The sequence below is a fragment of the Aegilops tauschii genome, chromosome 1 (genome assembly GCF_002575655.3).
Source record: "Aegilops tauschii subsp. strangulata cultivar AL8/78 chromosome 1, Aet v6.0, whole genome shotgun sequence".
Taxonomy (NCBI): Eukaryota; Viridiplantae; Streptophyta; class Magnoliopsida; order Poales; family Poaceae; genus Aegilops; species Aegilops tauschii.
This window is the reverse complement of record NC_053035.3, coordinates 447827537-447898941: the sequence shown is the minus strand read 5'-3', so window position 1 is coordinate 447898941 and position 71405 is coordinate 447827537. Positions and strand designations below refer to the sequence as shown.

The window sequence follows — 71405 nt, the reverse complement described above, 5'->3', positions numbered from 1 at the left end:
AAGACGTCCTCGCTCTTCCTACTTTTAACCCACATGGTGGGCCCATAACCGAAAGTTCCACAGGATCGAAACCTGACTCTCCTGTAGACCCTATTGCCAAAGTTATTCCTCGAGCTTGACTTCGTATGTAATTCACGGGCCACATGCCTAGTAATCTATTCTGGTATCAGTCGCAATACTTACTCTCGCCGCTCTAAACCCCTTTCTCACTTTGGTTCAGACTTCGAGCAGCTATCTATCTGCTTGGAACCTCTTATTGTACCTTCGTACCTTACTCTCGAGGTATTTTATATGTTCAACTCGAGAGATAATCTTATGCTCATTCATGGGTTAACCCCCAGATTGTTTCCCTCATAAGCATTATGTCGTAGCCGAGCTGCCCCTTACCTATTCGTAAGTACGTTGGAGTTCCCGAAGAAAAGGACGACTTCACCAAGATGACCTGAAGCAGAGAAATGAAGACGTCAATGTAAGGGATCGACCTCTTCGAGAAGAGCAACCAAGGCCGAGAAGATCCGTTAGAATTTCGTAACTAGACCTTCCCCCCTTCTCTACCTCCTAAATCTCGGGACGAGATTTCTTGTAGCGGAGGAGATTTGTGACGCCCGGATAATCAAGCTACAGTAACCTCTGCTAATGATGCCACGTCACCTCTATTACTGTTGCTAATCTCGCGTTAGTTCGAAACCGATTCGAATCCAAATTAAAAATCAGGCAAACAACAAAAGTGTTCAAACAATGAAACTAAAATGTTCGGGTCATGCCAGATAATGCATAGGTGATTATGGTGGTGAAACCAAACATTTATGAAATGCTTAACTGCACTAAAATGGTTTAAATAGTAGCAAACCTAATTATTTAAATACCTTTTGTAATTAATAAAATGTCAAACTGATTTATCTGAGGACTAGACTTTTTGTGACTATGGACTAAGTTGAAATACTAATTTAGATGATAAGTGTATATTTTACTAAAACTAAAATATTAGGAAACCAAAACTAAAACAGAAAAGGTAAAATAAATAAAAAATAAAAAGAAAAGAAAAGAAAAGAACCCCCCGGCTCCCCATGGGCCTCGGCCCATCCCACCCAACCAGCCGCCGGCCCAGCCGGCGCCCCACTCCCTTATCCCCTGGTGCCGAAACCCTAACCCCCCTAACCGCACCACTTCCCCCCACTCCCTCGTTCCCTCCTCCCCCTTCCCGATCCAATCTGGATCGGGGAAACGAACCACCTCGCCCTCCCTCTCCCTCGAGCGCGCCCTCGCCTGGATCGGGCACTGCTCGACGCTGCCCGTCGCCCGCCCCGCCGCGCCTCCGTCCTCCTCCGCGGCATCACCTCGCCGGCGCCGCCCCAACACCTCCCCTCGTCGGCGCCTCTTCCTCGCCGGACCGCCCCGTTCCCCTGCCTCTGGTTCGCCCAGCGCCGCCGGACGTCCTCCCCGACCTCCTCCCCGCGGCTCTCCATCGTGCATCGCCGCCTCCGCTCCCCGTCAACGGCCGTGAGTCGCCGTTCCGCTCCTCCTCTCCTCCTCGCGGTCGCCGCGCATCGTGCGCCCACACCCGCGCCGGCCGCACCCATCATCGCTCGTGCGCGCCCTGGCTACTCCGGCCTCGCTTCCACAAACCCACTGTTCGCCGTGCTGCCACCGCCACGCTCGACCAGCTGCTGCTGCTGCTGCGCCCCATCGGCGCTCACTCACGTGGCCCCTCGCTGCGGCTCCCACCCGGCCTGCTCGCCCGACCGCCGTGGCCACGTCCCGGGGCGCCCTGCCGCGCCACCACCTCCCCTCGCCGGCGCTCGCTGCTGCGCCTGCACCCGCAGCTCCTAGGATGCTCATGTGCGAGCACGGGCCTCACCCTTGGCCTATGCCTCTGACCACAGGCCCCCCTGGAAAAGAACGTAAAAAGAAAAGAAAAAGAAAACAATAGATAAAGATAATAAATTAATTAACTAATTAATTAACCAGATAGCTAATTAACTTAATTAGCCAGTTAACTTCTATTTTAGCCTAATGTGTGTATGCCAATAGGCCCCACTACTTAATTAGATTAATTAAAACATCAACAAAACTCTGGTGAATAGAGGTGTCACTTACAATGGGGTCCCACTGGTCCCATTGACCAGTCAAATGCTGACTGGGATTGCCCCAGTCAATGATAGGTGGGCCCCTGTTGACCCAGATGACCAGTCAACTGGTCAACATTTGACATGCTGACTCAGCCCACGACCCACTGTCAACCTCGCATACGTTATGCCGTGTACACTTTCGGTGTGCACTTAACATTTAGCTAGTTAATTTTCGAATTAATAATAACTCCAGAAATTGATTAAAACTTTGAAAATTAATATGAAATAATCCATAACTCGAATGAAAATACTTTGTACATGAAAGTTGCTCAGAACAATGGGACGAATCCGAATACGTAGCCCGTTCGTCCGCCACACATCCCTAGCATAGCGAACACGCAACTTCCCCCCTCCGGTTCATCTGTCCGAAAACGCGAAACACCGGGAATACTTTCCCGGATGTTCCCCCCTTCGCCAGTAGCACCCATTACTGCGTTAGGTCACCCCTAGCACCGCGTATTACCATGTTAAGCTTTTGTGATGCTTTGATTGCTCTATTATTTATTGTGTTCTCCCTCCATTACTTCTTTCCGGTAGACCCCGAGATTGCTGGCGACCCCCAGTTCGACTACGGTGTCGACGACCCCTACTTGCCAGAGCAACCAGGCAAGCCCCCCCCTTGATCACCAAATATCGCCTATTCCTTCTCTCTACTGCTTGCATTAGAGTAGTGTAGCATGTTACTGTTTTTGGTTAATCCTATTCTGCTGCATAGCCTGTCCTTGCTACTACTGTTATTACCTTTATCTGCAATCCTACATGCTTAGTATAGGATGCTAGTGTTTCATCAGTGGCCCTACATTCTTGTCCGTCTGCCATGCTATACTATCGGGCCGTGATCACTAGGGAGGTGACCACAGGCATATACTATGCACTTTATACATGATACATGTGGTGACTATGTACTTTATACATGATACATGATACATGTGGAGCACCCGCGAGTGATTCACGGATTGGGGGCTGAAAGGACCTTTGTCCCGACGGCCCTCTGGGTGGATCTTTGTGGCGGAGCGACAGGGCAGGTTGAGACCGCCTAGGTGAGAGGTGGGCCTGGCCCTGGTCGGTGTCCGCGGTTACATAAATTAACACGCTTAACGAGATCTTGGTATTTGATCTGACTCTAGCCATTTGGTATATACGCACTAACCAACTACGCGGGAACAGTTATGGGCACTCGACGTCGTGGTATCAGCCGAAGCCTTCGTGACGTCAGCGACTGAGCGGCGCGTGCCGGGTTGGACCGCGTAACGCAACTTCCTTTGAAAAGGAGGTTGCTAGGTCTGCTCTCTGGCCGCGTACGCAACGTGCATGTGTGCAATGGGCGATGGGCCCAGACCCCTGCGCGCATAGGATTTAGACCGGCGTGCTGACCTCTCTGTTGTGCCTAGGTGGGGCTGCGACGTGTTGTCTTCCGCGGCCGGGCATGACCTAGAAAAGTGTGTCCAGCCAAATGGGATCGAGCGTGTTGGGTTATGTGGTGCACCCCTGCAGGGAAGTTTATCTATTCGAATAGCCGTCTCCCTCGATAAAAGGATGACCCGGAGTTGTACCTTGACCTTATGACAACTAGAACAGGATACTTAATAAAACACACCCTTCCAAGTGCCAGATACAACCCGGTGATCGCTCTCTAACAGGGTGACGAGGAGGGGATCGCCGGCTAGGAATATGCTATGTGATGCTACTTGGTGAACTTACCATCTACTCTCTTCTACATGCTGCAAGATGGAGGCTGCCAGAAGCGTAGTCTTCGACAGGATTAGCTATCCCCCTCTTATTCTGGCATTCTGCAGTTCAGTCCACCGATATGGCCCTTTACACATATACCCATGCATATGTAGTGTAGCTCCTTGCTTGCGAGTACTTTGGATGAGTACTCACGGTTGCTTTTCTTCCTCTTTTCCTCCTTTCCCTTCTACCTGGTTGTCGCAACCAGATGCTGGAGCCCAGGAGCCATACGCCACCGTCAACGACGACTCCTACTACACCGGAGGTGCCTACTACTGCGTTCAGGCCGCTGACGACGACCAGGAGTAGTTTAGGAGGATCCCAGGCAGGAGGCCTGCGCCTCTTTCGATCGGTATCCCAGTTTGTGCTAGCCATCTTATGGCAACTTGTTTAACTTATGTCTGTGCTCATATATTGTTGCTTCCGCTGACTTGTCTATGATCGAGCACTTGTATTCGAGCCCTCGAGGCCCCTGGCTTGTATTATGATGCTTGTATGACTTATTTTATTTTTAGAGTTGTGTTGTGATATCTTCCCGTGAGTCCCTGATCTTGATCGTACCCGTTTCCGTGTATGATTAGTGTACGATTGAATCGTGGGCGTCACACGTGCTTATGGAAAAGAACTTGCATGACATATTTTGTCCTACCCTCCCGTGGCAGCGGGGTCCTAATGGAAACAAAGGGATATTAAGGCCTCCTTTTAATAGAGTACCAGAACAAAGCATTAGCACATAGTGAATACATGAACTCCTCAAACTATGGTCATCACCGGGAGTGGTCCCGATTATTTTCACTTCGGGGTTGCCGGATCATAACACATAGTAGGTGACTATAGACTTGCAAGATAGGATCAAGAACTCACATATATTCATGAAAACATAATAGGTTCAGATCTGAAATCATGGCACTCGGGCCCTAGTGACAAGCATTAAGCATAGAAAAGTCATAGCAACATCAATCTCAGAACATAGTGGATACTAGGGATCAAACCCTAACAAAGCTAACTCGATTACATGATAGATCTCACCATCACCGTCCAGCAAGCCTACGATGGAATTACTCACGCACGGCGGTGAGCATCATGAAATTGGTGATGGAGGATGGTTGATGATGATGATGGCGACGAATCCCCATCTCCGGAGCCCCGAACGGACTCCAGATCAGCCCTCCCGAGAGGTTTTAGGGCTTGGCGGCGGCTCCGTATCGTAAAACGCGATGAATTCTTCTCTCTGATTTTTTTCTCCCCGAAAGCAAATATATAGAGTTGGAGTTGAGGTCAGAGGAGCTCCAGGGGGCCCACGAGGTAGGGGCGCGCGCCCTAGGGGGGCAGGCGCGCCCTCCACCCCTGTGGACAAGGTGTGGGCCCCCTAGTCTTCATCTTTTGCAAGGATTTTTTATTATTTCCAAATAGACGTTCCGTAGAGTTTCAGGTCATTCCGAGAAATTTGGTTTCTGCACATAAATAACACCATGGAAAGTCTGCTGAAAAAAGCGTCAGTCCAGGTTAGTTCCATTCAAATCATGCAAGTTAGAGTCCAAAACAAGGGCAAAAGTGTTTGGAAAAGTAGATACGACGGAGACGTATCAACTCCCCCAAGCTTAAACCTTTGCTTGTCCTCAAGCAATTCAGTTGATAAACTGAAAGTGATAAAGAAAAACTTTTACAAACTCTGTTTGCTCTTGTTGTTGTAAATATGTAAAGCGAGCATTCAAGTTTTCAGCAAAGATTATGACTAACCACATTCACAATAACTCTCAGGTCTCATGTTTACTCATATCAATGGCATAATCAACTAGCGAGCGATAATAATAAATCTCGGATGACAACACTTTTTCAAAACAATCATAATATGATATAACGGGATGGTATCTCGCTAGCCCTTTCTGAGACCGCAAAACATAAATGCACAGCACCTTTAAAGATCAAGGACTGACTATACATTGTAATTCATGGTAAAAGAGATCCAATCATAGCCATACCCAATATAAATTAATAGTAATGAATGCAAATGACAGCTGCGCTCTCCAGCTAGTGCTTTTTAATAAGAGGGTGATGACTCAACATAAAAGTAAATAGATAGGCCCTTCGCAGAGGGAAGCAGGGATTTGTAGAGGTGCCAGAGCTCGGTTTGACATAGAGATAAATAATATTTTGAGCAGCATACTTTCATTGTCAACATAACAACCAAGAGATGGCGATATCTTCCATGCTACACATTATAGGCGGTTCCAAACAGAATGGTAAAGTTTTTACTCCCCCTCCACCAACAAGCATCAATCCATGACTTGCTCGAAACAACGAGTGTCTCCAACTAGCAACAGTCCCAGGGGGAGTTTTGTTTGCAATTATTTTGATTTAGTTTGCATAAAGCATGGGACTGGGCATCCCGGTGACCAGCCATTTTCTCGTGAATGAGGAGCGGAGTCCACTCCTCTTGAGGATAACCCGCCTAGCATGGAAGATACGGACAGCCCTAGTTGATACATGAGCTATTCGAGCATACAAAACAGAATGTTTATTTGAAGGTTTAGAGTTTGGCACATACAAATTTACTTGGAACGGCAGGTAGATACCGCATATAGGAAGGTATGGTGGACTCATATGGAATAACTTTGGGGTTTAAGGGATTGGATGCACAAGCAGTATTCCCGCTTAGTACAAGTGAAGGCTAGCAAAAGACTGGGAAGCGACCAACTAGAGAGCGACAACAGTCATGAACATGCATTAAAATTAATAAACATTGAGTGCAAGCATGAGTAGGACATAATCCACCATGAACATAAATATCGTGAAGGCTATGTTGATTTGTTTCAACTACATGTGTGAACATGTGCCAAGTCGAGTCACTTAAATCATTCAAAGGAGGATACCACCCCACTATACCACATCACAACCATTTTAATAGCATGTTGGCACGCAAGGTAAACCATTATAACTCATAGCTAATCAAGCATGGCACGAGCAACTATGATCTCTAATTGTCATTGCAAACATGTTTATTCATAATAAGCTGAATCAGGAACGATGAACTCATCATATTTACAAAAACAAGAGAGGTCGAGTTCATACCAGCTTTTCTCATCTCAGTCAGTCCATCATATATCGTCATAATTGCCTTTCACTTGCACGACCGAACGATGTGAATAATAATAAGAGTGCACGTGCATTGGACTCAGCTGGAATCTGCGAGCATTGAATAAACAGGAGAAGACAAGGCAATATGGGCTCTTGGTTAAATCAACAATAATGCATATAAGAGCCACTTCAACAATTTAATCATGGTCTTCTCCTACAACCCCCAAACAAAAGAAAAGAAATAAAACTATTTACACGGGAAAGCTCCCAACAAGCAAAAGAAGAACAAGAAATCTTTTTGGGTTTTCTTTTTAATTATTACTACTACAGCAAGAAAAGTAAACTAACTAAAAGTTACACTAATTTTTTTGTTTTTCTTAAAGTTTATTAAACACACAAGAAGAAAGCAGGAAAAAGAAAATAAACTAGCATGGATATTACAGTGAAAGAGTATGAGCACCGACATCTAGCAATGAGTGTGTGAACATGAATGTAATGTCGGTGAGAGATACGTACTCCCCCAAGCTTAGGCTTTTGGCCTAAGTTGGTTTATTGCCAAGGATGGCCTGGCGGATATCCATAGTTGTAGCCAGGGTCGTACTGAGCTGCGGCAGTTATTGCCTCCTGTGCTGCAGTGTGGCGGCGAGCTGCCTCCGCCCTCCTCTCGTACTCATCTGCCTCCTCTCTGGTAATAACATATCTTCCTTTTGCCTGATAATCAAAGAAGGCAGGAGCAGGGAGAGTAATACAGATAGCACGACGTTTGTTAAAGATTAAGCGATACCGGAGAGGTGATTCATTCCTCTCGATAAACTGGTGGTGGACCATAGCATTATAGTCTAAATAAGTAGGAGGCAACTCAATATCATCCTCACGAATGTCCACACCAAGAAAATCAGCTAAGCGGGTTGCATAAATTCCTCCAAAGAAATCTCCATTAAATCTATTATGATGCAACCTACGTGCAACAATGGCCCCCAAGTTAAAAGTTTTGTCTCCTAACACAGCACTCCTAAGAATACTGAGATCAGGGACACACATGTGACATGCTTCACCTTTACCATTTATGCACCTACCTATGAAAAGAGCAAAATAATGTATAGCAGGAAAATGAATGCTCCCTATGGTAGCTTGTGCTATGTCTCTAGATTCCCCCACAGTTATGCTAGCAAGAAAATTTCTAAATTCAGATTTGCGAGGTTCACTAGCACTACCCCATTGTGGAAGTTTGCAAAGCAGCGGTAAAATCCTCTAAGTCCATAGTATAAGATTTTTCATAGAGATCAAATAGGACAGTTGGAGAATTACGTGAAGATGAAAATTCAAACCTCCTCACAAATGTACTAGTGAGATAGTGGTAGTGGCGGCATTTGTCTACCTCAAAGCTCACAAGATCAACGTTACGCAAGTATGTGTTAAATTCTTCTTTGATTCCCGCTCAATCCATAAAATTTTCTGAGGGCCATTCACAAGGCCGCACTAGAGCGTCCCTTGGTGGCTCCTCGTCAGCATCACGCATTGCAAGCCTGGGTCCTTGCTTCCTTGAAGAACCACCTTGGAACATTTTCCTAAGCATATTTCTTCCTCTGAAAAATTTCTGAAATTTTTAGTAACTTCAAATAAAAGTGAACCAAACTCCACAAAATTGATAGCAACTACTCCTACAAGTGCCTAGAGCCTATATCAAGCATTAGAACTACTTGGAACCATATAAATTTGACATGCAAGCTCAAGAACATGGTCACCTAAGCAGCACAAATTTGCAATGAATAAAGCACTAGAACAAAAACTAATTGGACCAATGGAGGAGTCACATACCAAGGAACAACCCCCCCAAGCAGTTTTGTGAGAGGTGCTTTGAGCAAGGAGATCGAAAATCGCAGCAAAATGAGCTAGAACTTGTGCTTGAGCTGGATATTGGTGTTTGTGGGAGGAAGAAGGAGTGTGTGGGTGCAGGAATAAGTGGAGGGGGGCCACCGTGGGCCCACGAGGCAGGGGGCGCCCTGGGGGGTAGGGCGCGCCCTCCACCCTCGTGGCCAGGTGCTTGCCCCTCCTGCTGTGTCCTCAGTGCCAGATATTCTCAAATATTCCAGAAAAAATCATATTCCATTTTCAGGGCATTTGGAGAACTTTTATTTTCGGGGTATTTTTATATTGTACGGATAAATCAGAAAACAGACAGGGAAATACTATTTTTACTTTATTTCAATTAAATAACAGAAAGTAGAGAGAGGGTACAGAAGGTTGTGCCTTCTAGTTTCATCCATCTCATGCTCATCAAAAGGAATCCACTAACAAGGTTGATCAGGTCTTGTTAACAAACTCATTCCGACTAACATGGAACCGGAGAAATTTCGAATAACACTATTTACCTCAACGGGGATATGCACATCCCCAATAATAAGAATATCATATTTCTTCTTGACAGTAGGAAGAGGAAATTCAAAACCTCCAAAAATAATCGATGGAATTTTTCCAATAGAATTTATAACTTGAGGTTGTTTCCTCGGAAAGTGTACCGTATGCTCATTACCATTAACATGAAAAGTGACATTGCCTTTGTTGCCATCAATAACAGCCCCCGCAGTATTTAAAAAGGGTCTTCCAAGAATAATAGACATACTATCGTCCTCAGGAATATCAAGAATAACAAAGTCCGTTAAAATAGTAACGTTTGCAACCACAACAGGCACATCCTCACAAATACCGACAGGTATAGTAGTTGATTTATCAGCCATTTGCAAAGATATTTCAGTTGGTGTCAACTTATTCAAATCAAGTCTACGATATAAAGAAAGAGGCATAACACTAACACCGGCTCTAAGATCACATAAAGCAGTTTTAACATAATTTCTTTTAATGGAGCATGGTATAGTGGGTACTCCTGGATCTCCTAGTTTCTTAGGTATTCCACCCTTAAAAGTATAATTAGCAAGCATGGTGGAAAGCTCAGCTTCCGTATCTTTCTCTTATTTGTAACAATATCTTTCATATACTTAGCATAAGGATTCATTTTGAGCATATCAGTTAATCGCATACGCAAAAAGATAGGTCTAATCATTTCAGCAAAGCGCTCAAAATCCTCATCATCCTTTTTCTTGGATGGTTTGGGAGGAAAAGGCATAGGTTTCTAAACCCATGGTTCCCTTTCTTTACCATGTTTCCTAGAAACGAAATCTCTCTTATCATAATGTTGATTCTTTGATTGTGGGTTATCAGGATCAACAGCAGGTTCAATTTCTACGTCATTATCGTTACTAGGTTGAGCATCATCATGAACATCATCAGTAACATTTTCACTAGGTTCATGTTCATTACCAGATTGTGTTTCAGCATCAGAGATAGATATATCATTTGGATTCTCAGGTGGTTCAGCAATAGGTTCACTAGAAGCGTGCAAAGTCCTATCATTTTTCTTTTTCTTCTTTTTAGAAGAACTAGGTGTATCAATATTATTTCTCTGAGAATCTTGTTCAATTCTCTTAGGGTGGCCTTCTGGATACAAAGGTTCCTGAGTCATTCTACCAGTTCTAGTAGCCACTCTAACAACATAATCATTCTTCTTACTATTCATTTCATTTAGCAAATCATTTTGAGCCTTAAGTACTTGTTCTACTTGAGTGGTAATCATAGAAGCATGTTTACTAATGAGTTTAAGTTCACCTTTAACTCTAGACATGTAATCACCCAAGTGTTCTATCATATAAGCATTTTGTTTTAATGTATCCAGGCATTGGCTAGCAATTTTAGTAGGAGGGATTTCAGCTTTATCATATCTATAGAGAGAATTTACCTTTACTACCTGTGTCGGGTTATCAAGACCATGAGTTTCTTCAATAGGTAATGGATTAAGATCATATGTTTCTTCAACAGGCGGTAAATTAAGACTGTGTATTTCTTCAATAGGAGGTAAATTCTTAACATCTTCAGCTTTAATACCTTTTTCTTTCATAGATTTCTTTGCCTCTTGCATATCTTCAGGACTGAGAAATAGAACACCTCTCTTCTTTGGAGTTGGTTTAGGAATAGGCTCAGGAATTGGCTCAGGAGCTGGCTCAGGAAGTGTCCAATTATTTTCATTTGTCAACATATTATTCAATAGAATTTCAGCTTCATCCGGTGTTCTTTCCCTGAAAACAGAACCAGCACAACTATCCAGGTAATCTCTGGAAGCATCGGTTAGTCCATTATAAAAGATATCAAGTATTTCATTTTTCTTAAGAGGATGATCAGGCAAAGCATTAAGTAACTTGAGAAGCCTCCCCCAAGCTTGTGGGAGACTCTCTTCTTCAATTTGCACAAAGTTGTATATTTCCCTCAAAGCAGCTTATTTCTTATGAGCAGGGAAATATTTAGCGGAGAAGTAATAAATCATATCCTGGGGACTACGCACACAACCAGGATCAAGAGAATTAAACCATATCTTAGCATCACCCTTTAATGAGAACGGAAATATTTTAAGGATATAAAGGTAGCGAGATTTCTCATCATTAGTGAACAGGGTGGCTATATCATTTAATTTAGTAAGATGTGCCACAACAGTTTCAGATTCATGGCCATGAAAAGGATCAGATTCAACCAAAGTAATTATATCAGGACCAACAGAGAATTCATAATCCTTATCGGTAACACAGATAGGTGAAGTAGCAAAAGCAGGGTCAGGTTTCATTCTAGCATTAAGAGATTGCTGATTCCATTTAGCTAATAACCTCTTGAGCTCATATCTATCTTTGCAGGCTAAAATAGCTAAAGAAGCTTCTTTATCAAAAACATAACCCTCAGGAATAACAGGCAAGTCTTCATCATCACTTTCATCAATATAATCAGTTTCAATAATTTATTTCTCTCTAGGCCTAGCAATTTGTTCATCAAGAAATTCACTAAGTGGCACAGTAGTATCAAGCATAGAAGTAGTTTCCTCATAAGTATCATGCATAGCAGAAGTGGCATCATCAATAACATGCGACATATTAGAACGAATAGCAGAAGCAGGTTTAGGTGTCGCAAGCTTACTCAAAACAGAAGGTGAATCAAGTGTATAGCTAGATGGCAGTTCCTTACCTCCCCTCGTAGTTGAGGGATAAATTGTTGTCTTAGCGTCTTTCAAGTTCTTCATAGTGACCAGCAGATATAAATCCCAAGTGACTCAAAGAATAGAGCTATGCTCCCCGGCAACGGCGCCAGAAAATAGTCTTGATAACCCACAAGTATAGGGGATCACAACAGTTTTCGAGGGTAGAGTATTCAACCCAAATTTATTGATTCGACACAAGGGGAGCCAAAGAATATTCTCAAGTATTAGCAGTTGAGTTGTCAATTCAACCACACCTGGATAACTTAGTATCTGCAGCAAAGTATTTAGTAGCAAAGTAGTATGATAGTAGTGGTAACGGTAGCAAAAGTAATATGTTCGGGTTTTGTAGTGATTGTAACAGTAGCAACGGAAAAGTAAATAAGCGAAGAACAATATGTGAAAAGCTCGTAGGCATTGGATCGGTGATGGAGAATTATGCCGGATGCGGTTCATCATGTAACAATCATAACATAGGGTGACACAGAACTAGCTCCAATTCATCAATGTAATGTAGGCATGTATTCTGAATATAGTCATACGCGCTTATGGAAAAGAACTTGCATGACATCTTTTGTCCTACCCTCCCGTGGCAGCGGGGTCCTAATGGAAACTAAGGGATATTAAGGCCTCCTTTTAATAGAGTACCGGAACAAAGCATTAGCACATAGTGAATACATGAACTCCTCAAACTATGGTCATCACCGGGAGTGGTTCCGATTATTGTCACTTCGAGGTTGCCGGATCATAACACATAGTAGGTGACTATAGACTTGCAAGATAGGATCAAGAACTCACATATATTCATGAAAACATAATAGGTTCAGATCTGAAATCATGGCACTCGGGCCCTAGTGACAAGCATTAGGCATAGCAAAGTCATAGCAACATCAATCTCAGAACATAGTGGATACTAGGGATCAAACCCTAACAAAACTAACTCGATTACATGATAGGTCTCATCCAACCCATCACCGTCCAGCAAGCCTACGATGGAATTACTCACGCACGGCGGTGAGCATCATGAAATTGGTGATGGAGGATGGTTGATGATGACGATGGCGACGAATCCCCCTCTCCGGAGCCCCGAACGGACTCCAGATCAGCCCTCCCGAGAGGTTTTAGGGCTTGGCGGCAGCTCCGTATCGTAAAACGCGATGAATTCTTCTCTCTAATTTTTTTCTCCCCGAAAGCAAATATATAGAGTTGGAGTTGAGGTCGGAGGAGCTCCAGGGGGCCCATGAGGTAGGGGCGCGCCCTCCACCCTCGTGGACAGGGTGTGGGCCCCCTGGTCTTCATCTTTTGCAATGATTTTTTATTATTTCCAAATAGACGTTCCGTGGAGTTTCAGGTCATTCCGAGAACTTTTGTTTCTGCACATAAATGACACCATGGAAAGTCTACTGAAAACAGCGTCAGTCCGGGTTAGTTCCATTCAAATCATGCAAGTTAGAGTCCAAAACAAGGGCAAAAGTGTTTGGAAAAGTAGATACGACGGAGACGTATCAGGGCACCCTAGGGACACAACAATTGATCATTTGATCTTTTAGCCGTGTGCGGTGCCCCCCTCCACCATAGTCCACCTCGATAATACTGTAGCGGTGCTTAGGCGAAGCCCTGCGTCGGTAGAACATCATCATCGTCACCACGCCGTCATGCTGACGAAACTCTCCCTCAACACTCGGCTGGATCGGAGTTCGAGGGACGTCATCGGGCTGAACGTGTGCTGAACTCGGAGGTGCCGTACGTTCGGTACTTGATCGGTCGGATCGTGAAGACGTACGACTACATCAACCGCGTTGTGCTAACGCTTCCGCTTTCGGTCTACGAGGGTACGTGGACAACACTCTCCCCTCTCGTTGCTATGCATCACCATGATCTTGCGTGTGCGTAGGAAAATTTTGAAATTACTACGTTCCCCAACAGTGGCATCCGAGCCTGGTTTTATGCGTAGATGTCATATGCACGAGTAGAACACAAGTGAGTTGTGGGTGATATAAGTCATACTGCTTACCAGCATGTCATACTTTGGTTCGGCGGTATTGTTGGATGAAGCGGCCCGGACCGACATTACGCGTACGCTTACGCGAGACTGGTTCTACCGACGTGCTTTGCACACAGGTGGCTGGCGGGTGTCAGTTTCTCCAACTTTAGTTGAACCGAGTGTGGCTACGCCCGGTCCTTGCGAAGGTTAAAACAACACCAACTTGACAAACTATCGTTGTGGTTTTGATGCGTAGGTAAGAACGGTTCTTGCTAAGCCCAGTAGCAGCCACGTAAACCTTGCAACAACAAAGTAGAGAACGTCTAACTTGTTTTTGCAGGGCATGTTGTGATGTGATATGGTCAAGACATGATGCTAAATTTTATTGTATGAGATGATCATGTTTTGTAACCGAGTTATCGGCAACTGGCAGGAGCCATATGGTTATCGCTTTATTGTATGCAATGCAATCGCCCTGTAATGCTTTACTTTATCACTAAGCGTTAGCGATAGTCGTAGAAGCATAAGATTGGTGAGACGACAACGATGCTACGATGGAGATCAAGGTGTCGCGCCGGTGACGATGGTGATCATGACGGTGCTTCAGAGATGGAGATCACAAGCACAAGATGATGATGGCCATATCATATCACTTATATTGATTGCATGTGATGTTTATCTTTTATGCATCTTATCTTGCTTTGATTGACGGTAGCATTATAAGATGATCTCTCACTAAATTTCAAGATAAAAGTGTTCTCCCTAAGTATGCACCGTTGCCAAAGTTCGTCGTGCCCAGACACCACGTGATGATCGGGCGTGATAAGCTCTACGTCCATCTACAACGAGTGCAAGCCAGTTTTGCACACGCAGAATACTCAGGTTAAACTTGACGAGCCTAGCGCATATGCAGATATGGCCTCGGAACACTGAGACCGAAAGGTCGAGCGTGAATCATATAGTAGATATGATCAACATAGTGATGTTCACCATTGAAAGCTACTCCATTTCACGTGATGATCGGTTATGGTTTAGTTGATTTGGATCACGTGATCACTTAGAGGATTAGAGCGATGTCTATCTAAGTGGGAGTTCTTAAGTAATATGATTAATTGAACTTAAATTTATCATGAACTTAGTACCTGATAGTATCTTGCTTGTCTATGTTGATTGTAGATAGATGGCCCGTGCTGTTGTTCCGTTGAATTTTAATGCGTTCCTTGAGAAAGCAAAGTTGAAAGATGATGGTAGCAATTACACGGACTGGGTCCGTAACTTGAGGATTATCCTCATTGCTGCACAGAAGAGTTACGTCCTGGAAGCACCGCTAGGTGTACCACCTGCGCTAGCAACTGCAGACATTGTGAATGCCTGGCAGTCACGTGTTGATGACTACTCGATAGTGCAGTGTGCCATGCTTTACGGCTTAGAACCGGGACTTCAACGATGTTTTGAATGTAATATTCAAAAGAATGCCCGGATTGAGAGATATGAAGTCTCCAATAAGTTCTACAGCTGCAAGATGGAGGAGAATAGTTCTGTCAGTGAGCATATACTCAAGATGTCTGGGTACTGCAATCACTTGATTCAACTGGGAGTTAATCTTCCGGATGATAGCGTCATTGACAGAATTCTTCAATCACTGCCACCAAGCTACAAGAGCTTCGTGATGAACTATAACATGCAAGGGATGGATAAGACGATTCCCGAGCTCTTCGCAATGCTAAAGGCTGCGGAGGTAGAAATCAAGAAGGAGCATCAAGTGTTGATAGTCAATAAGACCACCAGTTTCAAGAAAAAGGGCAAAGGGAAGAAGAAGGGGAACTTCTAGAAGAACAGCAAGCAAGTTGCTGCTCAAGGGAAGAAACCCAAGTCTGGACCTAAGCCTAAGACTGAGTGCTTCTACTGCAAGCAGACTGGTCACTGGAAGCGGAACTGCCCCAAGTATTTGGCGGATAAGAAGGATGGCAAGGTGAACAAAGGTATATGTGATATACATGTTATTGATGTGTACCTTACTAGAGCTCGCAGTAGCACCTGGGTATTTGATACTGGTTCTGTTGCTAATATTTGCAACTCGAAACAGGGACTACGGATTAAGTGAACACAGGCCAAGGACGAGGTGACAATGCGCGTGGGAAGCGGTTCCAAAGTCGATGTGATCGCCGTCGGCACGCTACCTCTATATCTACCTTCGGGATTAGTATTAGACCTAAATAATTGTTATTTGGTGCCAGCATTGAGCATGAACATTATATCTGGATCTTGTTTGATGCGAGACGGTTATTCATTTAAATCAGAGAATAATGGTTGTTCTATTTATGAGTAATATCTTTTATGGTCATGCACCCTAGAAGAGTGGTCTATTTTTGATGAATCTTGATAGTAGTGATACACATATTCATAATGTTGAAGCCAAAAGATGCAGAGTTGATAATGATAGTGCAACTTATTTGTGGCACTGCCGTTTAGGTCATATCGGTGTAAAGCGCATGAAGAAACTCCATACTGATGGACTTTTGGAACCACTTGATTATGAATCACTTGGTACTTGCGAACCGTGCCTCATGGGCAAGATGACTAAAACGCCGTTCTCTGGAACTATGGAGCAAGCAACAGATTTGTTGGAAATCATACATACAGATGTATGTGGTCCGATGAATGTTGAGGCTCGCGGCAGGTATCGTTATTTTCTCACCTTCACAGATGATTTAAGCAGATATGGGTATATCTACTTAATGAAACATAAGTCTGAAACATTTGAAAAGTTCAAAGAATTTCAGAGTGAAGTTGAAAATCATCGTAACAAGAAAATAAAGTTTCTACGATCTGATCGTGGAGGAGAATATTTGAGTTACGAGTTTGGACTGCATTTGAAACAATGCGGAATAGTTTCGCAACTCATGCCACTCGGAACACCACAGCGTAATGGTGTGTCCGAACGTCGTAATCGTACTTTACTAGATATGGTGCGATCTATGATGTCTCTTACTGATTTACCGCTATCGTTTTGGGGTTATGCTTTAGAGACGGCTGCATTCACGTTAAATAGGGCACCATCGAAATCCGTTGAGACGACGCCTTATGAACTGTGGTTTGGCAAGAAACCAAAGTTGTCGTTTCTTAAAGTTTGGGGCTGCGATGCTTATGTGAAAAAGCTTCAACCTGATAAGCTCGAACCCAAATCGGAGAAATGTGTCTTCATAGAAGACCCAAAGGAGACTGTTGGGTACACCTTCTATCACAGATCCGAAGGCAAGACATTCGTTGCTAAGAATGGATCCTTTCTAGAGAAGGAGTTTCTCTCGAAAGAAGTGAGTGGGAGGAAAGTAGAACTTGATGAGGTAACTGTACCTGCTCCCTTATTAGAAAGTAGTTCATCACAGAAACCGGTTCCTGTGACGCCTACACCAATTAGTGAGGAAGTTAATGATGATGATCATGGAACTTCAAATCAAGTTGTTACTGAACCTCGTAGGTCAACCAGAGTAAGATCCGCACCAGAGTGCTACGGTAATCCTGTTCTGGAGGTTATGTTACTAGACCATAACGAACCTACGAACTATGAAGAAGCAATGGTGAGCCCAGATCCCGCAAAATGGCTTGAGGCCATGAAATCTGAGATGGGATCCATGTATGAGAACAAAGTGTGGACTTTGGTTGACTTGCCCGATGATCGGCAAGCCATTGAGAATAAATGGATCTTCAAGAAGAAGACTGACGCTGACGGTAATGTTACTGTCTATAAAGCTCGACTTGTTGCAAAAGTTTTTCGACAAGTTCAAGGGATTGACTACGATGAGACTTTCTCACCCGTAGCAATGCTTAAGTCTGTCCGAATCATGTTAGCAATTGCCGCATTTTATGATTATGAAATTTGGCAAATGGATGTCAAAACTACATTCCTGAATGGATTTCTGGAAGAAGAGTTGTATATGATGCAACCAGAAGGTTTTTTCGATCCAAAGGGAGCTAACAAAGTGTGCAAGCTCCAGCGATCCATTTATGGACTGGTGCAAGCCTCTCGGAGTTGGAATAAACGCTTTGATAATGTGATCAAAGCATTTGGTTTTGTACAGACTTTTGGAGAAGCCTGTATTTACAAGAAAGTGAGTGGGAGCTCTGTAGCATTTCTGATATTATATGTGGATGACATATTGTTGATTGGAAATGATATAGAATTTCTGGATAGCATAAAAGGATACTTGAATAAGAGTTTTTCAATGAAAGACCTCGGTGAAGCTGCTTATATATTGGGCATCAAGATCTATAGAGATAGATCAAGACGCTTAATTGGACTTTCACAAAGCACATACCTTGACAAAGTTTTGAAGAAGTTCAAAATGGATCAAGCAAAGAAAGGGTTCTTGCCTGTGTTACAAGGTGTGAAGTTGAGTAAGACTCAATGCCCGACCACTGTAGAAGATAGAGAGAAAATGAAAGATGTTCCCTATGCTTCAGCCATAGGCTCTATTATGTATGCAATGCTGTGTACCAGACCTGATGTGTGCCTTGCTATAAGTCTAGCAGGGAGGTACCAAAGTAATCCAGGAGTGGATCACTGGACAGCGGTCAAGAACATCCTGAAATACCTGAAAAGGACTAAGGATATGTTTCTCGTTTATGGAGGTGACAAAGAGCTAGTCGTAAATGGTTACGTCGATGCAAGCTTTGACACTGATCCGAACGATTCTAAATCGCAAACCGGATACGTGTTTACATTGAACGATGGAGCTGTCAGTTGGTGCAGTTCTAAACAAAGCGTCGTGGCGGGATCTACGTGTGAAGCAGAGTACATAGCTGCTTCGGAACCAGCAAATCAAGGAGTCTGGATGAAGGAGTTCATATCCGATCTAGGTGTCATACCTAGTGCATCGGGTCCAATGAAAATCTTTTGTGACAATACCGGTGCAATTGCCTTGGCGAACGAATCCAGATTTCACAAGAGAACCAAGCACATCAAGAGACGCTTCAATTCTATCCGGGATTTAGTCCAGGTGGGAGACATAGAAATTTGCAAGACACATACGGATCTGAATGTTGCAGACCCGTTGACTAAGCCTCTTCCACGAGCAAAACATGATCAGCACCAAGGCTCCATGGGTGTTAGAATCATTACTGTGTAATCTAGATTATTGACTCTAGTGCAAGTGGGAGACTGAAGGAAATATGCCCTAGAGGCAATAATAAAGTTATTATTTATTTCCTTATATCATGATAAATGTTTATTATTCATGCTAGAATTGTATTAACCGGAAACATAATACTAGTGTGAATACATAGACAAACATAGTGTCACTAGTATGCCTCTACTTGACTAGCTTCTTGATCAAAGATGGTTATGTTTCCAAGCCATTGACATGAGTTGTCATTTGATTAACGGGATCACATCATTAGGAGAATGATGTGATTGACATGACCCATTCCGTTAGCTTAGCACTCGATCGTTTAGTATGTTGCTATTGCTTTCTTCATGACTTATACATGTTCCTATGACTATGAGATTATGCAACTCCCGTTTACCGGAGGAACACTTTGTGTGCTACCAAACGTCACAACGTAACTGGGTGATTATAAAGGTGCTCTACAGGTGTCTCTGAAGGTACTTGTTGGGTTGGCGTATTTCGAGATTAGGATTTGTCACTCCGATTGTCGGAGAGGTATCTCTAGGCCCACTCGGTAAAGCACATCACTTAAGCCTTGCAAGCATTGCAACTAATGAGTTAGTTGCGGGATGATGTATTACGGAACGAGTAAAGAGACTTGCCGGTAACGAGATTGAACTAGGTATTGAGATACCGACGATCGAATCTCGGGCAAGCAACATACCGATGACAAAGGGAACAACGTATGTTGTTATGCGGTCTGACCGATAAAGATCTTCGTAGAATATGTGGGAGCCAATATGAGCATCCAGGTTCCGCTATTGGTTATTGACCGGAGACATGTCTCGGTCATGTCTGCATAGTTCTCGAACCCGTAGGGTCCGCACGCTTAAAGTTTCGATGACAGTTATATTATGAGTTTATGAGTTTTGATGTACCGAAGGTTGTTCGGAGTCCCGGATGTGATCACGGACATAACGAGGAGTCTCGAAATGGTCGAGACATGAAGAATGATATATTGGATGACTATATTCGGACACCGGAATGGTTTCGGGGGTTATCGGATATATACCGGAGTACCGGGGGGTTACCGGAACCCCCCCGGAGGCTATTGGGCCTCATGGGCCCAATTGGTGGAAGAGGAGAGGCAGCCAAGGGGCAGCCGCGCGCCCCTCCCCCCCAAGTCCGAATTGGACAAGGAAGGGGGGCGGCGCCCCCCCTTTCCTTCCCCCCTCTCTCCTTCCCTCTCCTCTCCTAGTCCAACAAGGAAAAGGGAGGGAGTCCTACTCCCGGTGGGAGTAGGACTCCACCTGGCGCGCCCCCTCCTGGCCGGCCGCACCTCCCCCTTGCTCCTTTATATACGGGGGCAGGGGGCACCCTAGGGACACAACAATTGATCGTTTGATCTTTTAGCCGTGTGCGATGCCCCCCCTCCACCATAGTCCACCTCGATAACACTGTAGCGGTGCTTAGGCGAAGCCCTGCGTCGGTAGAACATCATCATCACCACGCCGTCGTGCTGACGAAACTCTCCCTAAACACTCGGCTGGATCAGAGTTCGAGGGACATCATCGGGCTGAACGTGTGCTGAACTCGGAGGTGCCGTACGTTCGGTACTTGATCGGTCGGATCGTGAAGACGTACGACTACATCAACCGCGTTGTGCTAACACTTCCGCTTTCGGTCTACGAGGGTACGTGGACAACACTCTCCCCTCTCGTTGCTATGCATCACCATGATCTTGCGTGTGCGTAGGAAAATTTTGAAATTACTACGTTTCCCAACATTACTCCCTTGCCAGTTGCGCCGTGCGAGGTTGTATTTGGTTAGCACAACCCCCCTACGAAGTTACCACATGAAGATTTTGACCTTTAGTGGAATCTTTGACTTCCATAGTTTCTTATTATTATTCACCGGTACCTCAGAATGCGTGAGTGCATGGTACATGGAGTCTACTGTGAAAGACCCCGATGTAGTAAGGTTCCAGCGAAACACATCTCGGCCTTGTGTGAGGTTAATCTAATCCAGCTTGGACAATAGATTATGCCATGACGTAAGGCGAGGCCCAATCAAATCCCGCCTGAACGAAATATTCGGCGGGGATGAACTGAGCACCTGCGCAATAGTATTATTCTTCTCGCGAGCAATGATGTACAAGGCTGGATATTGTTCTCGAAGACTGGCATTGCCTAGCCAGATGTCTTCCCAGAAACGAATCTCTGACCCGTCCTTTATCGCGAAACACCCAAAGCGAAAAAGATGTTTCTTTGCCGCCATTAGGCTAGCCCAAAAGTGAGAGTCTCCAGGTTTCCAATATGCCTGAGACACCACCTTTTGGCCTAAATACTTGTTGCGTAGCATGGTTTGCCAAACACCATCCTCAGTAAGTAGTTTGAACAACCATTTACTAAGTAGGGACTCATTCTTGACCTGTAGGTCATGAATTCCAAGGCCACCTTGGTCTTTTGGTCTACAAACCACACTCCATTTGGCCAGTCTGTATTTTTTGTTTTCCCCGTCTCCTTGCCAAAAGAATCTGGATCTAAAATAGTCCAATCTTTGCAAGACCCCTTTTGGTAGTTGAAAGAAAGAAAGCATATAGAGAACCATATTTGTGAGGACAGAGTTAATCAAAACCAACTGTCCCCCAACTGAGAGCATCTTTCCTTTCCAACTGCTCAACCGTTTCTCTAGACGCTCCTCTACATGCTTCCACTCCGCAATAGTGAGACGTCGATAGTGAATCGGTATTCCCAAATACCTCATCGGGAATTGGCCATGCGTGCAACCAAACAGGTTAGCATAATCGCCCGCCGACTCAATGGCTGCTCCAAAGCAGAACAATTCGCGTTTATGGAAGTTAATTTTAAGACCCGACATTTGCTCAAACGCTGAAAGCAATAGTTTCATGTTTCGAGCCTTGTCCGGGTCATGTTCCATAAAAAGAATTGTACAGGAGGAGAAGAGTACAAGATGGTTAAGAGAGTTGTACCTCTGAATCTTATTGCAAGAATCCAAGAAGCCATGAATAAGATTCCTTCATATCAAACATTGGATCAGTACCCTGCATGGCATGATCTGCTACCAAAAATCCAAGGAGAAGCCTGATTATGGTGCCACTTGCTTTGGGCTCCTTAATGTGTATTTTGTTCTTGAGATGGAGACTTGCCAAGTATTAACCCGTACCACTAGCATAGTAGACAAAATGACGTCCAGATGATTGGAGCTTTTTTGAACAGCGGAAATTTGAGGAGAATGCTTCCCTCATCGATCTTGTGTGCTTTGCTCCACCCTTGTCAGTACTCAGTTGCTAACTTGCTATGCAAACTGTGCTCCATTTAGGACTTCTCCAGTTAGAAAATAAAATAGCTTTTCAAGTGCCATAGGCATGGAAAAGGGCTTATCATATGTCATAGGATGTCACTGTTGCTTGCTGCTAGCACTAGCACAAAATAAGGGCCCATTTGGAACACAAGAATTTCATAAAATTCTAACCAGTCAAATTCCGCCAGAAAGTATAGCGTTTCAAACAGGCTAAACAAATCTGAACCTTGCTTGGTCTATCTGTCTGTGGGCCATTTCCTACACACTTCAGTAGAGAACTACAGATCTGCACGGAGGAAGAACTTTGCAGCGGCCAGTAGAATTCTCATGGGTAAAGAAAGCCTTTACCGAATTTTGGAACCATTTGCAGTTCTGCAGTCAAATTCATGGGACCATCTACTCATACTATCATTTGTCAATGGAACACAGAACTAGATAGTACTCCCTCCGTCCGGGTTTATTAGGACTCTCAATTTCACAAGCATGTCCCTTTTTATAAGGCCTCGCTTTGGAAAGGTGCATGCATGCAACCATTTCATTGGTTGCATTGAAAGCCATTGTTGTTGGTACCACGCCTGGAAAATTAATACACTTCATGCGTGCTTTTTTATTGGCTGCATACATGTGAGAGAATTCATTGGGAATGAAATGAAAGAATTAATGTAAGCAAATTACTATGTGTCTTGGTCTAAAAGAAGTTGTTTTTAGGCCTAATAAACCCGGACGGAGGGAGTAGTTTACTTTTTTTTAGAAAAGGAGGATGACCCCCGGCCTCTGCATCTGGTCGATGCATACGCCCACTTTATTAATTATTCTCACAAGACCTTACAAAATAATACAACAGTAAGACTAAAGCCGCCGTCTAAGCAACTCTATCTAGTTGATGAAGGGGCGCAGATAGCCTGGGCCTAATACCAAACAGACATAGCAGCCAAACCTAACATCTAAGACCTGAGGTCCCATCCAGGACGCCTGCCGGGCATGGGTCTCACCGGTCCGGCGTGCACCCAGAGGCCGCCGCCGCCAACTGCCACCGCTCCATCTTCAGAACTGTACTGATGCATCAACCTTGCTCGGTCTAGCTATCGTCGACGCCACCACGGCGCCCAACGGCACCTCCTCCCTGCGCGCAAACAGCTGAGCACGTCGCGATCGCCACTGATACACCTCAGCACCATGCTGCCAAGTACCACCAGCCGACACAGCTTGAAGTCTTTGGAAGATCTGTCGTGCATAGCACCTGCCGACCAGGCATGACAAAGCGTAGCACCTGTTGGTCAGGCATGACTTGGCATCTCCATCGAAGCTCCGTGCAAGATGAAGCCGCTCCACCTCCAGCCTCTCTGAACGGGATGGGAGCACCCCAGAAAGACACGGCGAAGAGTTGGGCACCACAATCACCACGAGAGCCGGACCAGCCGACCGCCATGGCGAAGCGACACCACTAAAGAGAGAACCGCCGCCATCAGGAACGCCAAGAACGCGCTGCAGCTGTCCCACCTCCCCGCGGACCCAAAGTGGTGCCTTCAAGAAGGTGACAGAGCCGGGCACCGCCGCCGCCCAACCAAAGTTGTGGGTTTTCACCCGGGTGCAGGGGGAGGACGAGGGGGAGGGAGCTGGATCTCGAAGCCGCCTTCAAGAAGGAAACATCGCCTGGAGCGCCGCCGGCGTCGTGGCCGCCGCAGCCGGCCAAGAAATTACTCCGATCCAGATCTCCCAACCCCACATCCGCGCAGTCCGCCACCGGATCCGGCCGGACTGACGAGGAGGAAGCAGCAGCACGGGGGCGCCGTCTTCAGATCTGGCGAAGGAAAGTAGCAGGGGATCCCTCCACGCGGCGCCCACATCCACCGCCAACTCGCCGCCCGCGCGGCCGAGTAGACGCGGCCCTCAACTCCGGCGAGCGCCGCCCGCCGCCAGGACGACGCCGCCCTCACCAGCAGAGGCCGCCGCCTCAAACCCTAGGCCCGAGCCCGAGCGGCGTCGCGGCCGAGGGCCTCGCCGCCACCCTCATCGGCGGCCGCGCGAGGGACCCGGCGCCCGTCTCCGACGGCGGCGAGGATAGGAATCGAGAAGGGGAGGAATCAAGAAGGAGAGGAGACGGACGGGGAGGTTAGTCGCCCCCGAGTCGCCCTCGAGAGGGCGACGCGAGGGACCGGGGAACGGGAAACATCAATCAACTCCGAGTAGTTTACTTTATCTTGGCAGCCCGCCCAGATTTTCTGTGTCATTGCCCTGAGTCCCACCGCGCCGCCGCGCGCCATCCTATCGACCCAAAGGCAAGAATCCACCAGCAAACCCATTAACTGGTGTCAGCAACAAAATTTAACAGAAAGACATCTTCATAAAAAACAGAGCTACCAACACTTAAATGCCCAGCAGACAACACAGCAAATGCCTTCAAAAGCTGGCACCACAGACGATCCGGCCACCGGCTCTCCTCCCCGATTGGTTTTCCAGCGGGTGGTGCGGGGGCTGTTTGATCACACCATTTCATCCCCTGGATTTTCTAAATCCAGGCCCCTCCACGCCACCTAACTGTCTCTTGCCTGGACTAGACATGCAGCACAGCAGCAGTGCTAATATTTCTACCAGTGCCCACATGCCCCCCCCCCCCCCCCCCCCCCCTCTCTCATCCCCAAACAACCGTTGCATCTTGCACAACTGTTTCTTGATGGGTTTCTTCCTCTGATACATCATTCCCTTGGGTGATCTTGGAAAGAAAAGAAGCCCTTTTTTTCAGGCTTTCCCTCTCCAGTGTGGTGCGAACCACTTTCCGGCGTATAGCTTAGCTTTGCTTGTGTGCTGTTCTTGAGTGGAATAAAGCTAGAGCGTGCATTCTTGTGGCTTGGGATCGGTAGGATTCTTCTTCCTTCTTCCACAGCCATGTGCTGCATGCAGCTTTGAGCTTTGGTAATTGCTTCTAGGCTCTAGCCACCCCCAGTCCCAGCTTTAGCCATCAAGATCCAAGAAAGATCCAGGACCAAAAAGTCTTGAGCTGCATTGTAGTGAGGGATTGTCCCCTAGCTTGGCTCGCTCTTTATTAATTCCTCATATTATCTGTCCTTACTCTGGCACCAGATCAAAGATCAAGAACACAACTCCCTGTTTCCCGAGGAGAAAGGGAATCAGGGACAGGAGGCTCAAGCAGCAGCAGATTCTCCTCTAAGGTACTAGTAGTAAATTATGCTGGATTGGTGATCTTTCTTGTGTTCTTTTTGTCCATGTGGTAACTTCCATGCCAACATATTCTTCTATCTTGTTCTGAAGAAGCTATTTGGGAGAAGCTCCTATATTAATTGGGTCTATAGATGCAACAATCATAAGGTATTGGAGAAATTATCTACTTAATGTTATTTAGCTGGGTAGATTCCCTTTGAACTACACATATTGATGTCTTCCTGCCTGCATAGGGCCAATCATTGCAAAGGTGTTCGGAATATATTCCCTCTGCTCTTGTCATTCTTTGCTTGTAATGAGTTCTTTCATATTCCTTCACAAAGATAGTGCTGATACTCTGGTTCCTTTCCCAGTTCTTCTCTCAGTATGAAGCAGATGAAGCTTCTCTGAGGAAGGAAGGAAGGAAGGAAGGAGGAAGAAGAAGCTCTTGATTTCTTTGCATGGAGAAGGAGGCCATGGGGGGGCATGTAAATATGATGCTGCCACTGGAGAACCTGAGCTCGGACCTCCCCAACGGTGGAGTCGTACTTGGCCATGACAAGGAGATCTCAACTCTGCATGGTTGAGACCACCACCCTCCTGTTTATTCAGTTCATTCATGTGATGATTCACCGGCTAAATAATTCTTTCGGCTCGGTGGTGTTTCAGAAGAGATTTCCGCTCTGAGATCGAGGCAGAGGCATCTCAACCGGAGAAGACGTGAGGCGCTGGACAAGCTCATAGACCTCAAAGGTACCGCCTTTGATCCTAGAACTAGATAGCAGTTGGTGTTCTCCCCAGCATAGATTTAGAGTTGGTATTCCTTGAGACTCTAAGAAGCCGAATTTCGATAAAATTCAGGAAGCATCAGGGTGTTCTGCCGAGTCCGGCCGTCGATCTCAACCAGCAACATCAAGATCAAATCACCAGTTACTGTCGAACAAGAGAACATCGTAGTTCGGGCAGTGGGGATCAAGAAAGATTTCAGTGTTGATCGGGTGTTTGACCAGGAGTCAACGCAAGGTAGCTTCTTGATCTTGCTTCACTACCTTTTCACCGCGTATCTATCTTTTTCAAGTGTAAGTGTGTAACTAGTCAGCCGGATCGTGTTGATGATGCAGATGATGTGTTCCATGACGTGAAGCCGATCCTCCGATCTGCACTTGACGGGCACAACGTCTGCATCCTTGCTTTTGGCCAAACTGGGACCGGAAAGACCTATACAATGGTCAGTTGGTGCTTGAGCTGCATTGAATTCAAGGCAATGTCTGTAATTCCATCTCACCTGTCCTTGGAAACTGCAAACTGCTTGCAGGAAGGAACTAGCGATAACCTCGGCGTCGTGCCTCGAGCGATTCAGGAGCTGTTTTCTCATGCTGCTCAAGATACTTCATCCACATATTCTTTCTCCATAAGCATGCTTGAGGTCTACATGGGAAGTCTCAGGGACTTGTTGGCACCAAGGCAGCAGCCTCTCTTCAGGTCCACAGAAGGCAATACAACTTGGTAATTAAAGACCCATCAATGCACCTGTAAATTACTACTCTCTCTGTAACTTAATATAAGACGTTTTTTGACACTCCTAGTATATTCTGCCTTCAATTCTCAAAGTGAAGCAAATGCGCCTTTTTTTTTAGTAACCTCAGCATTCTAGCAACCACAAGTGGCTCCGTGCAAGTCGAGGGGCTTACCGATGTCGCAGTACCGGACCTCAAGAAAGCCAACCAGTGGTACTGCAGAGGGCGGCGATCCCGGTCGACATCCTGGACAAATGTCAACAATGTTTCGAGCCGATCACACTGGTGGGTTGGTCTACACAGAGTTTCAGCTTGCGCAGTATGTAGTAGTAACTTGAGCAGTACCCAATTTTATCTTGTCTTAGCTCTGTCTGTGTGTAGCTTGACAAGAATCACCATAAGGAGATGTGGAGGTGTGAGTGAGCAAGTCAGCAAGCTGTGGCTCGTGGATCTTGGTGGTAGCGAGCGGTTGCTCAAGACTGGTGCATCTGGGTTGACAATGGATGAGGGCAAGGCTATAAACCTGTCTCTGTCGGCTCTTGGAGATGTCATCGCTGCACTAAGGAGAAAGAGAAGCCATGTTCCATACAGGTAAACTGACTAGTTTTTTTCTTTTTTCTTTTTTCTCTTTAATACAAAAAATATGGGTAAACGGACTAGCAGTTCCTTCATATCTTGACAGGTTATATAATTTTGATGCTTCAAGTTACCTCAGCAGTACTTAGGCCTTACCTTGTTTTTTGTCAAATTCTGCAGAAATAGCAAGCTTACCCAGATTCTCAGTGACTCTCTCGGTACGGAAAAAACCGACTTCAGATCAATTTGAAGCATCAAATGTGGAAACCTATATACATACATATATGCTTATGTTGATCTGCTAAAAACAGGCGATGGTTCAAAAGTCGTGATGGTGGTGCACATCAGCCCTTCCAAGGACGACGTGGGCGAGACGATTTGTTCGCTGGGCTTTGCGAAGAGAGCCATGCTGACAGAATCCGGCAGGGAGCTTTCAGAGGTAAGAAGAAGACTAAGAGGGTGAATGAAGAACCAAAGGCCCCACTATTGACGTAGAGTACATGTAGTAAAGGCGTTCCTTGTGTTGATGTAGGACCTGAAAATGTTAAAGCGGAAGCGGCTCGCGGAGCTTGACAAGGAGATGCGCGACGCCGAGCGGGAGCTCCGGGTTCTGAATGAACAAATAAGGAGTGCCGAGACGTCGGCGGAGGAGAGGAAGAAGCTCCCTCCCTCCGTCTGTCAGCCTCTCGGCGACGAGAAGGGGTCGCCCAGAAGCATTCTGGTGGCAGCGGACAGCCCTCTGCAGGCAACCGGGAGGGCCAAGAGCAGGATGGTCCATCATGGATCAGTCCCTCACTTCATGTCCGCAACGGTGTGCAGCCGCCAAAGACACGGCGCGGCAGCCCATTCCGTCGGTAAACCGAGGCTGACAAGATCAGTGAACGCGTGCTCATCTAAGCCCGGTGGGAGCCAGTCGTTCAGCCACTCCGCGTCCAAGGCTAGGTCGTCAGCGGCATTCTCATCCGGCGAGCCTAGGCTGAAATACTTGTCTGTCAAATCTGATCAGATCAACGTAAGCAGCAACAGCATCGATTCGACGGCGGCGTCGGCGCCTCGGCCAAGGGAGGGTTTTGTTTCCAGGCCGGTGCAGCTGAGAGCTCCCCTGCATCAGCACAGGAGAAGGATGTCATGCTTAACCTGATTGAGCTCACAGAAATACTGCTGCATACAGATTGCATACCACTGATTTTGACTTGTTGTTTGGTGCTCAAATGTTTACAGCTGTTTGATAGTTTGGTTGTGTTAACTTGTGTGTAGCTACTGGAGGGCCCTTCCTTTGCTCTTTTTGGTTTCAAACGGAAGGGGCACAAGGATGTGAGTGTGAGGGGTATGGTAAATGGAGTTGTAATTGTAATTGGATTTGACTAATGCTTTTGATTGATCTGTTGAATTGTAAGTTGAAAAAAAAGGAGTACAGCATCACTTAATATACTGTTCTGATTCAGGCTATGAAAACAGATATGATTGTTTCAGGTTTGTTGCATAGATTATCCTAGGGTCAAATTCTATAAAAAAACAAAAAATATATATTCTAGGGTCACATTCTCTAAATAACAAAAGATTATCCTAGGATCATATTCTCTAAAAAGATGACATGACTTGAAAGTTATCTTGAAATTTAGCTGCACCTCAGTTTACCGGACCGCATAAGTGTTGGATGTCACTACTCTTTCACTGAGTCTGCATACCTTAGTTGCTAATTGAGGTGTAGTTAAGTTTCAACTTCGAAGAGAAGTAGTGCATTGCAGGTTAAGCATATGACATGAGTAAAAGCTTGGTGAAGCAACCTATTTGCTTCCAACACAAGGCAAGTATATGGAACTGGGTGTAGTACTGCAGCATCTCAGATGTATTATACTCCCTCCGTTCCTAAATATAAGTCTCTCTAGAGATTTCAAAAGAGACTACATACGAAGCAAAATGAGTGGATCTACACTCTAAAATATGTCTATATACATCCGTATGTAGTCCCTATTTGAATCTCTAAAAAGATTTATATTTAGGAATGAAGGAAGTATATAGTCTTGTCATAAGAGTGCAGTCTAGTTGACCAGGCCTCTGGTCCGTTTAAAAAAAAAACCTACACCTACACAAACTTACAAAAGTTTTACGTAATCCTTTTCTCCTGTTAAAACACTTAAAATATCTACGTACGTCTACAATCGCTAGTTTCAAAATACTTGAAGTTCTAGGTTTGTCCTAAGTCAAACTTACTCAAGTTTGACCAAGTTTATAGAAAAAATTAGTAAATCCACAACACCGAATATATATAGTATGAAAATATATTTTATGACAAATCTAACCAAACTAATATGACATTGTAGGTGTTGATATATTTTTCTATAGACTTAGTCAAACTTAAAGAAGTTTGACTTACGAAAAATCTACTAGTAGAACTTAAGTATTTTGGAATGTAGGGAGCATGTATGTTCTTTAATCGGTTTTCTTCTATTAAATGTGAGGTCTTCATTGGTACACACATTTGGTAAACATCCACTCTACAACTTTACTTTTGGGACGGAGGAAGTACCAAATTACTAAGCTCCATCAGAACGTTTTAAATTTACAAGTTCTCATTGAACATTTCATGGTGAATTTACAACAGCGTGAATGCTTGGTGTCCAAAATCGTCAGAGTTTGGGATGGTACAACAAAACTAGCTTACACAGCTATACAATCGAATTCACTCAAACACGAGAATTCCAAAGTCGTCTGGGCACATTGTTTTCAGAATCACTATCTGAATCGCTACTGTCAGACGATGAAGATGGTCGATCTTGAGCATTTAATATGTAACAAGCAACCTGGTACATGAAAGAGTGAAATCAGTCCAACAAATGCACAATGGAATATCAAGTGTAAGTGCAGTGCAAAAGTTACAAAAATAACAATGACTCATGGACTACACCCAAAAGGCTGATCAATCGAGAAATGGATATATTGTGATTAAAAAACAGAATTACTGCATGCAAAACCCCATCATACAAAGTATTGACCATAAGATAGAGGCACTTACTGCATAAGGTAGCAGGGGCATTAGTTTTATTTCATCTTTTCCTTTCTTAGGACAATGGTGAGGCGCAGCACACGTCAAGTTGCTCAGCCAGAGAACTGAACGGCATTGCCTGCATATTGCTCTATTTGATGCGGCACTCCAGCTTATGTGCTCTGTATTAATGGTAATTCAGACATGTTTAGAGGGGAACATTGTAAGCTGCCGAGTGTAATTTACATTGAGAATACTAGCATACGGGAGCACTACCTGCATGCTTTTTGTGGAAAACCTCTTTCCAGTTCAAATTGGGATCATCAAATACTGGATCCACATTATTCTGCGCAAGAATACCATGACTGTTCTGTACACCACTGGATACAAGTGTGCTGCTGGAGCGCAAATGGGACGTGCTAAAGAAAAGGGAGTAGTTCATTCTCCACAGCTTGTTGTCGTTTGCAGATGAATTCCAAGACCTTCTAGGGAATATGCAAGTGTCAACAAAAGGAACTGGCATACGTTTGGAAATAGTACATGGGTATGAGAGAAGAAGAAAAATACCAGCAAACAAGACCAGCAGCCACCAAAGAACGCGTGTCCAGAAAACTAAAGATATGAACAAGTACATCATTTGGTATGTCTGGGGTGGCTGTCAAAGAGGTTCAAGATAAATGTCACGATGACTAGTGTATTAATATATATTTATAAGCTCACCCCATAAATATTGATAGGAAGCTGCAACTTAAAGTGTATACTGTTATACTGAGACATGTAAAACTAGGGAGGGCATAAAGTGTTTCCTATATACCTAAGAGAGTCATCCACACTAACTTATTTATCTCAACATGCAAGCATAACACCTCACCATACAATTATGAATGGGATAAGGCCCACCTCAACATGCAATCATGAATAGGAAAAGACCCACCGCACCATTCAACCATGCACGGAAAATGTTTTCCATTTAATTATTCTACTTATATTCAGTAAGTATCATTACAACTATACATGATCAAATATAATAATTCATGTGTATTTTTTATTTTGGTTCTCATGTTATTAACCCAAATTCTCATCAACCAATTCCCACAGCAACGCATTTATTTAAGCTGGACTTTATCATCCTAGCAGAACATTCAAACATAATAGTCGAGTCGCTTCATAGAACCTAGAATAATAAATGCCCACATTTTATAATGAATGCTGAAAAGGCACAGTAGTTCCCCACACTTATCTAATGTGTGTAACTAAGACTTGAGTTTGCTAAGCAGGAAGACATCAACGCATTTGCACACCAGAGAATACCAGGCTCTTGTTGGACTTTAGCCCGCCTCTTATGTAAAATAACAGAACACTTGAACTCTGAAACAGCTTGTGACTTCTTTTGCTTTGGCAGGGAAGTTTCTACCGCTAGGAGAAGACCATTGGCTGCCGCTAATGCATATTCTGTCTGCACACTATGGGAAAGAAACAATGGATTACTACAGACTATCATGTGGAAATACCATGCAAGCTTTAAGTTAAGTCAAAAACTAAACACGTATTTCAAAAAAAGAATAAAGTTCAATGGGAGACTTCCCACTTGATTCCATGCATATTTTGACGACACAGATGACTGATCTTTATGATACATGAAAAAAATATCTGCAAGTATATAACAAGCCAAGCAGAAACCACTTGATATGATCACAAGCATGACACAGTGAACCTGTTGAAGGATAATACAAGGCAATGGACTCTCAGAGTGACAAGATTATCAACTTAACATGCTTTAAACTATAATGATACCCAAAGAGCTCTGCCACAGAATTGGTGGAACAAGACAGATTAGCTCTAGGAGGGAGTGTGGGGTCGGATTAATTGTGCAAAAGCATGCCACGGTCGTTTTTGAACCATTTTTATGGCATCCTGTTATTAAGCCTCCTTCGGCCCTTCTCATGATCGAGGTGTGTTTTGGTTTTTCAGCCTGTACAAATTGATTCTACGGAAATTGTGCATGTCAATAACATATCAACCTAACTACCTAAGTGCATATCTCCTTGGGCAAACTTTGCGCAGAATCAATATTCAATTTTGCACCAGACAAATTTAAAAGCCAATGGCATGTCATCTAAAATAACAGACCATCAAGTACCAACGCGACCTTTGTTTTTCATATGATTGTGGATTCATCAGTTACCAAAGCTGCATAAGTATTCGAATGTTGACACTGGCACATAATTACTTAAAATTCCAAGAATCGACAGAATATAAAGCAGATATGGATAACTCCTGCCAAGATGATGCCGGAGCGATTCAACGAAATCTAGGCACATAAATACTTCTGGAGCTGGAGGCCAACATAATAACAGTACGAATTAAGCAATTTAGCACGCAATGTCCATCAGGGTACATTCAAGGGGGCAATCCGAATTTCAGCACGCAGCAATCCGTCGCGAATCGCACCGGCGGGCGGGCCCACGAGGCGAGGGCACGGGGAATTCGACGAGACCGCGCGCATCTGGGGGGCGCGGGGGGGGGGGGGGGGGGGGGGGGCTTACTCGGGGAGGAGGCGGAACGCGACGAGCACGTCGGCGGCGGCGAGGGCCTGGGCGGCCTTGGGGAGGCCCGCGTAGCCGTGGCGCAGGAGCTCGGCCAGCTCGCGGCACGCCGTCGGGTAGTCCCACGGCCGCGACAGCGCGGCCGCTATCCCCATCTCCGCGTACCTCTTCACCACCCCCGTGTCCTGCGGCCGCGGGGCCCGCCGCCGCACCGGCATCGCTGGGCGCGTGGAAGCCCCACGTCGCCGTCGCCTCGTCGTCCCGGCCGCCACGCCACGCCAACCGCCGTTCACGGCCTCGCGGAGCCGGCCTCCACCGCTCCACCAATCTCTGCCTGTTTTTGGGTGTCGCGTAGGAAAGCTTTGCTCGGCCGGTGGTGGATCGTGCGGAAGAACGCGTGTGGGGGCCCACGTGATTGATGGGCTGTCACGGCTGCTCGGCCCATTGACAGCCAGAGCTTGCTCTCTGCTAAAAAATCTGTGGAGCTCACTCTTTTTTTCTTTCTGGCAAACTTTTCTTTTTGGTAAACCGTGGAGCTCACGCGAGAAACAACAACTGGATGGACCGAGTAAAACTTTTTTTTTTCGAGGATACGCCAAAGGCGTACCTTAGCTTTATAGAAGAGAGAAAATATGTATAAGAGATTACAATAGCGCTGGTTAAGAGTCACAATCCGACCCTAACCAAGCCTCCACTCCACTCCTCACGCTACCCTACTACTCAGATACATGTTGTCCTCCAAACGCTCCTGCCGTAGCCCAAGTCCTCAAGTCGTCGAAGATCATGTCCACCGTATCCCACTCGTTCTTGATCTGGCCCGAGTAAAACTTCTCTTCTCATTTTGTTGGTACAATGCCATAGCCGAGCACAATTGCCAAATGAGTCGCATGTCAACATTATGCCACAAATAAAGCAAAGCAAAAAAACACGATGATCAATGTAAAGCATGCAAATTTTTTTTATTGTGGGGTAAAGCAAGCAAAAAGTTGCATGGCTTCTGACTCCCATGTCACTTGAGCATATATACACACTGAGATCACCTGCAATTTGATGCGGTGTGTAGTTTTCAAACTCATTGAAGTGGCCGTGAACTCTGCATAAATATTTCAAACCGTTTTTGTCTGTTCCACGTATATAGGGTACATGCTAATTCACAACGAAGCATGGCACAACACCTCTCTTCGCCGCCTTTTTGGTTTGAGATGGTTCCCTAACATCATACATTAGCTAATCTGATTGCCAACGTCAAATGTTGGAGGCACATGACCATTGTTGATCATACCCATCATGAAATTATCCTAAATATGCATCATAATGAGCCATCGTATCATAAATATTGATCCTAAATATGCGTAGGGGGTAAAAAATTACCTCAGTCTAGGGAGCATTTTCTCGAACTATTGGCGTTCATAGCTCCGGGTATCGCGTCCGGAGGAGCTACGTCAAAAAACAGTGACGACGCAAATGGGAATGACTATAATAGAAGCAGGCAGTGAAGAACAGGGCTGGGGGTGGGAATCAAGTGCGGGTTGGGGAGGAAGAGAGGAGAGGTGGGGCTTTGGGGTGAGGATCGGCTATCTGGACCGGCCTGATGGACAGTCTGGATAACTCCATTCCTTCCTCACAAATGGACTTAGTTCCGGGGAGTTCAGGCAATCCTTGGGGGAGAAATGGCTACGCCAAGGAGATGCCATAAACTGCCTATGCACCTAAAGGATACACGTAACCATTATTTAAATCAGCATTATGTTCAATCAAGTAATTCGTATAAATAATAATACCAAGCACAACATCATGTAAAAATTCAAGCACAAATGTGCATGCCACATATGGCTAATTTAGCAATGATTTTCTACCTTTTCTGCCTGAGCAAACATAATTGCTAGTGACAAATTACAAATGCCATCATTAACATGTATTAGTAATCGAGAATGTGCCACAACTGGTAACATTCTTTTCAAGGAGCACGAGCCAAATCTCGCGCTATCTTACAAGCTTCTGATGTGCTAGTGGCACTCATGTCACACTGCAAGAGCACTGCAATAAGGGAGATAGCAGCCACGGACTCGACCGTGTAAATCGCGTTGCTTGCAGCAGTATGAATGTACGATCGATGGCAGCTGGTTCCTCCTACGCACCGTGGCTACATCAAAATTCATTCTCATCTCATTTCTCCATGGATCTACCTGCCAAAAATGAGCCCTTAATCATATCGAGTCCAGCTTGTTCTGCTTGAGGAACTCGAGGTCCTTGAGCTGCCGCTGCGCCACCTCCTTGGGCACCACCTTGGCGCCGGGGCCCCTCCTCTCGCCGGAGGCCACCTGCTTGGCCACGGTGGACACCATCCTCTCCACCGCCGGCCTCCCCACCGACGGGAACACCGCGTTCAGCATCGTGCACAGCAGCCTCTCGTCCTCCGGCTCCACCATGTCCTGCCCGAAGCAGCACACGTAGATGGCCTCCAGCGCCTTCTCCGCCCGCGCCTCCATCGGTATCACCGGCGCCTGGCTCTTCGACTTGGCCCGTTTCTGCACACGTACATACATCGCGGTTCATGCCGTCCGCTCAGTGGTCAGGGGCCAATTGGCACTGGAACTGCAAAGAGTTGATGTGGTGAGGTGAATGGTTGAGTGGTTTACCTCCCTTGCAATCTTCATCATGTCCAGGAAGGTCTCCTCCTCGTACTCGATGTCGTTGGACATGCGGAGCCGGGCCACGCCTTCCAGGATCTCCTCCGTTTTCAGCAGCCCGGCGCCAATGGCGGCCAGCCAGCAGCAGAGCAGCACGTAGAAGGGGTCTCCCACCTGCGCACGCACGCACGCGGCAAATCAATGCTTCACCGCCACGGTTTGGAAAGGAGCCGGGCATGTAGGAAGAGGAAGACGCACCTTGCCGCGGCGGTCGTTGAAGTCGTAGAAGGCCTGGGAGTCCATGACGGTGCACTTCTTGCTGACGCGGCGGCGGAACTCGGCGAAGTCGACGGTGTCGCCGCCGACGCCGCCGTCGTCGCTCAGGATGCGCGCCACGAGGCCCACCACGGGGAGGGCCCCGACGATGCGCCCCAGGATGGCCGCCGGCGAGTTCGGGTCCGGCTCCATGTACGCCACCACCGCCCCATGGCGCCGGCGCCGGCAGTGCTGCTGGGCGGGGGGGCGGCAGGCCCGGCGGTGGCGCGGGAGGAAGGGGGAGGCGAGCGAGAGCTTGTGGGCGACGGGCAGCACTGCTGTCCCCATGCCCGACGATGGGGTTTTTCTTGGACGCCCTGCGTGTGGTGGGAGTGGCGCGCGCCTTATCTGCCCATGGTGCGTGGACTCGACTCTTCTTCGCTGGGATTTACGTTCGCACGCGATCTGTAGCAGTCTTGGACGTGTAGAGCTTTTTACCCCCAAACCAGTAGTTTTGGGATCAAACCTTTCACACACAGATTTCTGAATCTTAACTCTGATCTGAACATCAGTTTCAGGTTCTGCAAAACTTTCAAACTTCACCCACAAACTTTTTTTTTGAAAAAAATCGTAAGATATTACTACGAAATAAGGAAACTTGTACTCAAGAAATATAAGAGCTCTCAGCGTTTAGATTACTACTTTAATGATCTAAACGATTTTATATTTCTTTATGGAGGGAATACAAACTAAATCCAAACGCCTTGTCCTTCGGGTTTTTTCCTCCTCACACCATTCTCAATTGGTTTTCTATACATTTTTCGGTAATCTCAAACGGTGTTGAACAAAAAAAAGCAATGTACACATAGCAAATGTTTCTGGTTGTTTGCCCGGGAGCGAGCCAGGCGCCTCCGAGACCAAAAATGGCCCAGTTAAAGTATTTTTCTTTTATTTCAAATTGCCACGGTTAATGAAAAATGCCACAAAAATTGCCACCTTCCTAGTCACCATCCAAAACCTTTATGTAACACAAAACAAAAAGTGGCAGTACAAATAATAAAAATAACATGTAATAAACAAAAAAATGCCATCTTTTAATATAAAATGCCATCTCTTAATAATAAAAAATGCCATTTCGTAAAATAAAAATGTATTTTCCTAAATGATAAATGCCATCTCTTAATAAAAAAGTGCCATCTCTTAATAAAAAATGACATCTCATAATTTTAAAAGTGAAAATCTTAGCTTCAGCCGACGGATTGTACACGGGCGTCCGCCGCCTCATCCGTGTGACGCATGTCATGTGGGGCTCACCTAGCATCATCTCTTATTACGGTCTTGCAACTGAGCCCTTGTTGCAGTTTTCCCACCGCAACAACTCGTATGTTGCAGGATCTGGATCTGGATCCCTCGAGCGCAGTTGCCTCCCATGTTCCTCCCAAGCTCCCGTTCTTTCTTTCATTTGTGCAACATCATCTATGTTGCAAAAAAGTGAAGACGAAAAAAAACTACAACATAATCTCTATTGAATGTTTTTGCAACATAAGCTCTGTTGCAAAGAGGTTTCCGCAACACCGACTTTGTTGCAATAATGAGGACGGAGCTAGGCTGTTGGTTGGACCAGATCTAACGGCCACGGAGGCGGTTGATCTTTTCAAATTATCCGCCAGCGGGTGCGTAGCATTACCCTTTAAAAAATGCCATCTCTTAATATAAAAATGCCATCAAGGTTAAACAGTCATGTTCTTTTTTTTAGAAAAATGCCATCGTTGCCTAGTAACATATTTCGCAAAAAATGTTAAAACTCCCATGGAAGTTCTCTAGAAAAATTGTTAAAACAAAAAGTGGCAGTACAAATAATAAAAATGACATGTATTAATAAACAAAAAATGTCATCTTTTAATATAAAATGCCATCTCTTAATAATAAAAAAAACCATCTCATAAAATAAAAATGTTATTTCCTAAATAATAAAATGCCATCTCTTAATAAAAAATGCCATCTCTTAATATAAAAATGCCATCAAGATTAAACAATCATGTTCATTTTTTTCTAGAAAAATGCCATCGTGGTTAAACAGGCCATGTTGCCCAGTAACATATTTCACAAAAATTGTTTAAACTCCCATGGAAGTTCTCTAGAAAAATGGCACAAAGGAGGGCCTGGAATTTGAACCCAGGTCCACCATGTGCAAGCTCGCGCTGCTAGCCAATAAGGTGCGTGCGGGTGGTTTGAAAAAGTTAAGCGTTCACTGGGTTTTATCATACAACAAACTAGTTCAAAATCTGACAGGGCAACGACCCTGCTTTGAGATCCGTGCGTGCAGATCAGAGTAGGATATTTTTTTTGGGGGGGGGGGGGGGGGGGGGTCGCCCGCATCAACCTCCTGGCTGACGGCCGCCAGTTAACATTTCCCAAAAACAACATCCATTAATGTATGAAAACGTATCATCTGGCGTTGCAGGGAAGAATTACATTAATTATGAAGAGTCCCTTTTTTATTAGACAATAGTATGCATAGTGTGGTTAAATACCTCAAGCAAGGTTCGCCTTAATTTAAGTAAAGTATGTGGGCTCCTTCTAAAAATCTTTCGTTCCCTTTTGATCATATTCATGTTTTGCCACATGATCCTACCGGCCGATGTCGATATGAGACGAGCCATAGGAAGATTAAAAGCACTAGCGGCGTCTCTATTGAGCCACTCGTAATTGGTACTGAATCACTAAAGTATGTTTACTCATGTTGCAACACACGGACAATTAACTAGTGCATGATTAAATTGAAGACAATCTTCTCACCAATTATTTTTCGGAGGAAGCTCAAGAATGGGGCCACCTATGCTAAGTTGTCTGGTTCTTCTTATATTTCAGCTCACCCCAGACGTTGGATTGGCATCATCTTCCTCCTCCCAGGATTAGCAAAACCATAGAAAAAAACGGCAGATCTTGGTTGCGGTTGCTGTTTAACAACATCAATCAAGGCACATAAGACGTGAAAAAACCCACTAGCATTGTTATCCAAAGTATTTCAGCCCCACTACCATGATGACACTGCTACGAAAAACGTGATCAATAGCGGTCGTCCCTTAAGAAGTGAGGCACACCACCGGACTGAGTCTCAAACGTGGTTGGGTGAGCTCAGGACGTGTTCTCTAACCAACTGGTCACTACTTGACTCTCATGACATTGATAGCACACCAAACCTTATACGCTAGGCATGGCTACAATCCCAAGCCAATATCGAGATCCCTCCCATCGCCGACCACCCCCTCCTTCGGCGCCCTCCTTGCTCGCCGCTGTCCTCAGAGCTTAATGCGGTGGCGCCCTCCCTCGCCCAATGGTGGTGCTAGGATCCAACGCTGCGCGAGCTCGACGGCTCCATGGTGGGGGCTATGCTCTCTGGTGCCGGTGGTGGTTGTGGGGGCCGACATGTGGAATACTGAAAGGATAGAGATGTTCATAGAGGGGAAGGTGAATGAATATAATTACAAAAAAATATTATTTACTTACCAATTTTAAGCAATGTTGCGAAATGTGAAAGTAAGACTAACAAAAGGTGATTCTAGTGCTAGCATTATACTCAACAAACAACTAGGAGGACAAGCAACCACAATATGATTGACGTAGCCTATAACACTTCGTCTCCGCCATTGTAAGATGTTCTATTTTTTCTTTTATGAATCTGATGTATATAAACATGTTTTAGTGTGTTCGTTCACTCATGTCGGTCCGTATGTAATCCACATTGAAATATCTTAAACATCTTGTATTTATGAACGGTGGGAGTATACATTTTTTGTATATACATGAATTTTTTTATAGACGTTGAACATTTTGCAAATACACAATGAGCAATTTTTCAAATACATGTTTGAGCATTTGTTCAATACATCTTAAACATTTTCCGAACACATGTTCGAACTTTCACAAACATTCTTTTACACTGTATTAACAAAATTCCATAAGCATATTTTGAAATGCGTTAACATTTTTTGAATGGTGTAAAAACTTTTTTATTTAAATTATGAAGCCATTCTTTCGCATTGCATAAACATTTTTCAAATATGTCATGATTTTTTTTGAAATGCATGAATATTTTGTTAAAAGCCACAAACAGTTTTTTTTTGAATGGTGTGAAATATTTTGGAATATTACGCAAACAATGGTTTTACATTTGTATTAACATGTTTTTTCAAATGTCACAAACATATTTTTAAAATGCGAGAACATTCTTTAAAGTCACAATTTATTTTCAATGATATCTTTAAAGTTGCATGAATACTTGTTTTCACTGCAAAAAAATATTTTTAAACGAGCGATGCACATATTTTAAAATTTAAGTAATTCTTTCCATTTCAGAAATATAAATAAAAGTAACAAAAAAGTTTAGGAAGTGCTCCTCCCACGCTGGACTGCGCCATTTACGAAGCGCCAGAGGCGAGAGCTTTCTACGTCTCTCCTGAGAGCTCCGGGAGCTTCCTACATCTCTCTCGAGGGCTTAGGGAGCTTCAGGGATGACTTTTTGTGGTCTGGGAGTGCACGAAGTAGTGCGTTCAGCTGCCGCCACATGTCGCGTGGTAGATGCTTTCTCTGAATTTTATTTTCTATTTTTCGTATGCATTTTTGGGTTTTTGATTTTTTTTTCCAGATTTCTCGGCTTTTCAGTTTTGCCTAGTTTTTACTAGGTTTTGGAGGGTTTTTTTTAACACACTCATGCTTCTTAAAAAAAAGTGCTTCCACGAGAAGCACATATTTGCTTCTGACAAAAATATGTGATTTCACAAGAAGCACATATTTGCTTCCGCGAGCTATGCTTCTTGGGAAAAAAGTCTATGCTTCCACGAGAAGCAATTGGAAGCACAGATTCGGAAGCAAATATGTGCTTTCGCGAGAATCATTAATTTTTAAGGGTATCCCTTAGCTACTGATTTCAGAGAGGTCCTTTGTAATGACTCCGTGCGTAAAACAATGTCTTCTGTTAGGGGCGATGCAATTGGGGCATGCTCATTTACATTTGTAGTTTGACTAAGGAAAAACGTAAAATGCATAGAATCGACACTATAGCGAGTCGGTACTGCATCACCCTTTATTTGCTCGGTTTTTATTTTGAACATTTTTAAAAATATTAATATATACGCTGATTTTTTTTCAAATATGCACTACATTTTTGTTTTGTACGTTGAACGATTTTGAATACACATTGACCATTTGTGTAACATGCGCTGAGCTAATTTCAAGTACACGTTGAACATTTGTAGTATTCGCTTAAAAATTTCTTAATATATGACGAACATTTTTATAATGCACCATGAACTTTTTTTGTAATACACCGTTAACTTTTTCTTGATATACAATGAACACTTTTGTAATACACAGTGAAATTTTGTGTAACACCCAAAAGGGAAAAAAGCGAAATAAATAAATAGAAACATAAAAAAATTAGGAAAAAGAAAATAAAAGAAACGAAACAGAAAAAGAGAAGAAGCAGCTTCAGTTAAGATGTCCGGTGGGCCGGCCCAAACTGGGGCGTCGGGAAGTCAGCGAAGTCGCATCTATATGACGCTGGCGGGCGTCATATAGGGATTGGCCGTCTCTCCCTGCGGTGCGTGCGAGAAAAAGCGCCCCTTCGTCTCTCCCGAATCGACAGAAACTGTGGTTCTGCCCACTCGTCTCCATGCGCTACTGCCTCCCCTCCATGGCGATTAGTTCTTAGTCTCCCAATTTCCCATCTCTGTTGATACATCTAGGCATCCACTGCCGCCGCTCGGCCCGCCGCACCGTCTACCAACCGCTGCCACCCGCCTGCCCGCTGTGCCGGCTGCTCGCTGCCGCATCCAATCCAATCTGGACGCCACCGCTGGTGCCTGCTGCCTGCTGCCACCCCATCTCTTCTCGCGCTGCTTGCTGCTGCCCCTGCTCTTCTCGACCGATACAACCGAAGGAGGAGGCGCCGAAGGAGCAAGCAAGGTAGATTTTCGTTGCCATGTTAATTTGATTCAGATTGCCAATTTCGATTGCCATGTACAGTGTCAGTTAAAGAAACTAGATTCAGATGTTAAATCAGTCAGGCGGTCACAGTATTGGGCAACCAGCCATGTACTGGTTCGGAGAAGAAGTAACAATGATTTTCGAATTTCCGTTTCAGGTAACAGTGATGCAACCCTTTTCCGAAAGAAAGAGAGGCGAAGAAAGTGTGAATAAGATATATGTAAGACGCATATTTTGTTTCAGTTTATGTTGTGAGTCAGCTCTTCTTTTCATGCATTTTGTGTAATCTCTGCCCAAGGTAGGAGATGAACTCACGCACAGGAGGTAGAAGAGACACTCACGAATTTGGCACCACGCACACTTGTGCCTTTTCTGTATTTCTTCTCACACTGAATGAACTGGATTACACGGGATTAAATAGAGCAGCCAACACACACACTAGCTAGCATGCAAACGCACCGGTCAAGCCACTAATCTCTCCACTAACGGCTTGACCCACTAATCTCTCCACTAACTGCTCACACGTACAGACTTTGAGTCACTCCCAAGTTTTTGCAGATGGATAAGCCCTTACTTGGTGCATGCCGCAACTGCCTGCGCCCGCTTCTTTCTCCATCTCTGGTCTGCTACACAACTCGGCCGGCCGGACCCCTCACAGACTGACACATGCAGCTAACTAATCACAACCCATTTAGCTTTGCATTGTGCACGTGAACACAACTCTACGTGCACACACTGCCGCAGCTTCAACTACATGGATGAACTGGAAATAAACATGACGCACACACACCTAAACAACAATGGTTAACACCAACATTTTGTTCTTTTAGTTTGAAATTGCCCCCCTCTTGGTTGCTTGTTAGTGCTCCGCCACTGCCTCCAAGTGTAACAAGCAAAGCAATATCACCTGGACGAACTCCTGAAAAGATCTTCAATCAACTCTCACAAAAACCTATATCATCTATCTCTCACCTAGAATCAAATTATAGAACTAGAGAGATTGAGCACAAAGTAGAAATTCAAGAGGGAAGGAGCTTGGTCTTCAAACAACAACAACGACAAAACCTTTAGTCCAAACGGGTTGGGGTAGGCTAGAGGTGAAACCCATAAGATCTCGCGACCAACTCGTGGTTCTAACACATGGATAGCAAGCTTCCATGCACCCCTGTCCATGGCTAGTTCTTTGGTGATACACCACTCCTTCAGATCTCTCTTCAAACTCTCTGAAAAATCAGCTTCAAAACGTCCATGAAGTGCTCACCCACTCGGGGTGTGGGGGGTCTATATATAAGAAAAATAGAAATGTGGCCTTTGTACATGAAAGAGCATCTAGCCCAGAAATACCGAACATTTTTCTCGGTAGTACAGATCAACCGACGAAAACGAACTTTCCCGAAGTGCCTCGCATTCGGAGATACCTGACTGTCCAGTAAGCCTCTTAAAAGTCCAAATACACAGAGATAGCTGAAACAAAAAGCTTGGAGGTGGGCACAAAGTAACATTCAGTCAGGATGGTCTATGACTGAAGCACATCCAAGGATATGTTCACATGAGCCTCATGCCAAAAATGCTGATTCTGCTGGTCCAAATAACTATTTTAAAGATTTTTTTTCTCTGGTCTATCAAAAGAAGCTTCAGTTATACATCTTGAAAAGATGAGTTGATTATGACGATGACTTCATCTGAGTTGCTTACGTTGCTTAAAACAAGCTATCAGTGTCATACTGAGAACCGTATAAATGCACTCTTGGTGACATCTGGCATGGACTGAACAAGATTAAAGTGCCTTACAAGTTACATTACCACCAGTCAAAACAAAAATAGCTCAGAAATAGAGGTAGTAGTACCAGCAGAAAGAACCACTTGATGAAGGAGTTTGCAGGTCCGGTCCAGATGCGAAGCCACACAGTAGACCATGACACAACATTCTGAAGCGTGACGCACCTTCTTAACTGATCATCTTGATTAATCTCTTCATTTTGAAGCGTGACACACCTTCTTAATGGATCATCTTGATTAATCTCTTCATTCTGAAGCGTGACACACCTTGACGTAGCATCTTGGTCAATCTCTTCATTCTGAACCGTGACACACCTTGACATAGCATCTTGATCAATCTCTTCGATTATTCAATCCATATAGGAACAAAAAACATTTTCTCCAATTTGTTGACTACTCCTGGCTAGATCTCCATACTCTTTCTTGAACTGCCCGAACACAGTAAATAAAAACGATAGCAAAGCTCAAACAACGGAGCAGCAAGAGATTACTGAATGAACTAAAGTAAATAATTGGTCAAGAATTTGCATGATGAAATAAATAAATACAATAGTAGTAGTACTCAGAGGGTGAAATAAAGTAATCAGCACCAGCAGTCCTGCCAGAGAACTTACGTGTTCTTCAAAATGGTGACAACCTGTTGAGACTCCTGTAGAACGTGTAAATGAGTAAGTGGGACGAATGTGAAGTTTCCCCACTGCATTTTTGATAAGGCTAATGACCTTAGGTACAAAGTCTTGTTCTTTTTTAAACCCAACTAATTTGAAAAATCCGGTAGCTAGGCCATAAATGTGAACATCCAGTTTAGTGAGGGTGGAGAGGTGTTGGATGCCAAAATCAGAAGCACCATTCACGCACTTGATGTCATGCGCACGGAAATTAAGCTCCAAGTGCTCTAGCTTCGAACTCCAATGCAGTTCCACAAAGAAAGACATCCAAGCTGAAATATTTCAAACTTCTGAACCCACGGATGTTGATCCTTCCATTTCTGCCGTAATAAGTTTTGAGCTAAAGGAAAAACAGAGCGGGCATAGCTCCAAGGATCTCAACATCTTCTGGTCCCATACGGTACAAGGATATGTCTAACGCCCTAAGATTCACAAGGGAGATCATCCAATTCGGAACCTTGTCGATGTGGTAATTAGTGATGGAGATCTCCCGGAGTACAGAAGGAGTAGCAGGGCACCATGATTCCAGGGACAGTAGGCCCAGAGTTCCATATTCACACATATAATCGACACGTAGATGATGAAGATTGTATGAAGATATTAAAGTCCTTACAAATCTTTCAACATCATCAGATCCATCAGCATGACAAAAATGAGGTGGATACAACATAATTACATTCAATGTCCTTAGATTGGTTAACTGATCGAGCTCTTGCAGATACATCTTTATTTGCGATGGGAAGACAAGAACACTCTCTAGGTCTTCCAAGCTCTGCAACTGTCCAATCACTCCATCAGATAAATCAGTGCAACTTTCCAATGGCTCGGACAACCTGATGTAGTTAACATATAGACGGGTCAATCGTTGAAGCCGTGTAATAGTTGACGGTAGTCGTCCTACATTTTTGGCACCTCTGATGTCCAGTGTTTCTAAATACTGCAGATCTCCAATTTTACTTGGAAGCTCTGTTATTTTATCTGATCCAAGACACAAGTACTTGAGAAGAAGTAACTTTCCAATATTTGTCAGATGGCTGTTTTCTAAATCCCGACATTCTCCCAGGTCCAACACACGAAGAGCTGGAAAAGACAACAAAGAATTTTGTCCGAAATTCCCAAATATAGCAATTGATCGAACATGAGAGAGATCCCCTGACACAGCAGCCATTTCATTGTAGCGGCTCATGACAGAGAGCCTGCGAATCTTGTGTTTCTTCCTATGCTCGACATCACCATATGTTGTCATGAAATTCTCTTAATTGGCCTTGCATTTAATGAAATCCAGGATAATGTCATGAACTTTGCATGTCTCCACCTGGCCATACTCTACATCATGTGCTTGAATCAAGCTTCTGTTGATGAAACCATAAAAATAACTCTCCCCTACTTCGTATGCACTCCGATGTGGTTCTTCATGGATGAATCCTTCCGAGATCCATTTATGTATCAGTTTTCTCTTCTTGATGATATGATCTTCTGGGAATGCACTGAAGTACAACAAACAAGTTCTCATAGGGTGAGGAAAATCAAAATAACTCAGAGATAATATCTTTGTCATAGCTTCAGCATGAGATTCCTTTGCAAGTGAAGAACCAATAGCAGCCAGCGCCCTGTTCCATTCTTCTTCGGCTGTTTGATCTGCCAGCAAACTAGACATGGTAATAATAGCCAGTGGTAGGCCCTCACATTTTTTGCAATATCCCTTCAGACACATTTTCCAGATGCGGGGGGAATAAATCCCCAGAACCGAATGCTCTTTGCAGAAACAACCTTCTGGAGTCAGCAGGACTGAGGGGTTTCATTTTGTAAACATAACCGGTTCCAGTACAACAATATGATGCAACTGTACTATTACGTGTTGTAGTGATAATTCCGCTCCCATGATCATTATTCAGTAAGGCATCCCTTATGGTTTCCCATGCTTCAGTGCTCCAGATATCGTCGATCACGATAAGGTACCTGCCACATGATTTTTAACAAACTTATATGCATTTAAGAGGGAAGCCATATAAGATTTGCTTACGCATGCAGTGACATTTGCTAGGTTAGCCATCACTAAAATCTTATAGAAGATGACAACATGAATGATAGCCATCCCTCCCATGGTTTGGCCATTTAACTAGTTGCCACATTGTCATTAGTTTACTAGTCACTCAACTCGATTACTTACTAAATCATGTCATTAGTTAGCTGAATCAGATATAGTGCTTGCTAGGCAAATCATGTGCTTCAAGCCCAAAATCAGACAGCTTAGGCTCCATGTCCTCTGTCAGCAAGATGTTGGTAAGCTGTAAAAATGAATTCAGCACACAAAAGATAAGATGGCTTAGCAAATTTTGCGTGCGCATGCTAATGTCGAGGGATCGAAAATATAAGGATATTGTCACCATAATGTCTCTATGTACAATGCATCCATCGGAGTGTGTGTGAAGAAACCTCAGGACATATGCACAGTCCCTGAGGATCTTCACCCTTGTTGGCCATGAGAGCACAGAGTCACTTCCTGCCAATCAATAGCATGCAAAACTTACAGTAATTCAACCTTGTAGCTCGCGAGCTTGAATTAACATGATGGATGGATCGTTCTTACTGAGTAGATCGATTTTCGGCGGCTTCGCTCAAGGCCGACGATTGGGCGCGTGTGGTGGCAGTTCGAGGAGTGGCGACATCTTCTGGTGGATTGTTGTGTGTGCTCTGGTCTGAAAGTTTGTGCTTGGAAGGAGTGGCAACATCTTCAGGTGGAAGGAGTGGCAGTTCAAGGACATCTTCAGCAGTGGTCTGAATTGATTCAGGTGATTCCTGAATTGCTGCATTTTCAACTGCACTAAACAACTGCATTTTCAACTGCTGAATTAGACTGAATGTTCCTCCTGTATAATGTCACAACTAAACATCTGCACTTCTAGAATTAGTGTGCACTTATAGAACTAGTCTGCACTTATAAAATGGCACAATAGTGTACAGGAGTAATCTGTCATGTGACAGTAGTCATGATTAATCATCTTGAGCTTTTTCCATTTAATTTTTGAATCGCAGCATCATTTAAATTTGTTTTTAAACTTGTTTCATGCATCCATGGCCGCACCATAGCAACGAGTACTGCTTGTTGAGATACTACTGCTCCTGTCAATAGCATACTGAATACTCCTGTCAATAAACTGAATGGCACAGTACTGTACAGGAGTATTTAGACAGTTCAGTGTTGACGTATAAACTGAATGTTTAGACAGAGTTCTTATTCATGTGCTCCTGTCAATAGAATCAAAACTGATTTATTACCTTTCCAAGTTTGTTTCTGAACAGTAGTGACCTGGAGTAGTGTAGTGGTCCTGTAGTGACCAAATTTTCAAATACTCTCTCTAAATTGGTGAAAATACCCCTTATACTTCATGCTCAAGTTGTTTTTTTGCAGAAAATGCTGCCATACTCAAGTTTTTTTGCTGAAAATACTCCATGTTCAAGTTGAATGCATCCAAAATTTTTGTGTTGTCAGTGAGGGACTGAAGAAAATGTGTTCTCAAATTTATTTACTGTAGATCCAGTAGAACAAATTGTGTTGGCAAATTTCAAATTGTGTCTCAGACAATGGCCTGGAGTACTCATCATGGAGTAGTTCTGGTAGATTTCTTGGACTTAAGATTTCAAGATCATGGAGTAGTTCTGGCATGGAGTAGTTATGGCAGATTGATGTATTAATATAGGACATGGAGCACTCTGTTTAGAACATGGAGCAAATTCAGTAGACATTTTTAACTGAATGCATCTTTAACTGAATTTGCTAAGTTAAGTGTCATACACAGGAATTCTGCACGCCATCCAAACTGATTTACTAAATATTGGATGTTCAGCACTGTAAGTCAATTTTCTTCCTTTGATAAACTTTACTCCATTCTTTGTATCTAATCTATCCACGCTATGGCTGCATATTTATTTACTGTACCAAACATGTCCACTGCATATCTGTTTTTGCTATGCCAATCATTTCAGTAAATTAGAATATACAGTAGTATTTCTTGCAAATTGTTTTGTGACTATTCTTGAGATGGTCTTTCTTACTTTAGCTGATCCATCCCATGTGATATGCTAGATTTTAGCATCTGTATTGATGAACCTTTGATGAAACTAAAGAAAAACTGGAAGTGTCCTTGATAGCATGAAATGGACCTCTTAACTAAATAGAAGCGATTTCTTGTCATCCACAGTCCTTTTATTTGTTCCATGCTGATAGCTTTGCTGATTTTACATTAATAAGAAAACCATATTGATTTTAAATTTTACATGCAGCTCCTGAGGTGAATAATGTATTGAAAGAGATGTCATCATCAGAGGATGAGCAAGTTGAACACGGCACTGTAGAACATGAATTGTTTTCCATGCCATCTGATGCCATGGAGCATGTAACAAAATTGTTTTCCATGCCATCTGATGCCATGGAGCATGGAACAAATAGCAGCAGCAGCACATAGCAGCAGATCAATCTACAGGCAACTGTACCTTCTTCAGAGTGCAAATAGCAGCAGCAGCAACACGGCGCAGTCACTTGGACCAGCAGCAGCAGCAACACGGCATGTTCACTTGGATCAGCAGCAGCAACACAGGTAGAGGAGCAGCAGCATCAACACGGGCAGAGGAGCAGCAGCAGCACGGGCTAGCTCCACCGGCGGCAGGGGAGAAGCAGAGGAGAAACAGAGCAGCAGCAGGCACGTGGGCAGAGGAGAAGGAGCAGCACGGCAGCCGGTGGGAGCTCGACGAGGACTTGCGGGAGATAGAGGAGGACGCGCGCAAGCTCTTGTCCACCGGATTGTGGAGGCCGGTTCCGGCGATGCCCGTAGGAGATCACGGCGGGAGGGGTCGCGGCGGCACACGGGAGGCAGCTCAAGGTGGACTCGCGGCAGCTAGAGGAGGACTCGCGGTAGCTCGAGGAAGATGAGAGGGAGCTCCTGCTCTGCCGGATCGTGGTGGGAAATTCCGGCGACGTCCGCAGGTAATCCGGCGAGAGGGGATCGCTGCGGCACAGGTTCGGGCGGCGGTGGCGGAGCAGGTACTTGGCGACGGCGGCGGCGGCGAAGGTACGTGGTGACGGAGGCGGAGCACTTCCTGATGGGCGCCAAATCACGCAGCTTGGCGGCGCCGGCCCCTAGCGACGCACGGGCGACGACGGAGGAAGAAGACGGGGGTGGAGGGACTTGTTTGCGACGGTTTGGAAACTACGAGGTTTTTTTTTGCAAAATCATCAATGAACTACGGGCACGACATGTTTTTCGGGACGGAGGGAGTAGTTGCCATAGTTTTCCTTTTATTTGTTCATAAATAGTTTGGATTGCTTACCTGTTGTCATATTTTCCTTTATAAAGGGAATTTATTGAAATCGAGAAGATACATGTACACATTGAAGATTCACAAATCAAATTAATTGAAACAAGGAGAAAGAAAAGGACAAACATGACACTGAAAAGTCACGCCGAAGGAGATGACAATATGAAACAGCCAGCAACAAGCAACAACACCAATCATCACCTTGGCAGCAAATAAAACTACAGGAGAGATTCTCCAACAGCAAGACGCACCCGCGTCGTCATTGACATATTAAAATCACTGAGCAAGTTCGAGCAAACTGAAAGCAATACCTTAAGAAAGGATCAACGTGTAAACATCATCATTGCCAGGTACAACCAACTAAAGTCAAGGATAAGTATCTTCACCCTAGAGCTCGAGGCTGGGTACTCAAAGCACCACAAAATGACCATCGCCATGTGTTTCTGCCTTACATGCCTACTTCAAACCCATGTTATACGCATATGGAGATAATTGCTCACGCGGCTGGTCCTGACATGGACATTACCAGGCGATCAATAACACTTAAACGATTGTAAACAAGAGCATCAATCTGGCAAGAGAGGAAGGTAACCGGCGTCGTCAAAATCCCATATAAGGGACGCCTTCAGCTGTGCACAACATCATCCTTCCTAGCGAAGTACATCAAATCGGCAGCGACTAGGGTTTGCCCATGCCGTCGCCTGGGAGCAAGTTGATCCCATTTCTCCGGTTCCGTCCAACCAAACGTTCTTTGTAAAGACGTGGTTAGTTAGATCTCGCAATTCGTCAGATCTTTCCGTTAGTCAACGATAGCAACGTAGTAATATACAAGTGGAACGATATGCAACAAATCAAAATCTTGACGCGCTTAGAGAGAACTTAAACAATAGTAGCTTACCGTTACATGTGGTCTGATCAAGCAAGTGTCTGTTTTCTTTAGAGTGCATAGCTAAACTAATCAATCAATCAGTGCAATCCTATGGGTTTATTGACTTGGAAATTGCTAGCTGATGGTGAACCATCAACCAATAGCCAACTCCCTTGTACTCCCTCCGTCCGAAAATACTTGTCATCAAAATGGATAAAAAGATATGTATCTCAAACTAAAATACGTCTAGATACATCCCTTTTTATTCATTTTGATGACAGGTATTTCCGGACAGAGGGAGTATGTCAGGGATATATACCCCGCGGTGTAACCCATCGGATGTATGACCCGACTGGAGCTTGGCGACTCACTGCCGACCCGCCTGGACCTGGCAACCCGCCTGAACATTGTAACTCACTGGTGACCCGGCGGGTGGGTCAGACGGACGACAAGGCCCAACGCCCAGTAGGCCGGTTCATGTGATGGTGGGCCGGCTTAAGAGGAAAGGCGTGAGGAATATTTCCCTTACAAGGAATCAAGGCCCGGACTTGTATCCGGCTTGTAATAGAAAATAGACTAGTCCTAATCCTACTAGGACTCCATATGTAAACCCGTCCCTTCAACTTATATAAGGAGGGGCACGGCACCCTAAGAGGGACGGGCTGAATAATCTTGAAGGCTAGACACAACTAGAGGAGAGCCGGTTTATGCGGCGACTCCCTCATGAGCATAATGAGACCTAGCCACAAACAACATGTAGGGTTATTACCGGATGATGTTTCCCGGGGCCCGTAGCTGTCTAAATCCTTGTCTTGTGTGTTCGCCCGCCTCGCGTCTCGAGATTCCGATCAACCCCTCTCAAGCTACCACATAGATGTGTTGGCCTCACGACTAAGTCCTCACACTAGGACATCTGCCGTGACAAATCCACGACAGTTGGCGCCCATCGTGGGGCCTGCGCACGGTGGTGTTGAGTTCTTGAAGGGATTTCTCTCAGGGATCTAGAAGCTCGCGATTGACCGGGAGAAGAAGAACTAACATTGGAAAGAGTACATCAAAGTTGGTCTACCAAAAAGGTAGTACTATGACCTGGTCAAGTCCGGCGACGTGCGCAGTATCAGGTGATATCCATCCAAGTTTGTTTTATTAGAGCATCTCCACTAGCCCCCCAGGAAGGCCCCTAAGAGCACTTTTTCGTCGTCGGCGGCCGAAAAATACCCACTCGCGCCCCCACGACCTCAATTATCACCGGATTTGGGCAAAAGTGTGGCCGGCGCTCCCACCCCAAACCCATGATCCTGGGGGGGGGGGGGGCAGCCGGGGGAGGAGAGAGACTGCTTTGCATCCCATTGGGCCTGCCGTCAGCCTCCCACTCCCTATCTCCCCACTTTTCGTCCGGGGTCCACCCACGTGCTTCTCTCTTCTCTTCTCCTTCTCTCCACCCAGGGACGGAGCAGGGCGGGCAGCGGGGCGCGAGGTGCGGGGTGCAGGCCAGGGGCGCGGGGCCATGGCGGATGGTGCGGGTGGCGCGTCGCTGAAGAAGCGCTGTCCGTCTAGCGCGATGCCGAAGTGCGCAGAGCACCGCGAAGCCGGCTCCACCCAGGGACGGAGCAGGGCGGGCAGCGGGGAGCGAGGTGCGGGGTGCAGGCCAGGGGCGCGGGGCCACGGCGGACGGTGCGGGTGGTGCGTCCTGGCCGGCTTCGCAGTGCTCTGCGCACTTCGGCATCGCGCTGGACGGACAATGCTTCGTCCTGGACGGACAACCCTTCTTCAGCGACGCGCTCGCGCACTTTGGCATCGCGCCTTTGCAGCTTGTGCCCAACGGGTGGCGCGTCCTGCCCGGCTTCGCGGTGCTTTGCCACTTCCGCGACGAGCAGGCTTCCGCACGCTGCTGATGTCCGAGCTGCAGGGGCGGCGCTCACCTGCGAGCAGGGGGCGCGGCGGGATGAGCTGCAGGGGCGCGCGGGCGCGGCGAGCAGGCCGGTGGGGTCGACGCAGCTGAAGCAGAGGACCGCGGCGGGCGACATGGCAACGACCGCGGCGCCGGCGTGGTTGTGGCGGTGCGGTGGAGTGAGGGAGATGAGGTGGCGCACGGGGGAAGAAGAGACAGAAGTGCTGGGGTGGGGGGGCTGGAAGAATCTTGGTCCCCAATGTAAAAATTTCGCCGAGGCCTCCCCAGGAGGCCGAAAAAATGACTCCTGGGGGCACAACGGCGGGAGATGCTCTTAGCACATATTGTTTTTGTCAAAAAACAGTTTATCTTTGCCTTGGTTTGCAATATTGTTTATGCAGGACAATTGTTCATTGCAAGAGCGATGGTCGTGTCACGGATGTATATCTCGCGCCACAATTATCATGCTCGACGAATATATGTGCAAACCGCCGTTTTTACGGCCCAATTTACATCAACATGACGTGGTTGACTCGCCCGTCCGCGCTGGCTTACAACGCCCCGGCCGGCTCATCCATCTGCTCGTGCGGCCGACTCGGCTGTGATTGATTTCAGCTTCACCGTGGTGATCATCAATTCCACGGTAGATAATTACTGGCCTGGCATATCAGGTGAAATCCATCCAGTATATTTTTATATTACATATTGCTTTCTTTGAAAGAGCAATTACTCTGTCTTGTGAGGTTTTTTGGTGCAGGACCAATTGTCTACTGCAAAAGTGACCGTCGTATCACGGAGGTTCATTGAATAACTCATACCGAAAGTATGCAATGAGTGTTGCGAAGATTGTCAATTCTCTTCAAACCTCCGGTTGACATAAATTTCAGCGTTCCGCTGTTCAACTATATGCCGGTTTATATCACGACCAAGTATGAAGAATCTCAAGCCAATTCCTCGAGTCGTCTTGAGACTCGGGGGCTACAATGACATGACTCTGCAGAATTGGCCGGTTTCAATGAATTCAAGAACCTCGGGTCATTGGAGGGAAAGATAACCCGGTTCCGGAGACTGCTACCATATTGATGAAAATTTTCCGGCTTTAAATGAAGGATTCCGGTTTAAAATTCGGTCCAAGGGAAATCTGTTTCTCACAAAGCTTTGAAGCTCTCAATATCCGGTTTAAAATTCCGGTTCAAAAAGAATCCATCTCTCGCAAGTCTGAGTTCTCAGAAAAATTAAGGGTTGCCAAAGAGAACTTGCTGCCATGATGCGCGGTTCAAACATGGGTATCCTGCCTTATGGGCTTATCTTATTATGGTCACTTGGGGGCTTCCTGCTCACTGAGTATAGCTATGACTACCCTCTTGATCCGGCTTGTACGCCTTGATTACAAAATACTTGGGGGCTTCCTGCTCACTGAGCATAGCTATGACTACCCTATTGGTCTGGCTTGTACGCCTGGAATGAAATATTACTTGGGGGCTCTTTGTTAATGAACAAGAGCTTTGTTGACCCTTGTAATAGGCTTGGACGTCAGGTGTATTCACCAAAAAATCTGGGTTATCCTGCCTTTTTTAAGTCTGCCACTCCGCCCAGGTAATCCTGGAATGACTCACCGTACTCTTGACAGTCAATCTTATACAGACCCTGAACTTGTCAAAGTTAAAACGACAATTGGTCATGTGAGGCCCGGCTTACAAGGTTGAATGAAGGTTTAACTCAGTGGCTGTGCGGCCCTTGAAAAGCACTTGACTTGAAGGCCTGGCAGCCTATAAAAGCCTTGTTTTGTTTTTTGATTTATATTTGATTTGAACATTTTTTGAGGTTCGTCTCTTGTGACATGTTAATACATGGTTGAAAATCGATGAGGGCTATGTTGCCTTATGGTTCATATATGAATCTATCCGGAGTTTATTAACCCGGCCTGACTTTGGACGTTAAAGTCGCCAGTGTGTGATGATTATGCACTTGGAGTTCTGCATTCTAGGTTTTGGGATGTTACCCTTTGCCGCGTCTGGCAATGTAAGCTGGCAGTATGAATAAATTGAATAGAGCACTGTGCTCTAAATCTTTGGGCTGTTACCCTTACTGTATATGGCGCTGTAAGCTGGCAGTATGAACTGATCTCACAGGCCATGTAGCCTTGATTATATGACTCATCATTAAGCATCTTTGGGTTTGATAACCCGCCCTGATAGCAGACGTTAAGTCGCCAGGATATTTTGCCTTGAGCAATCAAAATGATGATATTTCATGACTCCGGGTTGATACTGGCCCCGGATTATAATTATCAAGGCATCACCATGGTATTAATCTTCAGGTATGTCTTTCAATAATGGTATGAATATTTTGGATTTTGATAAACCGCACTGGCTTTGGATGTTAAAATCGCCAGTTTATTTTGGATTGCGCCATTGGAATCATGCGCTTATGAATCTTTGGATTATTATTCTCACTGGATATGGCGATGTAAGCCAGCAGTATAAATCAATCCTACAGGTGTATATTTTTTGGTTATATGTATATGCGAGGTTTGATAACCCGCCCTGGCTTTTGACTTTAAGTCACCAGTATGTTTAGGCTTGAATGGCCTTAATGCTAGTCTTTTCTATACTTGCATAAGACTATATTATGTTTGGGCTTGTTACCCGCCCTAGCTTTTGACGTTAAGTCGCCCGGGCATATGTTATTTAAACTTTGTGTAGGACATGCAGAGTTTTACACATAAAAATACTACTACTGCTCATATGAATCATTGCGTTTAAGCCCATCATCTGGCCATCTGAAAATATTGCCGGGTTATTCTGCTCTGGGTTATATTGCTACATATTGAGTTTATTGAGGCTGCAAGACGCCAAAGTGATCTTTTCAAAAACTGGGCATGACTATGAGCCACCATGGATGGGTTATCACTTATTGATTTTCACAAAGGCTATAAGCCGTCGGGTTACAAAAATCCCGGATTACAATGGATGCGTATTAAGTCTCCATCGGCCAAGAGCCGCCGGGTATTTAAACACCGGATTATATTATTCAAATCTTGAATAGCCAACATGGCTGGATTTTTATTATGGTTATCAATAAGCAATATTATGATTGAGGTTTTTAAAGTCGCATCAACGCAATGGCTATTATTTATTTATCAATGGATATGATTTATTCTACAATGGAAGGAATAGTCCCGAGTCGATGCAGGCTTACGACCCGGGACTTGGGGGCTACATTATTCAAATCATGATTATATCAAATATGGAAGTCCCATGTCGCTGCAAGCATGCACCATGACACTTGGGGGCTAATGCAAAGTCATTTTTTGCTCACCTTATTGAAGACCCGACTCATCACATCGTAATGAGCCGGCCCTTGGGGCTACTAATTGCTCCTGTCAAAAATTCAAAGTACACAAGCTTTAATCCATTATATTGAAGGGTCCATTGCTCAGTTGGCAGAGCACAAGGCTCTTAACCTTGTGGTCGTGGGTTCAAGCCCTACGATGAAGGCTACATCATATGATGTTATTTTCAATGAAGTATATATAAAGTCCCAGCTCAGTATTGTCTCGCTGAGCTGGCCCTTGGGGGCTACATGTTGCTGTTCAAGTCTACATAACCATATCTACAAAGCCTCTGCTGATTATTGCATAATGACCCGACCCTTGGGGGCTACACTGGTTGAAGTTTTATGAGCATAAGGCAATTACAAGTCCTAGGTTGCTGCAAGCATGACAACCCGACACTTGGGGGCTACATATGTGGAAATTCAGTTTTGACTAGTGATTGAGATGAACAACCTGGATTTCTTCAAGATTGCAACATTTATATTGAAGCAAGTCTTAAGCTGTTATTATGCTCCCTTCTTAAGACTTGGGGGCTACAAGTGATATGCATATAATGGAGGAACGCTTTCAAGCTTGATGTTAGCAACAATTATGATCCGGTGACATCAATATTGACAAACCGACGATTTTGGAAATCATAACTCGGCAAGTTCTACATTTTCAAGCCGGCTAAATATCAGTTGAATATTTCAAGACCAATATTTTTGTCAAGTCAGAAGCATTGAAGGCCGACTCAAACGAATTATTCTTCACAATATTTTTCTGTGAGAAGACAATGTAAGCAAATTGATTATGAGGCTGGCCTATTGACCCGGACTCTCCAGAAGAAGAAAATGACAAGGACTTAAGGATGATCAGGTGCCGGTTCAAAAAAACATTTAACCCAGAGCACAACCTGTCAAATTTGTTCTTGTGTTTATTTTGTAGCATAAGCTTACCATGGATGAATCCAAGCTAAACTGGGGGCTAATGTCGAGGATATACCCCGCGGTGTAACCCGCCGGATGTATGACCCGGCTGGAGCTTGGCGACTCACTGACGACCCGCCTGAACATTGCAACTCACTGGTGACCCGGTGGGTGGGTCAGACGGACGACAAGGCCGAAGGCCCAGTAGGCCGGTTCATGTGATGGTGGGCCGGCTTAAGAGGAAAGGCGTGAGGAATATTTCCCTTACAAGGAATCAAGACCCGGACTTGTATCCGGCTTGTAATAGAAGATAGACTAGTCCTAATCCTACTAGGACTCCATATGTAAACCCGCCCCTCCAACTTATATAAGGAGGGGCAGGGCACCCCAAGAGGGACGGGCCGAATAATCTTGAAGGCTAGACACAACTAGAGGAGAGCCGGTTTATGCGGCGACTCCCTCATGAGAATAATGAGACCTAGCCAGAAACAACATGTAGGGTTCTTACCAGATGATGTTTCCCGGGGCCCAAAGCTGTCTAAATCATTGTCTTGTGTGTTCGCCCGCCTCACGTCTCTTGATTCCGATCAACCCCTCTCAAGCTACCACATAGATGCGTTGGCCTCACGACTAAGTCCTCACACTAGGACATCTGCCGTGACAAATCCACGACAGAGTATATATTGGGGAATTGTACATGTTGAGAAACTTCTTGTGCCCGGCCGGGTCGTTTTCAGCGACCAAACGCAGATTGGTCCCATCTCAAAATTGGGATAAAAGCGCTCATGAGGATACAAAACAAAGAACAAATGAAACCACCTCCAGGCTGACAGCTTATCCTTCACTGTGCATATCAGGTACCTTCTGAAGTACTGAGTATAGCTGCATCTCTACTGTGCATATCCTCAAATCCTTCTTTTATCTTTTCGGGAAAAGGGGAATCTGTATCACTCACGATAGCTGTTACATTGTTCATACACGTACTTGAATGAAATCCGTCCGTGTTTGCATAAATTTCATCTGATTAGTTCGGATGGTAGTTGAAATGTATGCGGGCAGCGTTGGATGGCGGCCTCCCACATCCGTGTCCGTGAACTGGTCTCCCTCTGTCCGCGGACAGATGCGGGAGTAAATTTGCGGGTTGCCGTTGGAGATGCCCTTACAACCTTCTTCGTATGCGCGTCCAGCCACACAACTGTCTGGGGCATGATAGATCTACCAGAGACAAACACCAACTGAATCCCATGAGATCCGTCGAATTCACACCTCCACACATCCTCTCACGACACTAGACGGGTTTATGTCCTCTGCAGTGATGTTATTACTGTATGGGAACTGTAGCAAGCAAAAGTTTTTGTTGCAATTTCTAACCGATTCTCTATCCAGCGTTAGAGGGCCATAAATTTTATTTTCCTCCTCAAACCGGCACCTAACCGAACCCCTATCGCCTTAGTGGAGAAAAATGTATCCTCCTCAGCCACCCGACTCCTAAATACACTCAGCCGCCCACGCGCGGAGTAAAAATTTTGTCCTCTCCCCCGCTCACGTTGTCCCCACCTTGCGTCGCGTCGTCGTCGTCGGTGGTTCCATTGATTGCCCAACGCCTATGCTAACACCCACTGCCTTCGACGACTGTTACTGTAGCTGAAATCGAGTTCCATCACTACCACCGCCACATAGATCCCATCTCTGGAAGGACGAACCGGATCTTCTTCCTCCGAGCCTCTTTGTCAACTATCGGCCATCTCAAAGCACAACCGACCACTAGCAGCTGCTCAACATCGTCAGCCGTTACTGTCGTGGGACTTAAGCTCCACGCCGCCGCCACATCGATCCTGTCCCAGAAGGACGAAGTAGATCTTCTTTCTCTGAGCCTCTCTGTCCACTGTCAACCATCTCAAAGCCCCACCGACCACTAGCAGCTGCTCAACATTGCTGACCATCCGTGACACCCCTGCCGTCCTTCAAGTGTTCAATGATCTTGTTTTTCCTTTTTGCTTTTTTCATCTTGTTTTTTCTTTTGTCAGTTGAATTGAACCGGTTTTTCTACTCAAGGTGAAGAGGTTGATAGAGATGATCTTCGAAGACTCTTCATCGGAGGAGGAGGAAGACGACGACGACTTTGAAATGTCCATTGGCATGATCTTCAATGAAGATTTTTGGCGGCCGAGGAGAGGATCACAATTCGGTCGCATCCACATCAACTGAGATAGAGCTAAGGGCCATGCCTAGATTATGAGAGATTATTTCAACACAAATCGAACCTATCTGGAGAAGTATTTTCACCGACAATTTCAAATGCACACAAGTCTCTTTCTCATCATTGCAAAATCTGTGAAGCATGATGATTGGTTCAAACTCAGGAGGAGTGCATCCGAAGAGATAAGTGCGAGCCCTTTGATGGAGTGTATCGTGATTGTTTGGCTGCTCATCTATGGGTGTTCAGGTGACGCCATTGATGACTATGCTCGCGTTGGAGAAGATACAATCTTGAAGGTTGTTCGAAGGTACACATAAGTCGTGATTGAGATTTTTGGGCCGAATTACTTGAGGGCACCCACCGATGAAGACCGCGAGGGGCTGTTGTATTTTAGTGAAGAACGAGGATGTCCTGGGTTGCTTGTATCAATTGACTGCATGCACTGGATATGAAAGAATTATCCTACGGTATAAAAAGGTTAGTACAAAGGCTACTACAAAGATTCAACAACCATTCTTTCATGTTCACCACACATCGCACAACGATCAAGTTGGCCTAAGTGCAGGGCCATCTCCAAGAATTTGGGGCCCTAGTGCAAAATGCAAAAAGACCCTAAGTTTTTAAAATTTCATATAACTAAAGAACCAATAACCGGATCGTATAACTAATGAACTATTTGAATTCGAGGGTGGCAGGGTACAGGGGTATAGTGCTCCCTACTCTAGTGCTTGACTAATGCCGACGGCGGTTAATTGTATAGTGCATTATTTAGGGGTTGGACTTGTCAAACGTGGTCAGCAGATCAGACATCATGTGACGGATCGAGTTTCGACTGTCAATTTCTATAGAATACATAAAATATATTTTTACGATACAAGCATTCTCACGAACACCTTGCAAACAAACTCCATTCCATGGAATAAACTCATAATATACACCCCATTGCAAGTCAGCATAAATCACAAACACAACAATTGCATTATTATAGAAAGAGAACATCAGAAAAAATAACATCACACAACAAGGGATGGGACGGAGAACTGTCGATAGCAAGGAGGTTACTTGGCTAGGGGAACGGGAAGTCGGCGACGTAGCTACCAATCCATGGGATTCCCGGGATGGGAATTTGGGAAAAGCTGGGTTGGAGCGGAGCAGACCGAGGCGCGGGATGGAAGGGGAGGCTGGTGCAGAGAAGATGGGAGTGGGTGGGATGGGGTGCGTGTTAGGGAACATAGCATGCAATTTCAAAAAATTTCCTACGATCATGCAAGATCTATCTAGAAGATGCATAGCAACGAGAGGGGGAGGGTGTGTCCACGTACCCTCGTAGACCGAAAGCGGAACCGTTAGTTTAACACGGTTGATGTAGTCGAACGTCTTCGCGATCCAACTTATCAAGTACCGAACGTACGGCACCTCCGAGTTCAGCACACGTTCAGCTCTATGACGTCCCTGAAACTCTTGATCCAGCAGAGGGTCGAGGGAGTGTTTCGTCAACACGACGGCGTGGTGACGGTGATGGTGATGTGATCCGCGTAGGGCTTCGCCTCAGCACTACGACGCTATGACCAGAGGAGTAAACTGTGGAGGGGGGCACCGCACACGGCTAAGAGAACAATTGATGTGCTATCGGGTGCCCCCTTGCCCTCATATATAAAGGAGGAGGGGAGGAGGCTACCGGCCTAGGGGCGCGCCATGGTGGGGGGAAACCCACTAGGACTCCTAGTCCTAGTAGGTTTCCCCCTTCCTTCCTATGGAGGGGGAAAGAGGGAAGGGAGAGGGAAGAGGAGAAGGAAAGGGGGGCGCGCCCCCTCCCCTAGTCCAATTCGGACTCCCTATGGGAGGGGGCGCGGCCACCCCTTGTGGGCTGCCTCCCCTCTCCCCTATGGCCCATGTAGGCCCATTACTTTCCCTGGGGGGTGATACATCTCCAACGTATCTATAATTTTTTATTGTTCCATGCTGTTATGTTATCAATCTTGGATGTTTTATAATCATTTTATAGTCATTTTATATCATTTTTTGGTACTAACCTATTGACATAGTGCCAAGTGCCAGTTGCTGTTTTCTGCATGTTTTTTACATCACAGGAAATCAATATCAGACGGAGTCCAAATGGAATGAAACTTCATGGAGACTTTTTTTGGACCAGAAGACACCTAATGGGCCAAGGCTGCGCCTGGGGGGGGGGGTGCTCCGAGGAGAGCACAACCCACCAGGGCGCGCCTGGAGGCCCAGGCGCGCCCTGGTGGGTTGTGCCCATCTCGGGTGCCCCCGGACCACCTCTTTGCTCTATAAATACCCCAATATTCCCAAAACCCTAGGGGAGTCGAAGAAAATCAATTCCAGTCGTCACAGAGTTCAGAACCACCAGATCCAATCTAGACACCATCACGGATGGGGTTCACCACCTCCATTGGTGCCTCTCCGATGATGTGTGAGTAGTTCTTTGTAAACCTTCGGGTCCATAGTTAGTAGCTAGATGGCTTCCTCTCTCTCGCTGAATTCTCAATACAATGGTCTCTTGGAGATCCATATGATGTAACTCTTTTTGCGGTGTGTTTGTTGGGATCCGATGAATTTTGAGTTTATCATCAGTTATATCTTTTTATATCCATGAAAGTATTTGAGTTTGTTTGATCTCTTTTATGCATGATCTCTTATAGCCTCGTATTTCTTCTCCGATATTTGGGTTTTGTTTGGCCAACTTGATCTATTTATCTTGCAATGGGAAGAGGTGCTTTGTAGTGGGTTCGATCTTACGGTGCTTTATCCCAGTGACAGATGGGGAACCGACACGTATGTATCATTGCTACTAAGGATAAAACGATGGGGTCTATCTCTACATAGATAGATCTTGTCTACATCATGTCATCGTTCTTATTGCATTACTCTGTTTCTCCATGAACTTAATACACTAGATGCATGCTGGATAGCGGTCGATGTGTGGAGTAATAGTAGTAAATGCAGGCAGGAGTCGGTCTACTAATCTTGGACGTGATGCCTATATAATGGTCATTGCCTGGATATCGTCATGATTATTTGAAGTTCTATCAATTGCCCAACAGTAATTTTTTTACCCGCCGTTTGCTATTTTTCTCGAGAGAAGCCACTAGTGAAACCTACGGCCCCCGGGTCTCTTTCTCATATATTTGCCTTTGCGATCTAGTTTTCCTTTGCATTTATTTTCAGATCTATTAAACCAAAAATACAAAAATACCTTGCTGCATTTTATTCTTATTTATTTTATTTGGCATTCTATCTATCAATCTACTACAATTTCCTCACGTCCGTTTGCCATCTCTGGCGTCGTTACTCGAAAGGGATTGACAACCCCTTTAACACGTCGGGTTGTGAGTAGTTGTTATTTGTGTGCAGGTGTTGTTTACGTCGTGTTGTTTGGTTCTCCTACTGGTTCGATAACCTTGGTTTCTTCATTGAGGGAAATACCTACCGTCGCTGTGCTGCATCATCCCTTCCTCTTTGGGGAAATACCGACGATGTCAGTTTCTGGCGCCGTTGCCGGGAAGGATCTTCAACATATACCAGGTTCCTAATCACATATCTCATCTCCTCGCAATTACATTATTTGCCATTTGCCTCTCTTTTTCCTCTCCCCCACTTCACAAAAATTTACCGTTTTATTCGCCCTCTTTTTCGTTCGCCTTTTTCTCGTCAGATCTCTTGTTTGCTATCTCTACTTGTGTTACCATGTGCTTTCTATTTGCTTGCATCTTTGCTTGCTAATAATCTATTAATATGGATCCTCACCCACTTGCTAATCTTTCTAAGAGACCCAATTATCATGAGCCACTTGCTAGTGATTTGAGTGCACTAGATTATCTCTATGAAGTTTTGCTTGAGGTTCGTGAATCTGAAAATTGTGATGAGGAAATTTGTAAAGTGATTCATGATAGATCCTTGAATGAAAAGCATGATTGCAATGATTTTACTATAAATTCTATTAATGTGAATTATGCTAATAATGTGCAAAACCCCAAGCTTGGGGATGCTAGTTTTGCTATATCCACTACTTATTATAATGATCATGATTGGAGTGATTCTTCTTATGACCTTGAAAATTTATTTAAGCCTCATGATGAATATGTTATTTGCAATAATATTGAAAGTGGGTTTGGAAGAGAGTCAACTTTAGGTAAATAATCCCACTATTTTGGAAGAGTGTCAACTTTGCATGCATGTGGGTCATGAAGATAATATTTGATGTGATAGCTATGTTGTTGAATTTGATTATGATCCTACATGTAGTTATACGAGAGAGGAAAATATGGTTGTAGAAATTTTCATGTTACTAAATTTCCTCTCGTTATGTTGAGATTGCTATTGTTTCTTTCTTCTTCTTTGCATATGCTAGAAATTGCTTGTCTTGATAATTTGTTTTCCTATAAAATCCCTATGCATAGGAAGTATGTTAGACTTAAATGTGTTTCTCACATGTTTGATGGTGCTCTCTTTGTGTTTCAATTACTATCTTTCTTGTGATCATTGAAATATTATGCCTAGCTAGGGGCGTAAAACGACAACGCTTGTTGGGAGGCAACCCAATGAATAAAATTTTATTTTGCATTTTGCTTTCTGTTCTTGAGTGTTTGCACAATTATGCTACTGTTATGATTGTGTTTTTTGTGTTTTTATTAGTGTCTGTGCCAAGTAAAGCCTTTAGGATCTTTTGAAAAATAGAAACTTATGCGCTCACGAAAACAATTTTTAAAAATCACCAGAGCGTGATAAAATGCCAATTCTTCTTGCAGAAGATTAATATACAAATTTCTCAGGTCGTCCTAATTTTTCAGAATTTTTGGAGTTACAGAAGTATTCGAAATGGTCAGATTGCTACAGACTGCTCTGTTTTGACAGATTCTGTTTTCTTTGCGTTGTGTGCTTATTTTGATGGCTCTATGGTTTTCTTTGATGAATTTTAGCCATAAAAAAATTGGAATACAGTAGATATAATGCAAAAACAAAATATGAATTGGTTTTATACATTACTTATAGTAGTGGTTTGCTTTCTTATACTAACGGATCTCACAAAGGTTTTGTTGAGTTTTGTGTGATTGAAGTTTTCAAGTTTTGGGTTGTCTTATGATGGATGAAGGAATAAGGAGCAGAAGAGCCTAAGCTTGGGGATGCCCCCGAGTAGCATCCCCTCTTTCTTCTAACGACCATCGGTATTTTACTCGAAGCTATATTTTTATTCGTCACATACTATGTGTTTTGCTTGGAGCATCTTGTATGATATGAGTCTTTGCTTGTTTTATTTTGTGTTTTAAGTCTTGATCCCTTGCTAGACACACCTATTTTATAGAGCCAAAATTATGTCATGACTTGTTAGAATTGCTCTCTATGCTTCACTTAAATCTTTTATGAGCTATGGACTTGCTCTAGTGCTTCACTTATATCTTTTTTAGCACAGTGGGCTTTTGTATTTTTGAAGAAATGCTCTCTTGCTTCACCTAGATTTATTTGAGAGTTAGTAATTTTTTAAGAAATTCTCTCTTGCTTCACTTAAATTATTTTGGGAGAAAGAAAAAAATTATGCTCATGATCTTCACTTATATTTGTTTGAGCTTATGAAAAGCAACACATGAAAATTAGTCCCAAAGTGATAGATATCCAAGAAGGATATAATAAAAACTTTCATGAAGATCATTGAACAAAATAAACTTGATTCTTAGTAATAGTTTTGAGATATGATGGTGTGATATGTGAGTTATGTTGATGAGTAATTATGCTTTAGTAAGAATATTGGTGTTAAGGTTTGTGATTCCCTATGTAAGCACGAAAGTCAATAGTCATGCAATGAAATTATATCCTACTTGTGGTGCATTATTCGGTGTTAATTATGCTTAATGCTTGCTTATGAGATTATTTTTTTCTTGGTTGGTCGCTTCTCAATCTTTTGCTAGCCTTCATTTTGCACTAAGTATGATCTCTACTTGTGCATCCAAAATCCCTTAAACTAGTTTTGCCACATGACTCCGCTATATCTACCTATATGCGGTATTCTTTTGCCGTTCTAAGCAAATTTGCATGTGCCATCTCTAATTTTCAAAATAAACTTCTCTTTTGTGTGTTTGTTTCGCTCGCGGAGCGGTGAGGGGTGGCTAATATTTTCCATGCTAGATGTGTTATTCTCACGATGAGTGTTTATTCACTTGTCATTGCATGAGAGTAAGGCAAAGGTTTTAGGGATGCCCAGTCCCGAAATGAAAAATGAATTTACTTTATGTTGTCAAATAATAAATTCCTTGGAAAGTGTTGGTATGGAGGGCAACCGTGGATACGACTAGCCATGGAAAGTGAAAGTATGGTGGAAAAAGGAATAAACTTTATTTTTTGTTTGGGAACCGCCTATGATATATTTAGCATGGAAAGTGTTGGGAACTCTAAGTCATTTTTGTTGGTGGGAAGGATACACCTCCCAAAATGTTTTTATCTCTAAGTTTTTTCGCTTTGAGCTCTGGCACCTCTACAAATCCCTAGTTCCCTGTGCGAAGGGCCTTTCTTTTACTTTATGCAATTTTTATTTTGAATTTAAGTCTCCATCTTCTCTTATAAAAGCACCAACTAAGGGGCACTATGATCGTACTTGAGTATTGGGTGTAGCTAATATGCGAGTGTGTTTCATGAATGGATCAATGGTTTAGCATGATGGGCTAGGGATAACTTATTTTAGCATTGATATTTTGAAAGACATGGTTACTTGTTGATATGCTTGAGTATTTAAATTATCATGTCAAAAATAGACTATTGCTTTGAATCACATAAAAGTCCAAATGTCCATGCTATAAATAAAAGAATATGATATGACATGTTAGGAAGCATTCCACATCAAAAATTCTATTTTTATCACTTACCTACTCGAGGACGAGTTGGAGTTAAGCTTGGGGATGCTGATACGTCTCCAGCGTATCTATAATTTTTGATTGTTCCATGCTGTTATATTATCAATCTTGGATGTTTTATAATCATTTTATATCATTTTTTGGTACTAACCTATTGACATAGTGCCAAGTGCCAGTTGCTGTTTTCTGCGTGTTTTTTACATCGCAGGAAATCAATATCAGACGGAGTCTAAATGCAACGAAACTTCACGGAGTTTTTTTGACCAGAAGACACCTAATGGGCCAAGGCTGCGCCTGGGGGGGGGGGGGGGGGGGTTGCTCCGAGGAGAGCACAACCCACCAGGGCGCGCCCTGGTGTGTTGTGCCCACCTCGGGTGCCCCATGATGACCCACAAGTATAGGGGATCAATTGTAGCTCTTTTCGATTAGTAAGAGTGTCAAACCCAACGAGGAGGAAGAAGGAAATGACAAGTAGTTTTCAGTAAGGTAATGTCTGCAAGTGCCGAAATTGTAAGTAACGGGTAGTTTGATAGCAAGATAATTTGTAACTAGCAAGTAACGATAATAGTAGCAAGATGCAGCAAGGTAGCCCAATCCTTTTGAGGCAAAGGACAGGCCAAAACGGTCTCTTATGATAAGCAAAGCGTTCTTGAGGGTACACGAGAATTTCATCTAGTCACTTTCATCATGTTGGTTTGATTTGTGTTCGCTACTTTGATAATTTGATATGTGGGTGGACCGATGCTTAGGTGCTGTTCTTACTTGAACAAACCTCCTACTTATGATTAACCATTCCACAAGCATCCGCAACTACGAGAAAAGTATTAAGAGTAAATTCTAACCATAACATTAAACTTATGGGTCCAATCGGTCCCTTACGGAATAGCGCATAAACTGGGGTTTAAGCTTCTGTCACTCTCGCAACCCATCATCTAATTGCCACTCCACAATGCATCCCCTTAGGCCCAAATATGGTGAAGTGTCATGTAGTCGACGTTCACATGACACCACTAAGGGAATCACAACATACATACGATCAAAATATCGAACACATATCAAGTTCATGATTACTTGCAACATGATTTCTCCCGTGACCTCAAGAACTAAAGTAACTACTCACAAATGATAAACATGTTCATGATCAGAGGAGTATTAAATAGCATAATGGATCTGAACATATAATCTTCCACCAAATAAACCATATAGTAATCAACTACAAGATGTAATCAATACTACTAGTCACCCACAAGCACCAATCTATAGTTCCGGTAACAAGATTTAATACAAGAGATGAACTAGGGTTTGAGATGAGATGGTGCTGTTGAAGATGTTGATGGAGATTGCCCTCCCCAAGATGGGAGAGTTGTTGGTGATGATGATGACGATGATTTCCCCCTCCGGGAGGGAAGTTCCCCCGGCGAAATCGCTCCACTAGAGGGCAAAAGTGCTCCTGCCCAAGTTCCGCCTCGAGACGGCGGTGCTCCGTCCCGAAAGCCTTCTCTTTATTTTTTTTCTAGGTAAAAATGACTTATATACCAGAAGATGGGCACCGGAGGTGGGCCGAGGAGGGCACAACCCACCAGGGCGCTCCTGGGCTCCCTGGCGCGCCCAGGTGGGTTGTGCCGACCTGGTGGGCCCCCTCTGGTAGTTATCTGCTCCAATAATTCTTATATATTTCATAAAAAATCTCCGTGAAGTTTCAGCTTGTTTGGAGTTGTGCAGAATAGGCGGCCTGACGTAGCTTTTCCAGGTCCAGATTTCCAGCTGCCAGAATTCTCCCTCTTGGTGTGTACCTTGCAAATTATGAGAGAAAAGGCATTAGAATTACTCCAAAAAGCATTCTTATGGATAAAAACATTATAAATAACAGTAAGAAAACATGATGCAAAATGGACATGTCAGCTCCCCCAAGCTTAGACCTCGCTTGTCCTCAAGCGAAAACCGAAATCGAAAAACATGTCCACATGCTTTGAGAGAGAGGTGTCGATAAAAACAAAATACGGGCGTAGAAGCATCATGTTGATTATTATAACATCAACAAATTTAAACATAAGACTTTTATCATAGAACTTTCATCATATACTTCCCATGAATAAGTAATAGTTCATCACACAATCGAAGTATAAAGAAAAAGCTCTATTAGAAACAAACAAACTATGTTCTCAGTCAACTTTGCAACTACAATTCATCATCTTTTCAGGAAGGGTCACGTGTCGGAGCCTTTAGGAAAGTCCACATACTCAACCATCATATAGTCTTCTATGATTGCTAACACTCACCGCATACACATGAGCAAAACGTTTCAACCAGACACATAGAAAGATAGGGGCTTATAGTTTTGCCTCCCAACATACTCACCTCAAGGGTGATGTCAACAATATTAACTCATGCTATCTATATTCAACTGGACATATGTGCCTAGATCTTTCCTCACCACATGATGCTTGCCCAAAGAGAAAAATAAAAAGGAATAGAAGGAAAACTTTGACTCTTTGCATAAAAGGAAATACATGAAAGTAAAAGATAGGCCCTTCGCAGAGGGAAGTAGAGGTTGCCATGCACTTATTTGTTTGCATGCTCAATCCCTTAGTGCAAGATAACGTCACGTTGTATTGCCCCTTAAGATGACAACCTTTATTATGCAGTCTGTCGCTTTTATTCATTGTCATCCAAGTTTGTACAACGCTCAATTTTCTCTTACACTAAATGATCTCACATATTTAGAAGCAATTTTTATTGCCTTTTTGCACCAATGACAACTTACTTGAGGGATCTTTCTCAATCCCTAGGTAGGTATGGTGGACACTTGAAAAAGATTTGGGTTTAAGGGTTTTTGGATGCACAAATAGTATCTCTACTTGGTGCGGAATTCTTGGCTAGCAAAGATAGGGGGCAAGCATCACATGTTAAAGGATCTATGACAATATGACTTCTATGTGAGTATAAACAAACGTAACCCATTACGTTGTCTTCCTTGTCCAATGTCAACAATTTTGGCATATAATATTTTGATGAGGGCTCACAATCACAAAAGATTTCTAGGATAGTATATTTATATGTGAATCTTCCCTTCCCTTATTAATTCATTCATGAGTTGCATCATTGACTAATGCTATGTTTGTCAATCTCTAATAAAATTTTCTTACTTATACTTTTCCTTATGTGGTGCCATCACCTACCATAGGATTAGTATATGATCTATTGATTTGTTTCCTTTCTTTTATTTATTTCCTTTCTCTTTTCTTTCTTATTTCTTTTCTTTATTTGCAACATAAAAGTAAAGAAAGCAAAAACTCAAACTAACTTTATTATATAGCTTGCACTCGATTACAATGATAGATCACTAAGCAAACTCTCAAAGAAGAAAGGATCGAACTAAACTTTTATTTCATATAAAGCAAAAAGATCGAACTAAGATAAGTAAAAGCAAAAAGATAGTGGGATGATACGATACCGGGGCACCTCCCCCAAGCTTGGCGGAAGCCAAGGGGAGTGCCCATACCCGATACTTAGTTCTCCTTTGGTGGTGAAGAAGATGGTGGTGGTGAAGAAGAAGGTAATGGTGGTGGTGAGAAGGTAGGAGTTTTGCCCTTTGCTTCCTTCAGCTTCTGACCGAGAGTAAAATTCTCCATCATCAACTAGCAATTATCTATCTCGAGTTTTATTATCCTCTTGCATAACGCCTCCATGCTTTCGTTTTTGAACCAGGGAGGAATCGATTCATCTTCATCTTCTTCGGAGGTCTAGCTATAGTGCTTCTCATCACCATAGTACTTGGGGTTTGCGATGAGGTCGGCAATATAGCTCTCTCCCTCAGAGTCTTGAGATGACATATTTTCAGAACTGTGCAGAAAGCAGCAAGAAAAGAGAACATAGGATTTCTTCGCGATACGGTGATTTACAGGTTTGGGAAGTATATATATAGATTTTTTTATCTTGGGGGACAAGTACATGGAAGAAAAACGGAGTATTGAAGGTGTCCCAGGTGGGCATAACCCACCTGGGCGCACTAGGCATGCCTGGCGCGCCCTGGTGTCTTGTGCCCACCAGGGAACGCTTCCTGGGAGTTTCTTTATTTCTAAGATTTGAAAATATTCCAAAACTGATAAAAAATATTTCTACGGATTTTTTGGAGTCCGTTTAGTTACCATATCACGTACCTCCTTATTTTCACAATTCTGGAGTGTTCTGGAAGGACTCTTTTATGTGTTCTTCCGGTGTCAAAGTTTGGATAATATTACTTTCAACATTAATAGGCGTACCTGAGATATAATGCTTTATTCGTTGCCCGTTGACAACCTTCGGGTTAGTACCTTCGGAATTATTTATTTTGATGGCTCCAGACCGGTAAACCTCCTCGATGACATATGGGCCTTCCCATTTTGAGAGGAGCTTTCCTGCAAAGAACCTGAAACGAGAGTTGTACAAAAGAACATATTCTCCAACTTTAAACTCACACTTTTGGATTCTTTTGTCATGCCATCTTTTAACTTTCTCTTTGAATAATTTTGCATTTTCATAAGCTTGGGTTCTCCATTCATCTAATGAGCTAATATCAAATAACCTCTTTTCACCAGCAAGTTTGAAATCATAGTTGAGTTCTTTAACTGCCCAATATGCTTTATGTTCTAACTCAAGAGACAAATGGCAAGCTTTTCCATAAACCATTTTATAAGGAGACATGCCCATATGATTTTTATATGCTATTCTATAAGCCCAAAGTGCATCATATAATTTCTTAGACCAATTCTTCCTGGACCTATTGACAGTCTTTTGCAAAATTAATTTTATTTCTCTATTGCTAAGTTCAACTTGACCACTAGACCGAGGATGATAAGGTGATGCAATTCTATGGTTAACATCATACTTGGCAAGTATTTTATGGAAAGCACCATGAATAAAGTGTGAACCACCATCAGTCATTAAATATCTAGGGACTCCAAACCTTGGGAAAATAACTTCCTTAAGCATTTTAGTAGAGGTGTTGTGATCAGCACTACTGGTTGGAATAGCTTCTACCCATTTAGTAACATAATCAACAGCAACCAAAATATGTGTATACCCATTAGAGGAAGGAAAAGGTCCCATGTAATCAAATCCCCAAACATCAAATGGTTCAACATCAAGTGAATAATTCATAGCCATTTCTTGACGCTTACCGATATTACCTATTCATTGACATTCATCACAAGATGAGATGTACTTACGGGCATCCTTGAAGAGAGTAGGCCAATAAAATCTAGACTGCAATACCTTATGAGCAGTTCTATCTCCAGCATGATGCCCTCCATAACCCTCGAAGTGACATTTCCGTAGGATTTGTCCCTGTTCATGCTCAGGTACACAACGTCTAATAATACCATTACTCCTTCTTTATAAAGATGTGGGTCATCCCAAAAGTAATGTCTTAAAGCATAGAAGAATTTTTTCTTTTGTTGGTATGTAAAGCTAGGTGGCAAGTATTTAGCAACAATATAATTAGCATAGTTAGCA

The 71405-nt window shown here is 44.2% G+C and overlaps 3 protein-coding genes and 2 long non-coding RNA genes across 9 annotated transcripts; 2 read left to right on the top strand and 3 right to left on the bottom strand.

The window, feature by feature from the left end:
- Positions 1-24799: 24799 nt before the first annotated feature.
- Positions 24800-29129, top strand: LOC109751077 (kinesin-like protein KIN-14O). Of its 5 annotated transcripts, none has more exons than XM_073500623.1 (12): positions 24800-25592; positions 25956-26163; positions 26251-26334; positions 26443-26604; positions 26703-26809; positions 26897-27087; positions 27219-27383; positions 27480-27689; positions 27855-27892; positions 27986-28113; positions 28207-28686; positions 28932-29129. In XM_073500623.1, exons 2-12 carry the CDS (start codon positions 26043-26045, stop codon positions 29040-29042), a joined length of 1797 nt encoding a protein of 598 aa, XP_073356724.1. In that variant the 5' UTR covers positions 24800-25592; positions 25956-26042; the 3' UTR covers positions 29043-29129. The 5 variants fall into 5 exon arrangements, with proteins under 5 accessions (XP_073356724.1, XP_020165576.1, XP_073356722.1 ...); XM_020309986.4 differs by having other exon boundaries at positions 25184-25279; positions 25504-25592; positions 28207-29129; XM_020309984.4 differs by adding an exon at positions 25693-25749 and having other exon boundaries at positions 25306-25592; positions 28207-29129.
- Positions 29130-30224: 1095 nt separating this feature from the next.
- Positions 30225-33554, bottom strand: LOC109751076 (F-box protein At5g52880). Its single transcript, XM_020309983.4, has 6 exons — positions 33207-33554; positions 31972-32123; positions 31228-31315; positions 30937-31142; positions 30691-30842; positions 30225-30478 (listed from the first exon to the last, which is right to left on the bottom strand). Exons 1-6 carry the CDS (start codon positions 33422-33424, stop codon positions 30362-30364), a joined length of 933 nt encoding a protein of 310 aa, XP_020165572.1. The 5' UTR covers positions 33425-33554; the 3' UTR covers positions 30225-30361.
- A 1449-nt stretch (positions 33555-35003) lies between these two features.
- On the bottom strand, positions 35004-36555 carry LOC109751072 (photosystem I assembly factor PSA3, chloroplastic). The gene is made up of 3 exons (XM_020309977.4): positions 36095-36555; positions 35846-36010; positions 35004-35734 (listed from the first exon to the last, which is right to left on the bottom strand). Exons 1-3 carry the CDS (start codon positions 36437-36439, stop codon positions 35414-35416), a joined length of 831 nt encoding a protein of 276 aa, XP_020165566.1. The 5' UTR covers positions 36440-36555; the 3' UTR covers positions 35004-35413.
- Positions 36556-41703: 5148 nt separating this feature from the next.
- LOC109751082 (uncharacterized) lies at positions 41704-49901 on the top strand. Its single transcript, XR_006663992.2, has 5 exons — positions 41704-42058; positions 42237-42299; positions 47124-47318; positions 48327-48378; positions 48811-49901. It is a non-coding gene; the product is annotated as an uncharacterized lncRNA (long non-coding RNA).
- Positions 42312-47324, bottom strand: LOC109751081 (uncharacterized). The gene is made up of 3 exons (XR_012186783.1): positions 47117-47324; positions 46914-47029; positions 42312-46814 (listed from the first exon to the last, which is right to left on the bottom strand). It is a non-coding gene; the product is annotated as an uncharacterized lncRNA (long non-coding RNA).
- Positions 49902-71405: the final 21504 nt, after the last annotated feature.

Coding starts and splice junctions, on each gene's coding strand:
- LOC109751077 (XM_073500621.1), top strand. CDS start 26,043: ATGGAGAAGGAGGCCATGGGGGGGCATGTAAATATGATGCTGCCACTG. Junction 26,164..26,250: donor GGAGATCTCAACTCTGCATG/GTTGAGACCACC, acceptor GTGGTGTTTCAG/AAGAGATTTCCGCTCTGAGA. Junction 26,335..26,442: donor CAAGCTCATAGACCTCAAAG/GTACCGCCTTTG, acceptor GATAAAATTCAG/GAAGCATCAGGGTGTTCTGC.
- LOC109751076 (XM_020309983.4), bottom strand. CDS start 33,424: ATGCCGGTGCGGCGGCGGGCCCCGCGGCCGCAGGACACGGGGGTGGTG. Junction 30,843..30,936: donor TTTCCACAAAAAGCATGCAG/GTAGTGCTCCCG, acceptor CCATTAATACAG/AGCACATAAGCTGGAGTGCC. Junction 30,479..30,690: donor TGCCCCTGCTACCTTATGCA/GTAAGTGCCTCT, acceptor TTCATGTACCAG/GTTGCTTGTTACATATTAAA.
- LOC109751072 (XM_020309977.4), bottom strand. CDS start 36,439: ATGGGGACAGCAGTGCTGCCCGTCGCCCACAAGCTCTCGCTCGCCTCC. Junction 36,011..36,094: donor TCAACGACCGCCGCGGCAAG/GTGCGTCTTCCT, acceptor GTGCGTGCGCAG/GTGGGAGACCCCTTCTACGT. Junction 35,735..35,845: donor TGATGAAGATTGCAAGGGAG/GTAAACCACTCA, acceptor GTACGTGTGCAG/AAACGGGCCAAGTCGAAGAG.